The sequence below is a fragment of the Nuphar pumila genome, chromosome 7, assembly GCF_984573655.1.
Source record: "Nuphar pumila chromosome 7, dmNupPumi1.hap1.1, whole genome shotgun sequence".
Taxonomy (NCBI): Eukaryota; Viridiplantae; Streptophyta; class Magnoliopsida; order Nymphaeales; family Nymphaeaceae; genus Nuphar; species Nuphar pumila.
Window position 1 is genome coordinate 23,602,364 of NC_143255.1, and position 72,089 is coordinate 23,674,452.

Here is a 72,089-nt window from a genome sequence, read left to right on the forward strand (position 1 = left end):
ATTTAATAAATGGGTTGGGTCGGGTAAACGGGTTTTCAGGTTCGCGGGTCAGGTTGGCGGGTTGACGGATCGGGTTGGCAGGTAGGCAGGTTGGCGGGTCGGGTTGACGGGTCGGGCAGACGGGTTGGTGGGTTGACCCACCCGCCTAACCCGTTTATTAAACGGGTCAGCCGGGTTGGCGGGTTGGCATACCCCCAACCCGAACCCGACCTGTTTAATAAACGGGTTACGCGGGTCGACCCGTTTATTAAACGGGTTGGCTTAAGCCCAACCCGAACCCGCCTAAGAGGCGGGTTGGCGGGTCGGGTCAGAAATTGCCACCCCTAGTTGACCCCTTGATGTGTAGTTCCACTCTCATCTTCATGGTTTGACTTTGCTCCAATTTGTAGGACAACTTTCTTTCTACTACTATATTTATTAGGGATAATTGAACCAAGGTATTGCTAACCACTAATTGCAAGTTTTTTTTGTGAATCATGTTCATCATTAAAACTTTCTTCTACCAAGTTGGTCATGCACATCTCATCTAGCTTAACAACATATTAATCAATAGTAGGATACTGGAGATTGAAGTCCCAAGTTTTTGAAAGGCCCATGCTTGCAGTTTTCTTTATATCATGATGAAAACATCCTTAAGTTTAAGTGGATAAACACCAAGTCATCAACACATATATGCATTCAACCTATTTCTCTTGATATATTTGAATAAAGCTATAAATCTCTAATTTCTTTCTATTGATGATGTAAAAATAGGTTGCGTCAACTTTTATGGCTACTTGGTTGAGCTCAAGTACATCTAGGCCATGATAATCCCACCAATAAAAAATGTTCATTCTTGGATCCTTTGTATCTTTTATTGCACTGATTGTTCAATAATGAAACCTTTATAAAAAAATGCATCATCCCAACAATCCTTTTAATGCTTTCAAAGCATTATCCAAGATATTTATTTCTTCATGCAAAAGTTTTTTTTGTCTACCCCCAAAGCTAAGCTAGAACTACTAAATAATCAACAGTATAATATTTTGGGGCCAATGCATAAACAAAGTAATGCAATGGATCATTCATCTTTTGTCAGCGTTTCATAATTATATTATAAATAATAAAGTATTAGTCATAAGACAATCTTTTAACTCCACTCAACATATTCTCTCCAACATCACCAATGATAAGACCTGCCCAACTTAACTTTGCAGCAAGGGACACCACCTATGGGTTTTAAACTTTGTGACATTCACGAGTGACCCATACCAGATGAGAGGAGCCCTTGTCGGCTTTTAAAATTGATTTTTTTTTTGTTTTAAGTGAATATTTACTCATCAAAAGTAGGGGTGGTCATAGGGCCGGCCCAGCTTGGCCAACTAATAGATCGGGCTGACCGGGCTGCCCCGGTCAATGGCCAGACCCGTTTACTAACGTGCTGAGTTTTGACCAATGTGAAGAGGGCTCGGCCCGGCCCAAACCCATTTATTTATTTTTTTATTTTCATGATAGGACACAAAAACCTAATTCTTAATTAGTGCAATCAATTAAGTAAATAGTAATAATTGACAAATAGGAGGTTCATATGCAACTAATTAATAGTTATCCAAGTTACTGTGCAATAGTTAATTTAAAAGTTTTTTATATTATTAAAAAAATTAATAAATAACAGACCCATTGAGCGGGCTCTGTAGCCCGCAGGCTGGCCCGAGTTAGGGCCAAGTTTCGGCGTGGTACGTAATGGGCCCGGGCCTAAAATCATGGCCCAAACCCGGCTCGATCTGCTTGGCCCGTTGCCCACCCTAATCAAAAGTGAAGTTTTAAGATACAACGTTTGATTACTTGACATCAAGAGGCATGGGCTCTATGCTACGTCAGCTCCACCCCCACGCCAAACCAGATGGTCAGATTTAAGCCCCTCGGTATTCAAACTTACCCAAAGTTTCTACTTTTTCTACCTTGATCAGGTTGCAATGGATCAGACTTTAATTGGACCCAAATTGATCTAGACCCAGGGCAAGAACTAACATAGACAGAACCAGGCATAGGTCGATAGCGTAAAACCAAACCGAGTCAAAATTTAATTGTTTAGCTTTTTACATAAAAAAACAATGAATCCAAATCCAAAAATTGTGTTGGATTTTAAAACCATACCCAAATCTATATGCTATTTGGACAACATTCACAAATTTTGTTATCGGTCTCAGCAAAGGAAAACCTTGCGACAAATTAAAAAATATATAAAAACACAAGAAAAACATATTAAAAATATCAAACATATATAAAAGTACAAATATTGCGTTAATAATGCAAGATTAATGATATTTTGAAAGTATTCAAGATTATGTGGGCCATTTTTTGAAAAACGAGTGAGGTTATAAAAAAAAGGTCGGATATTGTAACTACGATTCGGACCACGTAAGCTGGATCTGAATAACTAATCAGACCTATTTTTTGGCCAAATAGGCCTTATCGGTTATGATTCTGGTAGGAATCGAGTCATACCCGACCCACTTGACAGGCCTGCTATAAATAAAGAGCTTTTCTAGGGTTTCTTGCCTTTACAGATCTAGGGTTTACGCTAACACTCCCCACCCTCTCTCTCTCGTTTCCTTCTTCCTCGTTGATTCAACCCATGGTGAGCAATTTCTAGGGTTTCCGTTTTTTCACAGTTTTCGTGGACTTCTTGATGAGTTTTTTCGGGTTCTGTTGCGAGTTCGTTGATTTTTGTGGGAGTGATTTTGGCCGTTTTGCAGGCGGAAGTCGAGACGGAGGTCGCCGGAGGGCAGCCCAAGAGGAGGACGTTCAAGAAGTTCAGTTTCAGGGGGGTCGATTTGGACGCTCTCCTCGACATGCCCACGGAAGAGCTCGTGAAGCTTTTCCATGCTCGGGCTCGGAGACGGTGCGTCTTTCTCTCCTTTCGATCTGTTCCTCTCTCTCTTCCTTTAAATTTTTGATATGGTTTGGCATTTTTTCTGTCGTTGAATGCGTAGGTTCCAGAGAGGTTTGAAGAGAAAGCCGATGGCTTTGATCAAGAAACTGCGCAAAGCGGTAAATGATCGTGTTTCTTTATCTGTTTGTCTGAAAAATTTCTTGGCTGCGTTTTCGATCGGTGTGTTGTTATTTGTTTTTTATTGAGATTACTTCTTTATGCTATGGTTGTGGAAGCTTGAAAGATTTCTGATATGCTCAGTAATGCTAGCAGTAAACTTTTGAACAATAATTTAATGTTTTTTTAATCATTTCAGTCTAGATGGGTGAGTTATTATTGCAACCAGGAAGACACAAGATTTGCTGCCCATACCTTCATATGCATTTTAAAAATCCTCCTAATGTGCATGAGCTTCAATAGGGATTGAGCTTTAGTCGGTGGTTATGTTAACCAGCTTACGGAACTACCTTTTGATTATGAGAAAACATTATCTTCTTGATTTTGTGATGGGTAGTTTGATGCCTATAAAATATAAATGCCATGAGCTTGCTGTGAAATCCTGCTCTGTTGTTTTCCATGGCCTGGTGGTGTAGGCTTCTTCCAGTTATCATAGTGCTGCAGAGTTTGATTAACAATAGATGGCTTTGTTCATGTGCGGTAAACAGAATTTTTACTAGTGTAATATGGATGATTGGCCGGATTTTAATTTTTAACATGTCACATGCACATGCATAATGTGGTTGCAGTTTGATATTTGGACTTCAAAAAATTGCCTTATCTCAATTGGAACCTTTTGTATTGAATCATGTGATGCATTGCATTCTAATTCATAGGGTGCTTGTGCTTGCCTTATTGATTAGTTGTTTGGTTGGAAGCTATGTACATGGATGCGGCTGTCAATCTGGGGACAGGGCCATTTTTGTGAAGTTTCCAATATGAGTAGCATATAAGGGAATGTGGAACAGGACAAAAAATGGAGTTTATGTGTGACTCAGGCTGGAAAAGATAGTTATGCTGATGCTCTTAATGTGTCAATTGTGTATGGGTCTAGAAAAGGACCCAGTCAATCCGAAGCTGACCTCTGTTATTGCTGCTTAACTGTGGTTCTCATCTTTGTTTGAGCAGTCATGAATAGTTTTTTTGGTGGTTACTTGCAAAAGAACAATATCATGGTCATAGGATACAAACAGATGGCACAAAGATAATTATAGGATATCTCATAGTTGGCAAACTCGTGACTCGGCTCGGATCACCCAATCCTTGACTTGCGAGTCAGCAGGTTGACTTGGTGAATCAGATGAGTCAGGACTCTATATTTTATAGTGTAAGCATATGAGTAAGATATGCAAATAACTAAACTTCAAGCTAATATGTCAACAGTTAAGTTACAAAAACATATAATTATACATGATTATTATTTTTTTCATTTAACAATATTATATTCTTCATAACAAGTGACTTTATATAAGAATTGTGCATTAAAATCATAAAATACATGATAAAAAAATATAATCGGCTTTAGGATCAGTAACCTGAATCGGTGACCTGGGTTCCGATCTGAGTTGAGTCGGGTGATTCCCGAGTCAACTCGCCGGGTTTGCCAACTATGGGATATCTCACTCTTAAGTTTATCTATCTTTACCCCTTAGCTTATTGTTGCTAGTTTGGCACTAAAACAAAATTACAAATGCTCTGTTGTTTAGTTGTCCATGCTTGTTCTGGTGAATGGAAAATCTTGGGATTTTGTTGTAAGAAAGATATTTCATGGAAAGTACTTGTGATGGGATGTCTACTATTGTAGTTTCATAAAAACAAGACAATTTACCAATGGGGGCTCCGCTTGTTTGGCAGGAGCAGTGAGTGCACGCCACCTTGTGTTGGAAGTTGTAAGTTCAAATCCCAATGGTATGGTTTTATAACTGGTGGGGGTCTGCCTAACCCCAGCTTGCCTATCTTAAAAAAAGACTATTTAATTATTTTTCTTCATTTGAAGATTATGGTGAACCATACCTCCTTTATGGACCATAGTCTTCTAGACATTACTATTGAGATGCCTCTTAATTTGATATATCTATGAGGTTGATGCCTAGCAGACGAGCAAATAGAAAGTTGGTATATAAACTTATGAGGCAATTGTTGAATTAGACATCAATTTTATAAATTTATGATGCCTTGGTATTTTTTAAAGTTTTTATGCTTTTTTTTGAAAATTCCTTTTTTGTTAAAATTGCCCAAATTTTCTTGAGAACAAAATACTTCAAGAAACTGCACTGCCAAGACATTTTGATACTGATGTAATGATGTTAGTGTATGCTTTAGTTGTTACAAAGTACTAATTCTTATTAGGAGCTAAGTGTTTGTAATGATGGAGCAATTATCTATCTCTCTCCATATGTCAGACATTATAACCTATGTAGAATATCTTTATAAATCATGCATACTTAAGCAAATCACTAAATGTCAGCAGTCTTTTAAGCTCTCTCACTCAAGAGCTTTATCGATTTAATGCCATTTTTGTTTTGATAAGAATATGCGTTTATCATAAGGTGCTGCAGTGTAATTGTAAAGTGAGGTTTGCAAATTTGTTTAAAACATCTTTTATGATATTGAGATTTCCATTGATGTGGTAAATTTATGATGTTGGAGAGATATGCTGGTTGTATTGTAAATCATTTATGTTATCTTGCTTATATAAAGAATGATGTGAATTTGCTGTCAGTTAGTACCAATGCCACGTAGTTGCGGGTGCTGATACGTGATGTGCCATTGTTATAGGTGGTATATCGCGGTTGTTTAATTCCAAGAGAAGGATGCTTGGGTGCTGCTGGGTTGTGTATATGATACGACTTTGCATGGTTGTGAACTAATAGGGTTGATGTGGTTTGGGTAGTCATGGGCTAAGTAAGGTTTTGTCCTTTGTAAATTCATGTAATAGTCTTGAGACTATTGTCAATAGTTACTAAGGGCCAATAATGGATCATGGGTCAAACTTGGGCGGGTTCTAGTGGTAACTAGGTCAACACTAGTTGAGGTGATTAGGATATACATATGAGTAGGGTTGTAATAGTTAGGGGGCAACTTGCTTAATGGAAGAATGGAGGTGCCCATCCTTGAAATGAGATTTGATTTGACTCTCTCTCTCTCTCTCTCTCTATATATATATATATCCCTACTCATACTAGGGGTGTCAATGGGTCGGGTTTGGTTCAGATCCACGTGGAACCAGACTTGGACCAGATTTTCAAGTATGGTATCAGGTCTGGCCCTCCCTGAGTCTAATCGGGTCCACTATAATAAAAACTATACCCAAAACCGATAAGAACTACATGAACCAAACCCGAATCATACCTGGTAAAACCATATTTTTATCATTTTTACATTGAAAATTGTAGGTCTTAATCAGAACTCGGGTCAGGCCCGGGTCTGGTATAAAATTTCACAAACTATACATGGGTCCATGTATTAATTGGACCTTCGAGTCTGGACTTGGGTCTTAATTGTATCTTCTTATTTATCACCATACCCCAGACCCTATAGGGTTTGGTTCAGGTAAACCAGGCCCATTGACACTTCTAACACATACCATCACCTAGGTTGCCATTTCTGATAGCATTCAAACTAAGTGCTATCAATTGGTGTCAGAGCTAGGATCCTCAAAATAACTTTAGTGATCAACAAGCTTGTGTTGGAAGCTAAGTTGATCAAGGAGCAACGTGCGATGTTGGCACAACTGCAACAAATGCACACAATGATCCTGAACATGGAGGATCAAGTGGGTGCAATGGTTCAGAATGCAGCAGTAGGCACCAACCAACGGCTGGGTGAAAATACTTTGATGGAGACGACGACAACTGCACCAGCCAATGCTTGCACACCAAGTGATACAGCCCGGACAAGCACCGTCAAAAGTGGTGCCTCGACGTCACCTAGGTCGCCTAGGTGGGCTGGGCCTAGGCTTATGGGTCTAGGCAGTTAGACCTTGTTTTTCCACCTAGGCCTTGTCTAGGCCACCTATTCGCCGCTTACGTTGTCCCCACCTAGGCTGTGGGAACATGTTTGCCATTATCCTTTGTTCCTTTTTTTCTCTTTTTCTTTCTTTCTTTTTTTTCTTCTTCTTCCTCATGCCTTGAACCCTTTTTCTTTTCTCCTTTTCTTCTTGTGCTTTCTTTTTTTCTTCTTCTTCCATTTTCCTTTTTACCTTTTTTTTTACTTCTCCTTTTCTTTTTCCTCCTTTTGCCCCTATACCTTCTTCTCTTTTTCCTCCTCTTCTTCTTCTTTGCCTTTTTCTTCCTTTTCCCCCTTTTCTCTTTTTCCTTCTTTTTTCTCTTTTGAAATTTCCTCCCTCCTCTCGTCCATCCACTCTCTTCTTTTCTTCTTCTTTTTCTTCCTTCCCTACCATTTTTCTCTTTTTTCCTTTTGTTTTATTTTCGTTCTTTACATGTATGCCCATGTTTTTCGCACACATACACGCTCGCACACATAGACATTATATATATATATAAGAATTTGTAAAATTGCACGTGTGCCTGCGTGTGTTGCAGGGTGTTGTGTATCTTATATATAGAGTGATTAGTATGCTCACACGTTAGGTGCGAAATGAACATGTTAAATGGGTTTCTCAGCCTTTTTTCATTTTATTTTTAAATTCTAACCGGACATATGTGATCTATGTACTTGATTTTATAGGGATCAACTCTTGAAGCGTTCTATTCCAACCACTGTTATAAAAAACGTGCCTTGAGGCGCAAATGGGGCGCCTCGCCTTGAGGCGCGGTCCTCTGTGCCTCAAGGCACAATTTTTTTGTTTACAACAAGATTTTTGAGACATAATCAACAAAGTTTTTGTAGGTTAATCTCATATATTTTCCAGTTATTTCAGTTATGTAATAAGTTTATTAGTATATTACTGTATTTTAACTTTTTTTGGTTAATCTCGTATATTTTTCAGTTAGTTTGGTCATGTAATTAGTTTCTTAATATATTTTAACTTTTGTTGGTTAATCTTATATATTTTTCAGTTATGTAATCAGTTTTTTAGTTAATTTTATATGTTAATCTCATATTTTTTAGAATAATCTCATATATTTTAACTTTTGTAGGTTAATCTCATATATTTTTCAGTTATTTCAGTTATGTAATCAGTTTCTTAGTATGTTTTAAGTTTTGTTGGTTAATCTCATATATTTTCCAGTTATGTATTTAGTTTTTAGTTACTTTTATATGTTAATCTCACATTTTTTAGAATAATCTCATATATTTTAACTTTTGTTGGTTAATCTTATATATTTTCCAGTTATTTCAGTTATGTGATCAATTTCTTAGTATATTTTAACTTTTTTTGGTTAATCTCATATATTTTCCAGTTATGTAATCAGTTTTTAGCTATGTCACAGGGATTCGGCTAGCAGGGTGCCGCACCCGAGTCGACGCAAGGCGGGTGCGGGACCAGGTGCTGCACCCGAGTCGATGCGACGCGGGTGCGGTCAACCTGACCCTGGGTGTGGTCAACGCACCCAAGGTCATTTTGGTCCAATTTTCAGACTTTAAAAAAATTGCCAAGAATTTTTTTTTGCCCTATATGTCACGGGGATTCTCCAACTAGGTGCCGCACCCGTGTCGCACCCGCACCCGATGCAGTCAACCTGACCCTGGATGCAGTCAATGCATCTAGGGTCATTTATGTCCAACTTTTGGACTTTATATATATATATATATAATTTTTTTTTATATTTTTGCTGAACCCCTGCACCCAGGTTTTTTGAAAGTGCCGCACCCCCGCACCCGCACCCATGTGACATACGTTTTTTAGCTACTTTTATATGTTAATCTCATATTTTTTAGAATAATCTCATATATTTTAACTTTTTTTGATTAATCTCATATATTTTCCAGTTATGTAATCAGTTTTTAGTTACTTTTATATGTTAATCTCACATTTTTTAGAATAATCTCATATATTTTAACTTTTGTAGGTTAATCTCATATATTTTCCAGTTATTTCAGTTATGTAATCAGTTTCTTAGTAAATTTTAACTTTTTTTTGGTTAATCTCGTATATTTTCCAATTATATAATCAGTTTTAGTTACTTTTATATGTTAATCTCATATTTTTAGTACTTATTTGAGATTTTCTATTTCTTATTGGTTGTTATTTCATCAATAAAGCATTTCTTTATTTATTTATATTTTTATAATTTTTTTAAAGTTTTCAATTTTTTTGAGGCTTACGCTTTACGCCTCGCCTTGGTTTTTGGTGTAGTGCCTCGCTATGCCTCAACGCTTTTCACAACACTGATTCCAACACATGGGTGGGCTTTTATTAGGTTCAAAAAATCAACTGTCCAAAATCTTTGTAAAATTTTTAGGCTTCAAATATGATTTTTTTCATCAAAAACACATGATCCAGGTGTGAATTCCTCGTAAATCGACCATGCCCGACATATTTATGTGGTCAGAACTGTGAAAAACCACCAGAAGGGCAGAAAACCCCATTTAGCACATATGATTTTGCACCTAACGTGTGAGCAGCTACCAATTTCTCCTTATATATACACACATATATATATATATGTATATGTAGATAATTATACAATATAGATATGCTTTATGTTCAATTCTATGCAATTTTACGATATTTACACTAAATTACACACATAAGCTTAATTCATAATTACAATCATATCTTTGTTACTAAAATTAACTATATATTGCAATGTTTATGCTTTTCTTGATATTTTGTTTTCTGTCTCTCTTAGGTCCTCACTAGTCCTTTTTGTGGTTGTCTTTTGACAACTAAGCTGAGCACCCATGCACACCCTAGGCGCACATGTCCAGGGGCCTTAGGCCCTTTTTTCTTGGTTTTTGGTTATTTGGATATTGGTTTACTTGGAATAACATGTGGAGACTCGTATCTAAATAAGGGCTCTTTCTATAAATTCATAAGAGACAAGCCTAGAGAGGATTATGCATTGGGTGAATAATTTTAGAATTTAGCTCTCCCCCTCTACTTTTCTCTCCCTCCCCCATTTTCTTTCTTTCCCTTACTCTTTCTTTCCTTTTCTCTGCCATTGGCACTCCCACTTTCCTCTAGCGTCAAACAATCCCTTCTCCCTTCTTCCTCTTCCACCTTTGGTAGCAGTGCCCCTAGGCATTCCTAGAGGTGACATGTGGGTTGAGTGCCCTTCTAATGCGGTCACAAGTCTACTAGAGCTCCGCCTTATGTGTAGAGTGTGTTGGTAGCCGGTCCTTGATATAGCTACATCCCATTTTTGTGTTGGGCATTCAGATCTGCTACGTCAACATGTATGAGCCTTCTCCATGTCAAATCAAACTCCCCAAGGGCTGATCATAGGGATCAACAACCCCCTCGAGCTTGCTTGGGTCGTTGGAGGTCCAAACAACCTTTCGGGGAACTGGTAAGACTCTTGGGGTTCCACCATGTGCGTTGAGCGTATTGAAAGTTTGTACTCGCATTGCCACATGCCCTACCATTGTGGGTGATGTGTGGGACTCTCCATCCACGTGTTTAGGCCCTCCCCCTATGTCACGCAGACTCTTCTAACAGGGCACCACACCCGCGTCGCACCCGCACCCAGGCGGGTGAGACACTTGGACACAACTTCCTTTGTGTTAGGTGAAGTCTACCACATTGAGGTCCATTTCTATCCAAAAGTAGATTCAGTTAACCCTAATCAAGTCCATTTTTATCTATATTATATATAAAAATACATAAATGCACACATACACGTAGTGTTAACTTAAATCTGTTAAAACTTATATATATATATATGTATGTATGTATGTATATATATACCCTCCCCGCACCCCCGCACCCAAGTTTTTTTAAAGTACCGCATCGCCGCACCCGCACCTATGTGACATAGCCCTCCCCACACTAGATCTTACTTTGCTTACGTGTTGAGAGGATTCAGGACTCGTACGTGCGTTGGAAGTCTTGCGGAAAGCACCAAACAAAGGCTCAGGTGACTTGATCATGCAAATTCGTGTTTGATTTCGATGGAGGGAGCATGGGTCACACTAGTTTGGTATCTGAGTTGATACTCCTTGGCCTCGTGTTAATTTCTGCAAACATTTATTGTTGTCAGCAAACATCGATAACACTGAACCAGTCTGCTGCACTTGTGATTAGGGGTGTCAATGGGTCTGTTTTTTTTTCAGACCCAGGTTAAACTAGACTTGGACCAGATATTCGGGTATGCTATTGGGTCTGGACTCAGGTTTAATTAGGTCTACTATAAGAGAAACCATACTTGGATTCGATAAGAACTACATGAACCAAACCTGATAAAATAATATTTTTTTTATCATTTTGACATTGAAACATTGTGGGTTCTAATAAGAATTTGGGTCAAGTTCGGGTGTGGTATAAAATTTCACAAACTATACCCGGGTCAATGTATTAATCGGTACCTTCTTGTCTGGACCCGCCATACCGGAACCATATAAGGTTTGGTCCAGGTTCGGTCTGGGTAAACCAGACCCATTGACACCGCTACTTATGATCGTCAGACCCACATCGGGGAGCTCAATCACACTATTGGAGTGTGCTCTCTGGTCATGCTTTTGGGATCTTTTATCCCTTTTGAGCCTCACCAAAATCTTAGAGGCGCTCTCCCAAATTTGTCATATCTGATACACGTCGAGCTTGGCAAAACCGCAATAGGGCCTGCCTTGTTAATATACAGAAGACTCGGTCTTGTTTAGGGCCCGACTTGTTGCACGCCTCGCGCACAAACGATTCATCCTCTAGAGATAGAATTTGGGCTGTGTGATCTCCATAGGGTCTTCCAAACCCCCAAGGCTCACTGTGGGATTTGTCCTATGCTAGGAGAATCGAAGCCCTAAAGTCCACTCTCGAATCAACAGAGACAGACTGGAACTATAGACCACCACACACCACCAGCTCGCTTGCGTGCACTCAAGAGCCTTTTCCCTTGCGACAACAGCACATTGTTGCACGTGTGTCATGTGCACACTTCTCATCTGCTATCCTCGATCATTCACATGAATTTAAGAGAATCTCAAAGGCAAAATTTCTGTTCTTAATTTGAAATTGATCTGCCAAAGGCTCTTGACTGCATTCAAGTGAGCAGGTGGCGTGCAGTAGGTTGTAGTCCCAGTTGATTCAAGAGCGGACTTTAGGGCTCCGATTCTCCTAGCACATGATGAATCCCATAGTATGCCTTGGGGGTTTGAAAGCCGCTATGGAGAAGAACACATGGCCCAAATTGCAGTTCCAGAGGATGAGCCGCTTGTGTGCGAGGCATGCGCCAAGTTGGGTTTGGGACCTGGGTCTTCAGTGTAGAAACAGGGCAGGCCCAGTAGCAGTTTTGCCTAACCTGATGCATATCTAATATGATGAATTTGGGGGAGTGCCTCTAGGATTTTGCTGAGGTCCAAGAGGGCTAGAGGATCTTAGAAGCACGTCTCAACACACTCCATTCGTGTGGTTGAGCTTCCTGAAGTGGGCTTGACAATCATAAATGCAACAAACTGGTTTAATGTTGATGTTTGCTGAAATTCACACACAAGGCCGAGGAATGTTGGCTCTGATACCAAATTGGTTTGATCTATGATCTTTTTGTTGAAATCAGACACATTTGTGTGATTGGGTCACCGAAGCCTTCATTTGGCACTTTCGAGAGGACTTTCAATGCACGTAAAAGTCTCGAAGCCTCTCAACGTGTAAGGAAAGTAGGATTTGTTGTAAGGAGGATCTAAACACATCGATGGAGATCCTTGGACATGACCCACAATGATAGGGCCTGAGGCTTTGCGGGAACGAGCTTTCGGTATGCTCAATGCATGTGGCAGAGCCTGGTAGTCTTATCGATTCTGCGTAAGGTTGTCAGGACCTTTTTTGGAGTCTGATGTGATGTGGAGAAGGTTCCTACACATTGATGGAACAGATCTGAACGCCCAACATAAAAACAAGATGCAGTAGACCGAGGATTGGCTACCAGCACTCTCTACGTGCAAGTCAGAGCTTTGGTAGACTTGTGGTTCCATGGAAGGGTATCCGTCCCTCACGTTACCTCTGGGAATGCTTCGGGGCACTCCTACCAGAGGTGGAAGAGGGAGAAGGGAGAGCTTGACACTGGAGGAAAGTGGGGATACCAATGGGAGAGAAAAGAAAAGAAAGAAAAGGGGAGAGGGAGAGGAAAGTAGAGGGGGGAGCTAATTTCTAAAAACATTCATCCATTGCATAATCCTTTCTAGGGTTAATTCTTGTGAATTTATAGAGAGTGCACTTAATCTGATCCAGCTCTCCACAGGTTGGGCCTTGGATCTTATTCCATGCAAACCAATATCCTAATAAAGAAGACTAAATAACCAAAGACCAAGGAGAAGGCCTTAAGTCCCGTCGGTGCCCATGCGTCAAGTTGGGTGATAGTGTGCCTAGGGTATGCGTGGGTGCTCAGTGTCGAGATTGTATCACCAAGTGCTTTGGTAAACGAGGCTGTGATGATTAAGGCAACAAGCACCAACAAGCTCACTGCATAAAAATCCATTGTATGTCAGAACCAACAGGATGGAACTACAGTGAACAGGAATAATGACAGTGGGAATGGAAAATCTCTCCTTGGCTTGTATCTTCAGCGTTTGAGCTTCATGGAGTGCGCTTACCATGTGCTTGATAAAAAGCCTCACCAATATGTGATGACTTATATGGGTCCAATCGAGCATGGGCACTTTGATGGACGAAATTCTGTTAGTGTTTCTGCATTCCAATGTTATGACAAGTCTGTTGTGGTTTAATGGCTAATGATTTGAGGAATTCAGTTCATCATTCATATTCAGCAGACGTAGAGTTGATCACCTTTGCTGTTATCTTCATAACTCCACAAACAGCTTGGATGCAAAGGTTGTCCTTGATCCAGGTAGTGGGCTGTCCTTGGGTCAGTTTGTGGTTGCATCAGGCATAAGATTGGGTGCCAGAACTCAAGTGCTAGACCACGTAAGCAAAGTGTTTGACGAAATGCCTAGGAGAAATGATATGTCCTAGGGAGCCAATGGGTGGGGCAACATAGAACTAAATCTGCAGTTTCACTCTTTATGTATCGAGATTCCAGTGTTGTCATGTTACTGTAATGTCTGTTGCTGCTGGTGCTACAGCTCCCAGTTGTTTCCCAGTTTCGGAGTTTCTAGAGGGCAGAGTAGGATAGCTTTTCTTTGGTGATGATGTCATACTTTCAAGTGTTACCTGGATTCGAGTGTACAACCAAACACCAAGGAAGTGTGCCCCCTTGGACCTACGAAACTGATATTTAGAGGGCTGTATTCTAAAGATTTTATGGTTGTCCTTGTTGGAAAGATTGTTAGAAGGACAAGTAAAGTTGTAGCAATGCCTTTGTGCTTGCAAGGGCCAAAAGCATTCAACTATTACAAGCCTATGATTATGAGATACAAAAATAACAAAGCTCATGTTTAAGTGTCGCAGGAAAACTATTTGATCATCACCGCACAGGGCAATATATGTTGGGGCTCCTTGAATGACAAGGAGTTAGATCTTGAAGATCCCAACCTCATTCAGGATAAATTCATGCAATCACGAGTAATAATGTATGGCAAGGGGAAGCATCAAAGTGGGTGGGTTCCTGCAAATTGCAACATGCATCTAAACTTGGATGGTGCCAATGAGGATAGAGGCAACATTACACTGCTGCTGGCAAGAAGGTCTAAACAAATGAATTCAAGCAGTGCCCTGCTCTTTACCTACTTGGAGCATCAGAAACTTTCACTTAAACAACTTTATAGTTTCTACACAAAACCACACGTACTGGGTACAAGGAGATCAAATAATCTTGCTCAAGTTAGAGGAGTTGACAAATAAATTCATTGCTGGCCAAGAATTGACCAGACTTGTTGGTGCCAATTCAGATGTGCCCATTGAGCTAATGTCATTACTTGATTCTGCCGATGCTGATAAATCTAAGTTACAGGCCTTAGCTCTTGATCCCTTGACTCAAATGTTAAGAGATAAATGTGCAAACGAGCACGCATCAATAATGGGGTGGAAGAGGGCTTGACCGAGTACCTCACAGTTGACCCACGTGGTGCATTAATCGTATTAGTGAGGCTTTTAAAAGGGAGTCAAACCTGAGCAATAATGGTCACAGGAGTTCGATCCACCATGGCTACAAACTACAAAGCATGGTGTTGGACCTTTGTCTTGTGTCAAAGGGGTCATCCACTGTAAGAATGATGGAATCACTCCTTCCATTAATTCCATCAGATTTTAACCCTGGAAGACAGCAAAGATCCTCGCTGATTTTGAGAAGTGGAGGCACCATACTAGAGCTAAAAGATTTCTATGGAACTAAGGCTGAACCAAGGGCATAGAGTGGAGAAATTTCAGCAAGACTGCTAGAAGCATTGCTGAATGACAAGCAGAATTGTAGCAATGCTTATGTCCCTGAATCTATAGACATAGAGCAACAGTATAATTGGGAAAATCAAGCTGACTATTTTCATGGGTTTGTGTGCACTATCATGTGACCAAACTTTATATTAATGTTGTTCACCTGTTTTTCCATCAGAAAATGAACCAAGCAGCAATGAATCAAAATCCAGTGGGGGCTACAGGAGACCTAATAACAAAGAATGCCACTCTGAGGGCCCTCCATTCACTCATTCAGATTACACAGCTGTTGGAGGAGATGGGGAAGCACAACTCAGCTGGGGTTCACCTTCATGATCTCCAAGCCCTCCTAGCTCTCATAGAAGAAGGTTTTATCACTCTTCATGGAGACGTAGGCACAAACTGGCACTAAAAGTTGTGGAAAGGGGACTGAAAGGTAAAGTAGAGGTTCCATATTCAGATATTATTTCTCTTAGTGCAAGTTATCATGAGAATAGGTCAGACATCTTGGAAAAATTGCTCTCAAAAACACCTTATCTCATTAGTGAGATGGATAGCCAACCTAGAAGAGACATTTTATGGCAATGCTCCAGTGGATTTAGAGGACTAGTAGTTACAAGCAGAAGTCACTTGATTGAATTTGCTGAAGGAACTCTTGAGAAATATTATGGGATGCCACCATGTGATTCTCTACTATGTCAAGTTTTCAGGCCTATTTCCCCACTTCTGCATATCCTTATTTGGAGGCAAGCAATTAAGAGCGTGAAGAACTTGGAGTCATCCTTCCCATGGACCACATCAGAAGACCTCAGTCGTGCATATTTCACACCTTGAGGGCAATGCGAATTTTCAAGGGGGGAGGAATGATATGTCTCTGCATGGTCGTGAACTAGGAGGATTGATGTGGTTTGGGTAGTCATGGGCTAAGTGACGTTTTGTCCTTTGTAAATTCATGTAATAGTCAATAGTTACTAAGGGCCAATAATGGATCATGTGTCAAACTTGGGGTGGGTTCTAGTGGTAACTAGGCCCACACTAGTTGAGGTGATTAGGGTATAAATATGAGTAGGGTTGTAATAGTTAAGGGGAGACTTGCTTAAGTAAAGAATGGAGGTGCTGATCCTTGAAATGGGATTTGATCGACTCTCTTTCTCTCCCCCTCTCTCTCCTTACACACACCATCACCTAAGTCACCATTTCTGATAGCATTCAAACTGAGTACTATCGTTATACTTCTCAAATACACAAACACATGTATGGATATATTTTTTTGCTTCAAATCTGCTAAAAGATATAAAGAAAAAAATAAGTGGAGTATGAGGTACATGGTAATATGCAACATCTTGTATCATATAAGATAGAAGCACCAAAATGCATCTAGCAGCAGCACATGAAAGTATTAACACCGACATGGGTGCATTGGGCAAATTCAAGTACATGTTACACAGTTTAGCAGACATTATATTGTAAAATATATTATTTTTAATTATGTTGATCTGCCTACAGTTGTCAAGAGATCTCGATGGATGAGTTGGTAAAAGATATGAAGACACTGTGCTTGGTGATGATTTAGCTTGTCGTCTCGTATTATGATATGTTTCTTGATTCTACTCGCCTTGGTGAATGAAGATGATAAAGGCTCTCTGCCTGTTTGAAATGGAAGAGATTAAAAGTGATTCTTGTGATGATACTAATGATTCAAATACTATGATTTAGCCCATGATTCTACTCGTCTAGTATTTACAAGAAAATTCTTATGATGATACAAATGCCAATGATGCTGATATACTATATATTTATTATCTTTATTTATTGGAGGGAGCAAAACCTGGCAAGCCCAGAAAAAAAAGTTCAGGTTTCATTCATGATGATTAGAGACAAGATGCTCCCCTTGGTTCTGCCACTGATGGCACTCATGGACCCTGATTCAAAACATTTGATTATTCTCCTTGATCAATCTGTAGTGGTGGTAGACCTGGTATATGTGGATGATGTAGAGGGAGTTGGCTCAGGTGAATAACGCTTCCCTTTCAACTGAGAAGGTCTTGGATTCAGTTGATGGAAATAAATGGGATAAATTGCCTGGTCAATTGATCAACAGTGTCACTAATAATGCTACTTACTGTATTTATTGCACTCATTGATGATTAACCTTGAAACTTTATAGGGAGCATGAAACTATGGAGTTTCTTTTTCTTTTAATACAGTCAAGTTTGGAACGCTCCAATGGTGTTCAAACTTCAAACCTCAGATGCTATCAGAGAAAGTATGATTCAAACTACTGTGATTAACTATCAAGTCTTTAAAAAATGTGTGCTTTGGAATTTGCGTTATTTTGGAAACATACTTTATTTGATACCATATTGGCATTGTGCATTTGATGACCGCTATGAGTGGAAACCCTATGTTTATCATAAGTTTTTTTTTAAGTGGGTATTTGTTTGCTTGTTCAGCTAGAGATGCATTTTCAATAGAATTTTGGATGAAGTTAAGATAAAATCTAATTTTATCTCACTTATGCTTCACCTGCAAAACATGTGAGCTGCAAAAAATTACCAAATGGGTAAAATTTGCAAACATTAGTTATAAGTATTATCTGAAATACATTATAGTGGTCCAAACGAACTTACAGAGTTGATGATATTAATTAAGAATTTGCTTCTTTATTAAAGGATAATTCAATTGCTTAGACATTTTTATCCAATGGAGAAATTTGTCCAAGAAATGAATTTAAGCAGAATTATTTTATCCAAAGACATTTTGTAATTTGTTTGAATTGAAGCACAAAAAATTATTTTTGCAAATCATGCATAATGAGACAGGTTTGTGGAGTCCGAGCGCAAGCTTTTCCATATATGTTGCAATATGGAGAAAACAGTGGGTCCCGCTCTGTATTGGACACTTTTTGATTTTTTGATATAATTATGCAGGTAATTTAGCAGCCCTAAATGAAATTAAGTGCATAGTTACAGTTGTTGTTAAGCAATAAGCAACCATTCTCCTAATAAATAAGATAAGAGAATTACTCTCTCTCTCTCTCTCCTGCTTACCTTTGTGTCGTGTACCCTTATATGCTGCTCATATTAGAAAATTACATAAAAATGGTGTATGTGTTCCTCTATCCTTGTGCTTGTGACATTTTGTGTGTGCACGTGCACATGTATGCGTGCCTGTACTGCTTGCCTTTGCCTGATCAGTGGTGATCATATGATTAATCTGTTCTTGTATCATTAACCTTGATGACCTATTTCATTGGTTTGTTTGGTGGTGGTGGTTCACTGTTCATGCTTTGCTAAAGAACTCCTTGCTTTTGGTGGATTTATGTGGTTCAGTATGCTTTGATTGGTTTTTCAGTTTCATTCAGTGTTCATGACTTGTTGTATGTGTGTATTCACACTCGAGTAAAAGGGCTGCAATGTTTTCTTTCCTGCTTGTTTGGATGTGTGAAAACCTTCAAGCTGCAATATTCACGAATTGTTTTGGTGTGTATTCATACTCAAGTACATGACTTGCTCTCTCTCTCTCTCTCAAAAAGCATTACTGTTATTGTTTCTTTTCTGCAACCAAGTAATTCTTGCTGCTTTAATTATAATTCTTGTCTTCTGTTTGTTCATTGGATACTCTAATAAGCTGAACTTTTGAAGAAAAAAAGTTGTTCACTGCAAGCCAACCACTATAGCTGGGTTATAACAAAAAATTCCACCTTGTGTAGAGATTTAGATAGCCTGGTTTTAATTCAAATGCAACTTTATTGTTGATACTTACTAGAGGTTGTTTAAGCCTCATTTGCCTGTATATGTTGGAAGACAGAACTTGGGAGGGAGGACATTCTGTAGGTAACACATCATTTTAATTGCACAGACCATATTAGATGGCCCCATTTGGATCTTCATATTCTTGCTGTTTGCCAAACCAACAATCTCAAAAACTTAATTAAAAATATTTCGAGTGGGAGGGGCTATTTGATGTTATTTGTCAGTGGTTCATCGTTTTCTCTGTTCGTGATTTTGTGTACGACAAGTGTAGCTGATATTTATTCTGGCCCGCTGCATGTTTAAATTTGTCATTCGTTTCTGACTATTAGTCTATTTGCATTGTAAATCAGAAACGTGAAGCCCCACCTGGTGAAAAGCCAGAACCAGTTAGGACCCACTTGCGCAACATGATTATTGTACCTGAAATGATCGGAAGTATCATTGGAGTGTACAATGGAAAGACTTTCAACCAGGTTGAGATCAAGCCGGAGATGATCGGACATTACCTGGCAGAGTTCTCCATAAGCTACAAGCCTGTCAAGCACGGGAGGCCAGGTATTGGTGCCACCCACTCGTCTAGGTTTATCCCTCTCAAGTGACGTGTCTTGTCGATTTTATATTTTGATAGTGAAACTAAGGATGCTGTAGTGTTTTATTTGTTTCTCTCGTTTGATTAAACAAATTTTGACTGCACAAGCTATTTCGGATATTTGACTAGTGACGGTACATTTTGTTTGTCCGGTGACAGCTAATTAGCTGAATATGTTTTTAATTTCTTTATTGCAATTTAATTTGGGGTTGCATGAGACTAGTTTTATCAAAACTCGAGTAGCCATAGGATGATGGTTGATGTCCATATTGCAACCAATGAGGTTCTGGTTGTGATCAAAGTTGTCCCCAATGTTGCGTGCTTCTCTCCTGAGAATATGTAGGGTTCTCTGGGTTGTGCCCGTGGTATGTTTACCATGCATAGTGAGTTGATCCTCTAATTTAAATAAATTTTACCTCCAAATTGTGGTTCCTTATTTCACAATCAGTTATGTTTCATTTTGTCTGGCTCAAGGCATTGGAGTGGTATTATGTTTAGACCTTTCAAATGTCAGGCTCCCATATATCTTGCTTCTCTCAGGAATGGAAGTTGATTGATTGCATGATGAAATTGCCCATAGCCATACATGTACATATTAATTGGATGTGGCTGAATTTATGGCTCCCATATCGCTTGCTTCACCAAGATTTATTGTGGTTTTCTTTTAGCTGACCAACTTTAGGGTTCATTAAATTTACTTGTCCATTACGATAGCTATTGCTGCCGCAGAGGGTGCAGGACAACTATTACTTATTAGGGTATGCATCCAATGCTTGAGCAAAGTGACACCGCCCTTTTCTTGATAAGCTCTGCATAACCTAAATAAATCCCTTGCCTGAAAACTAGGTATTTTTGGCAAACCTGGATGATAAGGTGTTTGGGTGACAAAACTCAAAATAAAAAAATAAAAAAATGTGGCTGGCCATTTTCTGGCAACCCACTGGCTGGAAAAATCTGGGAGGGTGCTGCCTTGCTCAGGCAGCACTTTACATCTCTGGCTGGAAAATGGCCAGAATATTAGAAAAACAGCTAAAATCCGAAAAAAGTCTGGCCATTTTTTGCCCACCCACCAGATGGAAATTAGCCAGGCTGGTATCGCTCAGGAAGGTTGACACCATCCCAACCATTTTTGGGCCGGTGGGTGGTCATAAAAACTTGTGGAGGCTGTTTTTCATAAACCATTTTTTTGAGGTTTTTTCAAAAAACGTTGTTTAGGGCGCCTTTGAAAACAAGCCCTTTTACTCCTCGTCCTTTGTTAAGGTGAATCGTTAGCAAAACCATCTTTAATCTGCAGTTGTCCAGCTTCTCTTTCTTTCTTGTGCATGCATGTGCGGGTGTATGCATTTTAGTATAGGTAGGGCTGCAACGTTTTCTGGTGCCATTCAGCGGGGGCCTGATAGGGGTTTGTGCTGCTTTATCACTTGTATTGGCAAATCCATGCTGAAATAGTGTTGGAGAAAGTGAGTGATTGTTGATCGGAAGCAACTAATGTAATGTCCTTAAAAATTTAACATTTTAAAACTTTTATAAAACTCATTTTTTTAAAAAATTTAAAAAAATTCATTTGTTATATAGTTTTACATGACTTTCAAAATAATGTGTCAATGAGTTCATCTATAGCCATGATGTAATCTTTCTAAATACTGGATGATTCTATTGAGCACTTGAAAAGTTTTTGAGTCAAAACTCGTACTTGAATAAATCAGTGATAATACTCGGCCAAACTGAGAAAGCTCTTAATATCATAAATGTTCTACCGTTGCTTTTCCTCGACTTTGGTGAGATCAATAACCATGTTATCTGATAAAATAACATGGCAAAGAAAAGAGACTTTCTTGAGTCTTGTTCTTGAACTTAACATAGAGTTTGTACTCCTTAAGAATCTTTTATACAATACGCAATTGCTCTTAATGCTAATTATCATTTTCTAAATAAATTAAGATATTATTGATAAAGATAATTACGAAAAAGTTCAAGAACGATCGAAAAATATGATTAATTACATTCATGAATATAGTTGGGGTATTTGTGAGTCCAAATAGCATCACCACGAGCTCATAGTGCTCATGACAAGTGCAAAACATAGCCTTAACTATATCTTTTGCTTTACTTTGCAGCTAATGGTACTCAAATCTCAAATAAATATTCAAAAATGCCTTAAAAGATCACAAATAAAACATATATAATAATAAAAGTTACACAAGCAAGCATAACTCGTAAAAGATGCAAGCACAAAGGTCTAAAGTGAAGCTTTATCTTAACTTTTTGCAATTGATTGAATAGGTCTTTGATATGAGGTAATAGGTACATATTCTTAATGGTGATTTGGTTAAGCATATAATAATCAATGCACATCCTTATCAATCCATTTTTTTTCTTTACGAAGAGAACATGCACTCCCCGTGACAATATGCTCGATCGAATAAATCTGTGATACATGAGCTCTTGGAGTTGCTTCTTCAGCTCTAACTCGGATGACATCATACGATATAGAGCTTTGGAGACTGGAACAGTTTCCGATAAAAGCTCGATGTCAAACTCAATAGCTCGAAGTGGAAGAAGTCTCTGTAACTAATATGGAAATACATCTAGATAGTCCTGTACTACTACTAACTCCAAAGATGAGACCTTAGACTTCTTAGAAGTCAAACTGACCAAAAAGATAATATCTCCGCTGCTCACATATTTCTGAGCCTTTAGAGATATGAAACAAAACGATGTCTCAAGGAAGGTCTAAACATACAATAAGCAATCTCAGGACAATCAGGTCGTGATAGGATCATCGTGCTCTTGCGATAACGAATAATGAAATAATGCTTATAGAGTCAATCCATGCCGAGGATGACAACAAACTCAGTCATTTTGAGCAACACGGGATTGCTATGCAAGTTCTGCCTACCCAACTCAACAGATATATCAGGCATGTAATAAACACAAATACAGTTATTGCCTATAAGATTGCTAACATCAAACACATATTTTAGGGATTATATAGGCAATTGTAATTGACAAGCAAAATAAGCAGAGATAAAAAAGTGAGTAGCACCACTATCGAATAATACCAAAGCGGCTCAACCCGCAACCAAAATAATACCTTGGATCATGTCACTGTCTTTCTGAAAACTCTCAGAAAATGTGTAAACTCGGCCAACTGCCTTCTTTTGCTCTCCTTGCTGCTGAGGCTGCATGCCCTTTGCTATCTAACCGACTGCCCTCTTTTCATTATTTTGCTTCTTAAAGCAAGCTTGAATAAAATGGCCACCCTTTCCACAACAATGACAAGTGGCAAATGCTGCAGGATAAGGTTTGCGACTTTGGACAAGAGTTCACTTCTTGCATCACTCTTCACTAGTAGGTTGCCTCTGATGTTGCTGCTTACCTTCAGCCCGAACAAATGGCTTCTTGAAAGAAGGGGTGAACTTCTGTTTTCCATTAAACTTCCTCTTCTGCTAACCTCCACCAAACTGTTTCCCATGCGACTTCCCTTGAGCCTTCACATTCAAAGCCCAATCCTCCCCCAGAATAGTAGTCACTTTAATGAATTTTTGCGAAAATCTCAGATCCTTGAATCAGAACCTTGGTTCGAAGAGCAGACTTCAAACCCCATGTAAACTTCATAGCTCTCTCGTCCTCGGTGACATACACGTTGGGGCAGAATCACTTAAGTCCTCTAAACTTGGTGATGTAATCGTATAGAGACATTCTGTTGAAGTTTCAAAAATTCCTACATCTTTTTTGCCTTCTCATGTTTCGAAAAGTAGGCCTTAAAAAATATGTCAATAAATTGTGCCCATGTAACAACCTAGCTCTCAAACTTAACATGGTGGACTGTCTCCTACCATCGAAGAGTCTGTTTCTTCAATTGATGGGTGCTAAAGTCCACCTGCCAATCTTCGAGAACACGAAGCACCCTAAAGATGCATTTCATCTCCTTAACTCAATTCTCAGCAACGATCAGGTCAACCTTTTTCTTGAATATGAGAGGGTCTATATTCATGAACTTCTTATATCTAAAGTCCCTCTTCGCATTTTGGGGACGATAAGCCAGGTTCTGCAGGTTAGCCCCATGGCTTCTATCACAGTAGATTGTCACTGCACCACCCCAACCACAATAGCTAATGTGTCTATAAGGTCATTTACCATTCATTCCCATGTCATCTTGATAGAAAAAATAACAACACAAACAATTTGTGAGTCCTAATATATTTTTAGGTTCTAAAATAAATATCATACATCACACATTATTTTTTCACATTTAATAACATTATATTTCATATATGCACATCAACAACATTAACAAACAAATACCTTACTTGCGAAGGCGATCTCACTCACAACTCGAGGTCACTCTTACCCTTGCTCTGATACCAACTGTAACATCTCTAAAAAAATTAACCTTTTTAAACTTTTTTCAAAATCCAAAATTTTGAGAAAATTTAAAAATTTTCATTTGTTATAAAGTTTTACATGATTCAAAAATAATTTGTCAACAAGTTCATTTAGAGCCACGTTCCAACCATTCCAAATACTGGATGATCTGCTTGAGTGCAAGCGTGACTGTATATTAGCCTTCCTATATTAAATATAGTACGAAACCATCTGTAGATACAACCCACTTTAAAACCTAGCTCTTGCCATTTTGGGAGTTGCTTGGGTTGATTTTTAAGAAATTGCCTTACATGATTTCTGGTTGTTATCGATTGGAGCATAAAGAGCTTATCCGACACGTCCTCACATTTTGTACAACATTGTAGCACTCTTCATCAGTGTGAAAGAGTCCCAACTGAGCCTTATTTGTTGTTTTTCCTTGTAGTGCATGTGCATACTAACTATTCAGTGAATTGTCAAAGAGACGATTCATTGCAAAATTTGTGAAACCCCTTAGTTTTTTGGGTTTCACCATATATATATTTCAGATTTACGAGGGTATGATCCCTTAAACTTGTAGAATGTTGTCTTGTTTATTTTTCCGTAATCGAGCATGTGTTTTGCATTATGATTAGTTTAAGCCTGTCACATAATATCATGTTAGCGTAGTTTGGTTTTGACATGCCTAACACTTGAATTATATTGATTTTTGATTAATTAGTAATATGAGCATGTAATTAGAACTATTTATTTAACATAATTAAATATATTTTGAATGTTATTAACTCTGTAATTTCAGTTTTACCATGAGAATTGTGTCATACACTAAGTGTTCAGTAAAATGCCCAATAGAGAGAAAATTTCAAAATTAGATATAATTTTGAACGAGATTCAAAATAAGTTTTTAAAAATCGATCATGTGTATTTACAAATCGGTTTTGAAGTGATTTTTGGACACTTTTACATCATGATTTTGATTATGTCAAAATGCATCATAAAAATGCACGTGAGCAATCACGAACGTGCATAGTTAACTATGTTAACACGCACATAAATATTTCACTTTGGTGCAAGTGCTCATGTATCGTTTATTTTCACAATTTTTAATGTATAGTTAAATGTGTTAATTCAAACTTTGATATATATATATATATATATATATATATATATATATATATATATATATATATATATATATATATATATATATATATATATATAATGCTTAAATGCTTGAACCATACTTGTATATAAATTCTCATGCACTGCAAAAATGTGATACTTAATGTTAAGTATCGTGTAAAGCGGCCATTGAACCAATAACCACTCAAAAAGAAAATGAATGTAAGAAAATTAAGAAATCGGGTAAACTACCTATGGTTGGTATGCAAGATGCAAAACATCATGCAAACCTTGAAATATAGTTCGGAGATCATGCAGAGTATGATTTGAATGTAATGAAATAGAAGTGCTCATTTGTTGTGGTTCAAGAGATTTTGCTTGTCATGAATTTAGATAGCGAAATATAGAATGCTTTTGCAGGTACATGTGTATATATGCATGGTTGAAATGAATATTGCATGATTGATATGAATACATGGTTGAATTGAATGTTTGTGCAAATGTTTGTATGTGAAATATGTCATGTATGCAATGAATGTATTACACATATGAAATTCATGCCTAGGGGCATGAATAAATCATGACATGTATTATGCATTAAAGCATATTTGAATGAGTCATATATCATACATGAGAGCATAAATTTATTATGACATGAATAATGCATAAGGGCATGAGTGGATTGTCATATAAGAAAATGACACCAGAATATGACCTATGACTTTAATAAAAAAATAACCTTGAGACCACAGGTTCAAATGCGACACCAATAAAGCCGGGCTCTTAGAGATGGCTGAGTCTGTCCCAATCCCAACGAGGTGACTGGGTCCATACCGATCTCATGTCTTCTTTAAAAAGGAAAAAATGGTACAATTCTCATGGGGTATTATGATATTGGGAGGACTATGTGTGCCTTCTCTCCACCCCACGAAGGTTAATAGGACAAACCTACTCGGGGGTTCATAGGATAGGGCAAAAAACTCTACAGAGTGAGGGTAGGCGTTCTCTTTATTTTTAATTCAGGCAGCGTACGCAAGCATAAGCAGGTACAAGAACTCCGTGTCCATCTTCCAATCATTGCTTTGTAGGATTTACTGCCTAGGATAGACTAAGTTAAGATATAGGAGGAAAAAATAAAATGCATAGAATAATAAATACTGTGATTATTGTTTATGGGTAGCTATACCTTCTATTATACCAGTCGAATTTGAATAATTAAGAGAAACAATGTATTAGATTCGTAGAATCACTTTTATTATGTGCATATAGATGTAGACATGTAAAATTTTTAATATTTACGTATGTCATTGCATATGAGAATACATGTGAATGAGAAAGACATGTATATGGTCATGTAATTGACTTGAAGATTCAAGTCACAAACTTGATATAATGCACATGAGGTGCCTGTGTATGCGAGATACACAAGAAAGGTTGAGAGAAATGACCTAATTTTTATATGATAAAAATGCAAAAGTACATAAATAGTTATAAGAACAAACCTAATAATTACATAAATATAAGAATGCATATCATAGTTAGGAGATGAATATGTTTAATAACTATTTAATAACATATTCCAAAATAATTATTAAATATTTACATAGTCAACAGATGGACCAGTGCGATTTTCAATGTAGAATTGTTTTTTTTTGAAGAAATCGATCTAAAAGAGGTGAAAATCGAAGACAGAGGTGGAGAAAATGAAATCTACATTGGTGTTGTTGACGGAGATGACAATAAACTGCAGGACATGATTCCCAATATTGAAAATCAAGCACGAATCCCAAACAAACTCAAGTAAGAGAATCAACTATAAAAAAGATGCTCAAAATAGAGGAGAAAATCAATAAAGAAAAAAGATATGAGGGAGAGCTGCTCACCTAGGTGTCAATAGTGGCTAGAGGTGACACAAATCCCCCAAAAAAATGCAACACAAAACCCAATGCAAGGATCGGCTTGGGTTTGCGCAAACATCCAAAGAAATAAAAAGAGAAGCGAGGGGTCAATCTCTCACGAACTCGATGAGGAAGGAGAAGAAGCTTTAGATGATGAAGAGGAAGACTCACCGATGGAAAAATGGAGGTTGGGAATGAAGCTGTAGTAGTTGGCACAATCTCAAGGTGGCTGGCATGATTTAGGAGTGAAGAGGTAGGAGAAGAAGAGTTCACGTTTTGGGGGAAATGTGAAGAAAATGAAAGGAAACCTACATTCAGCTGAATGAGATGAAGAAGAAAAGAAGACTAGGGGAGATCGAGTGCCTTAGTGGACCCCACCTTAATCGACTTTCCCTTGGGGCTTGCGCCCAAGGGAGTTGGGTCTAACCGGGTCCAGTTTGGTCCCAAAGCCTAAATCGATTTCAACAAAAATCTATATCAACTAAAATAATTATAAAAATTTATATTTATACATCTATCATTTAAATTTCAAATTAGAAATATATATAAATTTATTTAATTATTTAAAAACCCATAAAAGCCTTAATTTGGGTCAACCCATTGGGTTCAGACACACTTGGAAAACAAGTTCCAAATTAAAAATATAGTTCCATTTTAGAAACTTAAAAAATGTGTTTAAAACTTGTAAAATCCTTCAAAAATATTTATTTAATAATATTTTGTTAAGCATTCTTACAAAATAGTTATTTAATTAGAATGATCAAAATGCTCTTAGGTTAAAAATTAAGGTATTAATGACTAAAGTCATCTAGTTAAGCTTAAAACACTTTGAAAACATCTTGATAAGTCATATATAACTAAAATATATAGTTTTAATTAAAAATTAAATATTGTAAATAGTAAATTATTTGATTTTTTAAATACCAATTATGCCCTTATTGGCCAGAAATGAGTAAATGAATATGTAAAATACTAATAAATAAAATTTAAACGCTAGAAATACATTTTCAACTTAAAAAATAAGAATGTTTTCTTTATTTATTTATCATCCTAAAAAATTACAGGTTTTACAACTAATCTTAATGCTGGACCATCTGCTTAATGTTATGACACACACCTGTTGATCTATAGCGTATCTCAGACCCTTTAAAAAGTGTACTTGAATGTGTTTTTTATTTAATCTAAACCTATAAACATGTTTATTGTTACTTATTCAGTAAGAGTCTTGAGATCAAATTAATTTAACAAGAATTCTTGATTTTTAGTTAATCAAAATTTTTTTGTGTAATATAAACCATTGATTTGTTTGTTAAGCTAAAAACACATTTAAACATGAAAAATGTTTAAACCAATACAGGTTTTCTACTAAATAAAGTATAAAGATCACATTTGTGTTTAAATTAAGTGTGTGCGCGCGCGCACACACACACACACACATATATATATATATATATATATATATATATATATATATATATATATATATATATATATATATATATATATAGGTAGCTGCGAAATTGATACGTGTTCAATGATACGTGCTAAATGGGGTATTTTGCCCTTCCAGTGTTTTCTTCGCAGTTCTGTCCCCATAAATATGTTGGGCATGGTCGATTTACGAGGAATACACACCTGGATAATGTGTTTTCAATGAAAAAATTATATTTGGAGCCTAAAAAATTTACAAAGATATTGGACTGTTGATTTTTGGAACCATATGAAAACCTTAGAGTTTTACGTTGGCATGGAGATAGACAGTAAGTACAGAAGACTGAGCCAGCGACTAGGTCTCTGTGCCTAGAGCGATTTTTCCGAGTAAAAAAAAGGTTTGGAGTAAGATTTTTTCTCTCTCATGCCTGGTAAAGCGTGACCTCATATCGGATCCATTTGCATCCATAGCGGTATCCATTTTGGTATTCGGGTCAGGCAGATAGCTTACGTGAAAATTTTAGATCAATTTTGGTTCAAATGGTATACAAATATCTTTTAAATATATTCGTACAAAAGGAGAATCAATCCAATTTGAACCATTTTGTCAATTTTAGCATCACAATGTCAAATTTGAAATCGAGCTTTATCTTGAAATTCAAATTTGGTTTGGATTTAGATCCATAAAACAAAAACTACATACAACAGGTATAGGCGTGATGTAACTGGTATCAGCCTTGTTTGGATTCTATTTAATTGGCCATAAGTGAGGATTAGGGTCCAAGGCTCACTGGACAGAAAGCTGTTTAAGAAAACCGGTTGCCGTGTCTTAGTTTCATAAAGACCGTATCCATGTGACACAAGCACAAAAAGGTTGTTAACCTTTTTTCTTATAGTAAACTGTGTCAAAGATACCGCTATGACCCGACTCATGATATGAGTTTTAAGATGTTTTAAAAACTGTCATGATGATGCAGATATTTTTTTTTTAACTAATAAAAACTATTTTTAATATTTAATACATATTTCATACTAAAATATTACAAAAACTGTTTAAGAATGCTTAAAATATATTAAAAAATGACTATATGCGTTTGAATTGTGTCAGCATATTAGAGCGTGTCCGACTTGTGTCACCAGCAACACGTCACTAAAATGACGTGTCCACGTGACATAGGAACTAAAGTACCGTCTTATCCTTAGAGTCCTAGCTTCGCGATACCCAAAAAAATAAGGACTAAAAGGGGTTCAATATCCTTTTTTTTTTTTTTATTATGACGTGTTTGGATAAGCTTGGAGTTGTTTATCTAGTGATGGCACGGAGATGCCAGTGGCTTTGGGTAGGGGTGGCAAAATCTTACCAGATCCGCTTCTTAGCCTAGTTAGGGTTTGGCTTAAACGGGTTCGTGTCGTAAACGGGTCGACCCACCTAACCCATTTATTAAACGGGTCAGGTTCGTATTAGGGGTATGCTAACCCGTCAATCCGTTTGACCCATTTAATAAACGGGTTAGGCGGGCGGGTCAACCTGTTTACACGAACCCCTCATCCTCTCCTCCGGCTACACATTCGACAACTCCTCCATCCAGCTAGCGGTGGCTCAACATCGGCCACCGAACATGCCCTATCACCCAGACTCCTCTCCTTGCCCGCCCGTCCCTCATCCCCAACTACGCCCTCTGCTCCCTCATCTCCCACTTCGCCCAAGCCCACCACATCCCCCTCTCTCGGACACTCCCCACAACCCCAACAACGGCCACCGCCCATCAATCGTCCACGATGGCATCTCAGAGGCAAAAGGTCAAACAATTGGTCTCCACGCTTGCCTCGCCCAACTCCCCTCATTCTTCCAAGCTCGACGCTCGCTCCCTCCTCCTCCGCCCCTCCAAATACGATCGCAACTTCTAGCAGCTCCTTACGGAGTCCGACGGGACCTCCGCCGTGCTCCTCTGTGCCAAAGACCCCCTCCTCCAGGACACCGCCCTCTCCGTCCTCTTCAACCTCTCCCTTGACGACGACAACAAGGTGGGGCTCGTGGCCGAGGGCACAGTCGGCCCCATCGTGTTCACCCTCCGCTCAGGCTCGCAGACCGCTTGCGCGCTCTCCGCTACCATCATCACGAGCCTCGCCATCATGGAGGTGAACAAGGGGACAATCGGCGGGTACCCAGGCGCTACGAGGTGCTGGTAGAGCTCCTCAGGGATGGGGATTTGAAGGGAAAGCGACTACGATGCTTTGTTCATTCCCGGACAACAAGCGGTGGGCGGTCGATGTCGACGCCGTACCCATTTTGCTAGCGCTGGCTGCTGCAGAGGAGTTGATGGAGGGCCCCGTCGAGGTGCTCAACCTGCTCTCGAGGTGCACCGAGGGACGCAAGGCTATTCGGAAGTGCAGGGGCAGCGTTCAGGTGCTGACCATGATCCTGTTATTGGGTTGACCCGTTTAATAAACGGGTTGCCATGTAATCATGTCGTATCGACCCGACTCGTTTATTAAATGGATTAACTGTGTCGTGTTGGGTTACCCGTTTAATAAATGGGTCATGTTTGTGTTTGCCACATCCGACCCGTTTAATAAATGGATTGGGTTCGTGTTGAGGTATTCTGACCTGCCAACCTGCCAACTCGACCCGATTGCCACCCCTAGCTTTGAGGTTTGCCCACGTGGCCAACGGGGGTGGTTGTGAGGGTGCTGAGATTAAGACACCCAATCAAACCTCACCGATGCACGGGTGTGTCCGTAACTATCAAAGGTAGGCCATCTAAGACACGGTGATCACGAGCCCTCACCTGGGTTTTTTCCTCTTGGCGAGGGTTTTTCATAAAAAAAATAAACGCTAAATTTTCATTCAAAGTGTTGGTTTCTTTATATATATATATATATATATATATATATATATATATATATATATATATTTACACGAAGAAATCAGGCTTAGGATCAGAGAGCCACACTGCCTCTACTTAGAATGTACTTATGATCATTGTCCTGCCAGTGTCCCCTTGCCCCTAGTTTTTTTTTTTCGGATAGGTAAAGATGTAAATGACACTAGCTTTTGGGGCATAATATCTAGATTGGCCAAGAACACCCCCCCAAACAAGGTGAGGGGGAGCCCTCTTGAATTAAGGAGGAAACTAATGCGCAAAAAGGCAGAAAGTCATAGTGTAGCTAGGGATGGCAGTGGACTGGGGCAGGGACAAGGTCTCCACCCCCACCCCATTTCAAAATCTGAACCTCCACCCCCGCCTCCATCCCTGCACGGTGGGGATGGATTTTAACCTCCACCCCCGTTTCATGTCCTCCATCCTCGGTTCAAACGGGGGTGAGGCAAGGTGGGGCTCCGTGTTCGTGTTTCGAAGATGGGTTAAGGTCAATAGCAAGTGTTTCACAAGAGAAGGTAAACCCCAATCCCAATCAAGTCATAAATCGGGTCTTGTAGCAAACCAAACCCATTATGCAGCACAACCACTCAAAAGGCTCGACTCAATGTCCAAGCACATGACTTAAGACAATTGTTAGCCCCCCACAGACTGCATGAGGAGCCCAACCCTAAGTCAATCCAAACAACAACATCATCATCCAGCTTTATTCCAACTACATGAGACGAGTCTTTTTTCTGTAGAGCTGCAACTTGGATCGCTTTACTAAAAATAAAGATTTTTTTAAGCATTTAATGAGATAGACTTCGTGCTCAACATAAAGTCAGAGTCCAACACAGCCAGTTAACGATTCGTTAGGGTGCCCCTCTCAGCCCACGACGAGTACAAAACCGGAACAATAAATAGTCTCCCTCTTACCACTCCGTCGTCCGAAACCGTAAAGGGGTATTTCCGTCAGAAAAAATGGAAACGGATAGCCGTTGGCGTGAAGACAGTGCTTGGTGGTCCCCATGCCCACGGGAGCCCCTTCTGCGCACAGTCATTACCGGACACGTGTCGATTTTGACGAGACGTGAGGCCCACTGCCAACGTAACGCTCCTCCTGTCTCTCGCTGACCAACATTATTTCACGCCCTCTCTCTCTCTCTGACGGAGATTCTCCCACCGTTAACGGCAACAGAACGGCAGAAACTGTGCCGTCGGCCATGACCCAATTTCTAAATCGTCCTGCTTGACCCGCCACCTTTCATGGATTCCACTAATTGGGATTTGGGTATGATACATCAAATGGAACCAAATCCATTTATCCGGATTTGTAAAAAATTAATAAAAAGTGCGGAAATGAAGAAAATCGTTGTTTTAAAGGTTCAATCGAACTACAAAATATGCATCCAATGCTTAAACAAAAAAAAAAAAATCAAACCAAAAACCGATCATTAAAAACAAAAACAGAAAAGAAAAAAGAGAAAATGATTCAACCCAGATAACCCGATTTTACAAGGGGCATGGATCGGCTTCTGTATCCAAATCGATTTCACGGCGATTTGATTCAATTCTTGGTACAATGGGTGCAGCTCCTGATCTTCGGGTCGGATAATTATTTGGCCCATTGACCCGATTATCTGGGATCCCTTTTGAGAGCAAGGGTGTTTTGGTCATGTGCTACATAGTCATTTTCTCAACGGCCTCGTTAGAATGTATGATGATGACGATGGTGGGGCTAGGATTATGATGTGTGGGGGCATGCAAGAATGCTTGATGATCATCATCATGATCATTAGCCGACGGCAGATGGTCATGCATGGCATGACGTATCGTCGTAATCATCACCATCATCATGAGAACCATGAGATGGGGCCGCCGCCGCCGTCGATTCCATCTGAAAAAGAGCTCCACTCCACGCCGTCGATTCTCACTTTTCCTTTTTTTTTCTTCTTATTTTAATGATTAATTTAATTAGCAATTAAATTCCAGAAAACCAGCCACTTAGTAGGCAGATCCCACGCCAACCCTGCCCGTTTTATTTATTTATTTTATTTTCTGATTTTCTGCAGTAGTTTATGGAAGAACATGGTTGGTCAAAGTTTGACCAAGTAAGGGCGTAGGCCCTAGGCTCGGCTTAGCTTGGTCTTACACACATTGTTGCGTGCGTGATATTTTTTAGCTTTTTTCTTTTTAATTTAAAGCAAGCTGGGATACTGGTGTCATGAGCAAGTTTAGAGAGAGAAACAAAGTTTTACCTAATTTTGAGTGACTGGTTTGATTGTGACTCAGTCAAGGTCGCCGAGTCAAATCCATGAGTTTGCCAACTGTGATCCGAACCATAGTCATGGATGTCTTCACCATGGTTTATTAGATATACCGTGGGTTGTTTTTGTTCTAAGTTTGATGCTTTTTTTTTTTCTGTCATCGAATTTTGGTGCGTATGACAGACGTTGCGCTTTGAAGCCCATTGACAATTCATATTTTACTCAAAGTTATGTAAATTAAAAACTAATTTTATTAAATAAACCCCATAGATCATACTTATAAGGGTTTTTAACCATTGGAACAATGTCGGATGGACTAAGGTGAGCTAAAACCTGGTACACCTAATATATAGTAATGGGTATGTGCTAAATGGGTATTTTTTTGTTCTTTCTACGTTTTTTTCTCGCAGTTTCGACCCCATAAATGTATTGGGCATGATTGATTTACGAGGAATCCACACTTGGATCATGTGTTTTCGATGAAAAAATGATATTTTGAAGATTCAAAAAATTAGGAAAAGGGTTTTGGATCAAATGATATTGAAAACTACTATCAACTGTGATTTTCAATTGTTTGCATTGAATGGGTAACCTCTTGGGAAGTCTTCTTGTTGCGCCCCTTTATGTCTTTTTTATTTTTTTCTTTTCTTTGCCCACAAGAGCTTTGCTCATCTAGTAGGGAAAACTTGCTACTGTTATCAAGTTGACCGGATGTTACAAGTTCAAAACCCATGGGTAGCACCCTTATCAGCCAATCAGTGATGGTTTTTTTTTTTTTGAATGGGGGTGTTGTGTGTGACTTGATAAATGGTCTCAACATGGGACCCACATACCACCATTGAGAGGAGTCCTTTTGAGGCTTTGTTTGGAAAACCTATTATGTGATGGCCTGTATAGGTAAAACAAGGAACGTATGGTGATGAGTTCCTTGGATTGGATGTCAAGGTAAATAAAAATAGGAGAAAATAGAAAGAGTGTGTGTGCTTTCTTTTGGAAAAAACTTGAGGTAGACGATTGGAGTCTTGGGAATTGAGAAAGAGAGGGTATTTCTCTTGGTTAAGGGTGACTACCGGAAATCGGCGTTTTACTTTTGCATCTGGGCAGTAGCACCAGTGAAAAATGAGTTTTACTGGCGTAAATATTGGGTTGCGTCAAAGAAAAGACTTACACTAGAGCAAGAAAATTAAGCTCTAGTGAAAACATCTTTTCTGGTGAAATCCTATACCGTGCCAGAAAAAGTGGTTTTTCTCTGGCGCATCTTCAACCTGCACCGGTAAAAAGCAAAAGCGACTTTCACTGGTGTAAAAAGAAACTGCGCCAGAAAACAAAACAATTTCACTTGAAAATCTTATTGGGACAACTCTCTCTCTCTCTCTCTGCCCTTCTCTCTTTGTACTCTCTCCCTCTTGTTTCCCTCTCTCTCGCCCTCTTTTCCTCTCTCGCCCACCCTCTCTTTCCCTCTCTCTACAACCTTCTCATCTCTCTCTTTCTCTATAACCTCCACTACAACAAATACGAGAAGTTGTGATGCCCAGCAGGGGTCGTCATTGAAAAAAATTTAACGGTGATGGTTAAGGCCATTACCGATTCTGGGTTAATTAAAAAAAGAAGGGAATAGCCCACGAGGCCTCCCGCTCTCCTTTTTCCCTGCCTCTTCTATTTCCCCTCTACCATTTGGCAGTTGGAGTTCCCACACACCTGATCAATCACCACCAAGAGGATCTCGACGTTTGAGTTCCATTATCGATGAGTGTGACATACCCTAAATGCCTTGCAACATGTGTTCTCTTCTTTCCCATTCTTTTTTCTTTCCTATCTCTATTTTCAACCTTTTCCTTCGACAATTAGAGTTCCTGTGCCAAGAGGTTTGAGTCCTTACACCAATAGATCCAAGGCAACCATCTATGCCTCGAAGATCACATCTGCCTGCTTTTTTCCCTCTCTTATGTTGTTTTCCTCATTTTGCTTGCAGAGAACTTGGATTGAGCTGCATCAAGATGTTGACTGATTTTTAGGGTTTAGTTGAAGCTCTCTGTATATATCTTTATTCATGTAAATCACGTTTTTGCATATTTTTTTAGAGAAATAGATAATTAGTTTTTTTGGTTTCCTTATTGTGATATGTTATAATTTTATTTTGTAATTTTGTTGTTATGTGGAATCAAATTAGATGTTTTATATTTGATCCATTGTTTTGTAGTTATGGTTTCACATTGTATGGAGTTCTTCTCATGATTTCTGATATTTCTGCTGTATTTTAACTAGGTTCTAACAATAGTACTCAAGGTGATTGGTGATTTGATGTCTTCAGTTATGGATTTACTTTGTTATGGTTTTTTAATGTTTCGTTTTTACTGCATGATCTATATAAACATGACCTTTAGTTGACTATTTCAAGATATTTTACTTCTCTTATTATTTCTAAGAAAATGTAGAAATGCCATTCCCTATAATACTCTAAATTGATCATGTTTCTGTTAAGCCTTTGATATGGATGATGTTTTTTTTGCAAGCTCATCCATGTTTGAAGATGGAAGTAAAGTGCTGCTGGTTGAAGGTACACTCTTTTGTTTTCCTTTCTCATTAGGTAATCATTAAATTATGACAGCGCTAGAAAGATTGATATTGATCTCCCAATTTTAGAGAGTTTGCATTGTTTTCTATCCTTATTCTACCATAAAAACAATTTGGAGGTTTTAAGGAGTGCTATTTTTGCTGTCATGTAAATTTGCAATTTCATTATCTAATCTATGGATGGTCTTTTCTTGACATTCATCTTTACCTGTCTTAGGAATTATTACTTCAATTCATACATAATGCTAAATCTGAACATATCTATTGAGTATAAACAAACCTTAATCCTATTCTTAATATAAATTTATAGACATTTCTTAAGCTCGTCAAAAAGTTGACAGATTTTGATCAACAACTTGTGATTGATGACATGTGTTGATGTTGCCTCAAATATGGGGGTAACATGACATCTTGGTATCCAATCTATTTTTCTTATTCATGTCCAACATAAATATTTAATATTTCCTAATTGGTAATGACATATAGTTTCTTAACAAAATAGAAAAGGATAACACTCCCTTTGAGCAAGGGGTGTAACTTTTATCATAAAAAATGATCAATGAAAAGAGGCAGATCATGTAAGTTTGGTGTTTGCTGCATGCACTTACCTTAAATTGATGCAAATTCTAAGTTTCAAGGTGTCTCCATCATGCTAGCCTTTTTTCATTTGACTATGGTTTAGTATGATGAATAAGGCAAAAACTAAGTCATATGAGTAATATTGTCCTCGGTATGAAATAGGGTGTCCAATCCCTTAGTTGAAACATTGAAGTGGTTGAGTGTTCTGGTTGCCTCTTTTCATCAGACTGTGGTTTAGTGTGATGAGATTAGATGCATGTTCTATGCATTATTTTTATTTTTTTTACTATTTGCCACTTTTACTTGCGCACTAAATAAGTGCACGAATAAAAGTCTTTTACTGGCGCTAAATTAGTGCCAGTAAAGGCTAAAAGCACAAGTTCAACGCCAGTGAAAATGATTTTCATTGGCGAATGTAATTGTGCCAGTAAAACCTTTACCAACAAGGTTTTTACTAGCACATTGATTGTGTTAGTAAAGACTTTTTTTGGTGCAAAACCTGCACTAGTAAAACTCGAATTTCTTGTAGTGGGCTCTCGCTAGGGGACATGAGAGTCTAATCTCTTTGGTTTTTTAGTGGTTGAGAGGAGAATAGAAAAGACAGTGAGTTTGGCTCTCCTGTGGTGGCTCTTTAAATTTAAACTTTTCTTGAGTATTGAGAGAATTGGTTGAAGGATAAAGAGAAAAGGATACATCGACTTAAGGATACATCCACCTGCTTGATGACAAAGGGAAAGTTTTAGGTTTCATGTATTGATCTTCTTGGTGGGTTGAAAGATGTGTAAATAATTTTTTTGTTTACTTAATTTATTTTATATCAGCGATTGATTTTATATTAATAAATGCTTTCAATACTCTTCTTATGGACATAAATCGTTGTGTTTTGCGATTTTTTGCTTCTTTGCTGGTTTTATTATTTTTGGGAGTGTTTTCTATTTGTCGGTATTAGATATGACTTATCGTGATCCTAGGCATGAACCCTGAAAATCTAAACAAGTGGTATCAAGGCTATTTGTTATAGAGAAGATCAAATATAACCTTAAAGATGATGAATATTAAGTTTGTGGTAGAAAAATTTAATGGCAAAGAGAACTTTACACTATAACAAAAAAGAGTTAATAATCTATTGATTCAATAAGATATGTAAAAGACATTGTTTGACAAGTCAAGTAAATCGGTGACATTAGTTGATGATAAAATAACATCCAGTGGGACATCAATTATGAGTGATCATGATTTAAAATGTTTAGATTTTCAAGTATTGAGTATGATTTGGTTATTTCTCACATATGAGATAATGTATAACGTGCTTGAGATAGAGTCTATGAAAGAATTATTGAAAAATCTAGAAAGCCTATATATGACAAAGTCCTTGACAAACAAACTTTATTGAAAGCAACAAGTGTAATACTTGAGATTTTTCCTTGATATTAAATGAATAAAGAGGCATTTTTATCTTAAATATGTAAATTTTTTAATTAATTTGTATTTGGATTTCGGATAATTTTAATAATATATTTTGAATATGCTAATGATGAATCTAAACCCTAGTGTTTGGACCCAGTGGGGTTTAAATAAATTTTATAGATTTGGACTCTTAATTTAAGAGTTTCAATTGGATTTAATTGGTATTAATTGGATCCAATCCAATTAGATTGGACCCTAGGCGGGCCCCAATTAGACCTAATTGCCTATGTGGCAATGCAATTAAATTATTTAAATAGAAGTTTAAGAGGGTGGGATGTCCCCACCTCTCTTATAATTAATAAAAATAAAATCAATGTGGACGCTTAAAACAGTAGGAGTCCCATTGACTTGAAAATTTTAATTGAAAAAATTTATGAAGAGACCTAAAGCAAGAGGGATTCTTTCTTTATCCACACAATTTTGGGGGATAGAGAGAGAGAGACCTCTCCTAATTGGAATAAGGGGAGGAGAGGGCTTATATAAAGACCCTCTCACACACCCCCTCTCTTCTCTCTCTCATATGCTCTCTCTCTTCTCTCTCAATTATTCATCTTCTCCACTTAGATATTTTTGTGTTTTTTATCTTCCTCCCTATTCACGCCCCTAGGAGAGGGACCTTTGTAGTTGTGGCAGCCATTGAAGGTACTGATTGAGGAAGGAGAACACGATGGTAGTGAAGCAACCCGATATCCATCATTTTCCTATTCTACACGATTTTCAAGTAAGATCTCATTGGCTTGTGCATATGTATAGCATCAAGGGTGTATATACATGCTGAAAATAAAACTTCAGAAATGTATTTGATGTGATATCAGTCCTAACTATGTGCTTGGACTGATATCCTATGGTTTTAGAGACATATTAGACTTCGAAAAGGGTTTTACCAAAAATGATTTCTCTGAAATACCCTAAATCATGTTCTTTGTTCGTAAGTAACAACTTTCAAAAGTCGAAACAAAATTTTTGTCCTGATAGAAATTTTGTATGCAACTGCATTGTCTTGTGAATTTCATTTCTATTAATTTGTTTCATGGTTATACCTGAAAATTTTATATGTGTTAGATTAAATTGATAAACTTCCAATAAAAATTTGATGCACAAATTTCTTAAGGTTTATAAGTTAAAAATCACGGAAGATGGCTTTGAAACCTGGAATTTTTGGAGCACAGTCTGTCTAAAAACCAGAATAGACTGCGAACCATGAATTTTAATGCATAGCAAAAATGAAGTTTGGACCAGATATTTGTGAGAGATTTTGCTAGACATATCCATATAGCTACAATAAATTTACAAAAAATTTTAAATTTTTTGGTTGATGTTTCTTCAAAGTGACTAAAGTGGACAGGTCAGTTCAACGAACAAAAAACTAGTTTAGGTAAATTATTTATTTTACCATACTTTAGACTCTAATTGATGCAAGGTTTACAAATATGCTTAGCTAACATATTCATGTATCTATTGTAAAAATCTCAGATTTTTACTTATTGCAATCTGGCTTTGACCAAGTTTATACACAATATAATCTTATAATTTTTGGAAAGTGCATTGCCACCAAATGGCTACTCAAATGGTCATGACCAAAAAGAAGAACTAGAATGAATCATCAGATTTTTGGGCGTAAACAACACTCTAATTCTCTATGATAATGTTTGATCTATCATACTTTCGACTTCCCATTCAAATTTGGTTTCTACGTCTGATCCATAACTGGATCTGTCCTATGAACATGTATGGCCACATTTTTTTTCTAAAACAAATTCTTTAAAAACTGATCAGACCCATTTCAACTTCAGTTTAGATCTGATCCGAGGTACCTCAAGCTTCTCACACATGATTGATTCATCGACGAATCTATTCATGCCAATGGCTCCACGACTCAGGTTCTTGTTTTTTCAGATTGGCTCGTAAAAGAATAGGTGAATCGAATCGGAATGGAAAAGACAAGAGAAGCAAGAAAATAGTTATTAATGTTGACTTAGTCAATTTTTAATATATCTTTAGAGTTTAGCTTTAATATGACTCGGTATGCTCTCCACTTGGAGGAAAAACATAATAAAGCAAAGGAAGCAAGTTGCCATATGAAAATAGGCAAACAAAAATAAACATTGAAATGCTAACTTAGAGATTTGATTTTTAATACCTTTATGGATCGTTCAAATGACACCAAACTAGGGATACCATAAACTCCATTTGTATATAGAAACCCATTTTCTGTGTTTTCAAAACATGTAACCAAACATTTCATATAAAATTGATTGGAAAACTTATAGGAAACACATTTCCTATCAAGTGAGAAACCTTTTTTTTTTTTTTTCTTGAAATCGGACAAACCAATCCCTGTTGGGGTCAGTCTGTTATACTAATTTTTTTAGAACCAAACCGACCTAGTCCCATGAAGGACCGACTCGGTACAAGTTTGAAACCCACATAGGTCTGATCCTCAATGGATCAGTTCCTAAACACCACATTTTTTTATCGAACCAAAACAGGCCCAGCCTGCTTTAGAGCTTGTTTGACCAGTTCCCACGTACTTTCGAAATTGACCCATAAGTGGGTCAGATTCGCGAGTTGTTTAGGCCTTCCGCTTGAGGAAGCCGAGCTCACTAGGCATAACATTTTTCCTTTTTAAGCTTAAAGAAATACAGACAATGTGAGGATCAACCTATTAATATTTTCCTTTCATAAACATAAACAGAAACTAAATAAAAACAACACAATTTTTATAAACAAAAAAGTGTTTTTTTTCTATTTACAGTTATTGTTTTTGTTCCTTTTTTTTTTTTTAAAGGTTGCAAGGGTAGAGACTAAAATGGCTTGATACAAAATCATTTAAATTCAACCTCAAACCACTATCCTATTGATCGACATATCTTTTGGCATCTTGTAATGGCATTTGAGGAAAAAGCAAGCCATTTTCAAGCGTACAAAGAGTTTCCACAAAATCCCTTAATAGGATATTCTTCCCATTTACTTGATTAATCAATAAATTTACAAAAACAACAACACTGACTCGATCCCTTCAGAGAACCACATACAAAAAACATGGTCCTCTCATAGGACATTACTTTCATTACATCAAGGCTCTTTTTTTTGTAAACTTATCTCACACTAAAAAAAATTACTAGAATAATGTTTATTTTCTTTTGAAAAACCAGCTGAGATCGATCAGTCACAGCACTAATAGAGACTGATCGAAGTCTTGAGGATTTTGACCAGCGTCGTGAAGCGACTTCGCACACGTCTGTAACAACACATTCACACCCTATTAAACATACAAAAGCTAAACTCTTTTTTTTTTTTTTCTAGAATTCGAATTGCTATGAAAAAATAATCCGGTTTGCATCATGGTTGAACCCACTTAGACCTGATATCGGGTTTGCCCAAACCATGCATGGGAAAACACATTATTACACCGAAATCAAGGTTTTTCTCAAACCAATTTCAGTGCTCGTCAGATCTGAACCGATATCAGCCCTAGTTATACTAGAATTGATATACAAGTTCCAAGGATGGAATTAAATTTGATGTATACTCGTGCATACGGGTTCTAGTCTACATGTATTGAGTTAGAACCCTTACCTTGATTCATCGAAACCATTGGATGCAAACACTGAAACTAGATGGTCGTTGGCTTGAACCGATTAGTACCTCCGAACCATAGCAGTACTTCTCACTACAAGAAAAATGCTACTTAGCGACGGAAATTGGCGACGGATTTTTTCCGTCGCCAATTTGCTACGGATTAGCAAGCGAAAACTATTTGTCGCTAACGTTTGCAATATTTGCAAAATTAGCGATGGAAATATCTCCGTCGCTAATTAGCGAGGGATTAGCGACAACATTTTTTCATCTCCAAAAATGTTACAAAAAATGCTAATTAGCGAGAGATTTTTTCCGTCCCTAATCCGTCACTAATTAGCGACGGATTAGGGATGGAAATATTCCCTCGCTAATTTCGTCGTTAATTTTTCGTCCCACCTGATGCGCGAAATTTTTCCTCTATTTGTTTTTCCCTCCCGTTCGATTTAAACCATCAGGACGCCAGAAGCCCCGCTAACGACGTGCACAAAGAGTCGATCCCCACCTATGGAGAAGTCACAGATGGAGCCACCGTGGCTTCGCCGGAGCCGAGACGTCAAGGGGGCGACAAAGAGGAGGTTGCTGTTAAGGAGCCACTGGATCATGCCAAAGTCGAAGAGAGTGGCGACAAAGAGGAGGCTGCTGTTGAGGAGCCACTGGAGCCTGTCGAAGTCGCAAAGATCCGTGCGGAGTCGTGAAGAGCCTGCCGAAGTCGCGAAGATGCCGTACTCGTTGCTCCTCCCCCTGCAGCTCGCGAAGATCTGCGCGGAGTCACAACTGAAGCTGAGTGCCCCCGCTGTGAAGCTCTTCGGCTGGTTCTCATGGCAGACCTGTGGAACTTGAAGAGGATCTCCCCCCGGAATGCGCCCCTGCCGTGAAGCTCTTCGGCTGGTTCTCGTGGCAGACCAGGAACTTGAAGAGGAGCTCCCCCCGGATCCGTGCGGAGTCGTAGCCTGCCGAAACACGTCGGTTCTGTGAAAAAAAAATTGCTCCTTGCCGGAGAACGCGCCGGCAGCGAGCAATTTTTTTTTTTTAATTTAACGACAGATTAGCGACGAATATTATCCATCGCTAATTTAAAATAGCGAAAGACTCGCAATGGATCATATCCGTCGCTAATCCATCATAAATTAGCGCCGGACAAGTTCTGGCACTACTTAGTGTCGAAAAATTTGCGATGAAAGTTTTTTGTCGCTAATCCGACGCTAATTCATCGCTAAACAATTTAGCAACAGATTAGCGATGAATTTAGGTCATCGCTAATCCACAGGTTTCTTGTAGTGTCTTTTGAACCACGGCTATACCTCCTTCGAACCGATCCTCCAAAGAAAAACCATATGGAGGAAGAGAGGGCGAAAAAGAGAAAAGATAGAGAATAGAAGAATAGGGGAATAAGAAATAATAAAGGAGAAGAGAGGGGGGAGTGAACCCTTTCTCTGCATATATATAAAAAGAATTCCCAAAACTTTTCTTTGCTATTTTGTTTTTCAACCAAAACCTTCCAAAACCCTTTTGTTTTTTGTTTTGGTTTCTTATTTAAAACACCTATACATCTACCTACTTATTAATTTTATAACTTATAAAATACCTATATATATATATATATACCTATTCTTACTTTTTATGGCTGGCCTTTTAAAGAGGTTTCAACAATAACAAAGAGGGTCCACATCCCACCCTGGGGAGATCCCTTTCCAAAAGTTTTTAGCAAAAATATCTAAGTTTAAGATAAAAGGCAAAATTTTCCTATATTTTAAATAGAAACTTTTAAATTTCTTGGCTTGGGTTTAAGAGAAGTTTCCTAATACTAAAGTTTTAGATCTTAACAACACTTTAAAAAATGTAGAATACTCATTAGCCTGGCCCACATAGGGGTTACATCCAACCCATGGACTCCTACTTTTCCATTAATTGTGTTTTAATTTAAATTTTTGTTCTATGGATTTAATTAGAATTAATTTTAAAAGGGTTTTTATTTTGGATTCCAAATTCAATTGGGATCTAAACTCATAAGAAATTCAAATCAAATTCATGTCCAATTAAAAAATCCAAATCCAATTTAAAAGTCCGATTTCACATTAAATTTCACTCAAATTTAAAACTAAATTCTATATGTATTTTAAAGTCCAATTTAACTTTGAATTTAAATCTGATTTCATCTCTTGATTAAATTTTCACTCTTTTAATACACAAATTAAATCTCAATTTAGTTTTAATTAAGATTCTATATTTTACCTGAATTAAATATAAAAAACCATTCTTTATTATTTATTAATTACCAAAAATTCTAAATTTGATTCAAATTTCAAATTCAACCACTATTCAATTTCATGTGTATTTTATACTCAAACTTATATTAATTCTTAATTCTACCAAATTAAAAATTCAACTCCAAAATTAGATCCACATTAAATCTGATTAAAAATCTAAACTTAATTCAAAATAATTTCCTAGCTTGAGATTCATTCCAAATCTATTAATTAAACTATCTTTAAATTCTAAGTGAAATTCAAGTCTATTTTAACTTTGTATCCAATAAATTCTCAAGCTCTACTCAAATGGTAATTTATCATGTAATTTAAATTCCATGTTGACATTAACTATAAAAAATCTATTTTTTTTAATTTAAAAAAATTACAGTTGTAACAGTGATGATTATGCATATGCTGAATTGTAATTGCATAGTTAAATGAATGAGTGCTTTGTTTACATGTTTGAATGAGTATGATATGTAACATATGTTATGATACGATTTATGAGCATGCATTATGATGATTAATTATTGTTGACATGATATGATACTTGAATTCCATGATGCATGATTGAATACTCATGAGTGGGCTTACGGTTAAAGGTATCAATTAGTACCTTGAGAGCATAAATTTATGTGTTGCATAAGCTTATGTGCTTGTGCAATAAGGCATGTAGAGACATGCATGTACTTGTTGATTGATGATGTGTGGTTTAAGGAACCACTGAGATACCTTGTATGCACGACTTTATGGATTTGGTCAAATGATATTCTTGTGCTGTAAAGCGTGTACAACATGCAAGTACTCTGGACTACTCAAATGTGAGCAAGGGGTTGTTGAAAACTCATGAGGTGTTGTCTGTATACCAATTTTGTGGGTGAAAGGTCACACTTGGTCCCCAATTAAAGAAGTTAGGAGGCTGAGACTACCGTGTGGCCTAGGTGGTAGTTTCCTTAACCTGTAGAGTCATTTCCTTGATCAATCCAATTGTTGTACACCTTTGGAGTTTTTCTCTCGATAATTGACCATTTCTTTTTGGGTTGTCGTCTAGTTAGTCATTCAGGTATAGTAAAATACATAGCATAATAAATGTTTGAGTGATCTCGACTGACCAACACTACAATCATGCTTGTAATGACGTGAGATGCAAGATAAACAATTAATTAGTTAATTAGGAACACTTTACATTTATGCAAATTTTTTTGTTTATATGTCTGTGTTAAAAGCATTCCTGTAATGACATGAGATGTAATGATGACATGTTCTAATAATTGTGTTTCTTGAATTTAATCATTGTAGTGATTTAGTTAAATGCCTGATAATATATATTTTTATTGTTTATACATGCTTATGTATGCTTCGTACTATGTATACATGCAATGTTAATGTGTGTCCTACTGAGACTCGATTGGAGTCTGACACACTATTTTATAAATATATAGATGTTGAATGAATGAGTTGAGGAGCGGTTGCAGAATTTTGCGGGGATGCCATGAAAACCATTTATTTTATTTAGACCCCATGGATATTTACTCTGATTTACTATTTATTTCTTTGAACATTTGAAATGAACTATTGAATTATGAAATGAATGAATTAGTTTAGTTTATAGGTTGTTAAAATTGTTTTAAATACCTTTATCTTACCCATAATGTTTAACCATTTTCAAAATATTGTTTTCATTGTGAATTCTAAATTCTACGTAATTTTAAATAAAGGGTTTTATCAGCTGAATGTCTTTTCTTGAATTCAGTTTTAAGGAGCTATTAAACATTAGTGCTTGTGCAAGTTGACTCCTTAGAGCTCAATTTGGTTAAGGCAATAGCATAGATAAGACCTCACATAAAAAATTTTGTATGTATTTTTTTGTTAAAATTTTAGGGCGTTACAACTTTATAACTTGAAGATGAAGGAAGGTAGTAGTGTCTTAGAGCATCTGAATGCCTTTAATAAGATCGTGAGTGAGGATGATAAATCTTTAATCATCTTGAAATCATTGTCTTCGGAGTATGCGTATTTAACTACTATTTTATATAAAAAACAGAATAACAAATTTAATGATGTAACTGTAGCATTACTCTGCAATGAGATGCTTAAGAAGACTAGCACCAATAACCGATAAGATGAGGGCTTTGTGGCAAAAATATTGGATCACGATCGATGACGATTCAAGAAGCACGATCAAGATTGAAATCATAATGATGTACTACTACTACAAGAAATTATGTCATAAGAAGATATAATGCAAAAAGCATGAAGAAGATATGAGGAAAATGAAGACCAAAGATATTTATCAAGCAAGTGGTGTAGTGAGCAGTTCCGAGGAAATGGAGAAAGTCTGGTATTTTTCTCAGGTATAACTTCATTTTATGATTCATAGATTTTAGATTCTGGTTGTTCTTTTCATATATGTTATAGCATGAATATGTTTGATTCCTACACATGTGATGACAAAATGTTTTTTATGGAGAATGGTGCCTATTATAAGGTAATAGGAGTTTGCATAATTAAACTAAAAATGCTTGATGGAGTGATTCATACTCTTGTTGATGTTAAATATATACTAAAATTGAAAAAGAAATTAATTTCTTTTCATACATTGGATTCGAAGGGTTACAAAGGGTGAAACCTTGGTTGTTACGAGACATGCATGAGTGTTGATAAAAGGAAAGAGGTTTGAAAATCTATACTGAATGGTTGTGAAGGTTATAGTTGGGGGCAATTGCAATATCTTTTTCTTTTAGGGTAGTAATAAAAAAAAAAAGACTTGCTTGGGTTGTTTAAAAGAAACATGACTTATTGTGATGTCGATGTCATCAAGAGCTTCATGGTGAAGGCAAGGGATATGAAGGTTGAGAGTAATAAAACAAGTGAAAACTTTGTTGCAGGTAGATCATGAAATCAAGAAAAAGAAGAGGTGATAGTTTTTCATCAAGATATTTTCAGGTTCAGTCACCAGATAACTCATTGTAGAAGATGATTCAATTTCGAAGAGAGGTTACTCAAGCTCATCGGCAATGTGCATATGATGATGATGTGATAGCGTTTTGCTCTTGTGGATTCGTTCATAAAAAATATGACTTTTGCAGATGAAAAAAATAAGGCTGTGAAAATTGAAGATTTCATGGTTGACCTGAACTTAAGGAAATGAGGTGTTGTTTGAGAGCTGAATGAGGCATGTATAAACCAAGGTGGAGAATGCTGTGTGTGACTTGAAAATGGGTTCCAACATAAGACCCACAAACCACCATTGAGAGGTCCAACAAAACTACAGGTACTCTCTTTGTGTGGCAGTAAGCACATCGATGAATTACTTAATTCTTTTGGCCTTATGGTTGTTTGTTTCTTTGTTGATTTTTTATTGTGTTTGTGTATATATTTATTTCAGTATCGGATCTAACCTATCGTGATCTTGGGCATAGACTCCGAAAATCTAAACATGAGAGATTTAGCAGCCAGCCCTTAATCTAAACATGAGAGATGAGTTCAAGAAGCATGTCTTTTCATTATCACCTGAACTCATCTCTCCTGAAAGCCCATCTTAGTCAATGAGTGTCATTCTGAAAAAGATGATGAGCTCAACCTATCATAAAAATGATCGTGGGAAAATGTTAAATCAATCCGATTGTGTTTTTTTTATTATATCTTTGGTGCAATGAGAGATAAAGCTGCATCCTTTTGCATCTTTCTCCTTTTTAGTCCCATGAGACTTTCACGTCACCTATTTTTGCCTATTAGAATAAAGGGGGAACAGATATATGTGGGTGAAAGTGGACAACCTTGGCTTTTGGCTTTGGGGCTTTACTCAAAAGGACAAACCAGCCACCCATGTCGACGGTGTCCACAACAGTGTTGTGAGAGGCGTACGCCTCAGAGGCGAAGCGCAGGCTCAACGCCTCGCTTCGCCTCATCGCATTTACAACCTTGCTTGAGAGTCTCACGTTGTAAGAGGCGTACGCCTTAGTACCTGAGGCGTACGCCTCAGAGGCGTACGCCTTAGTACCTGAGGCGTACGCCTCAGAGGCGAAGCGCAGGCTCAATGCCTCGCTTCGCCTCATCGCATTTAACAACCTTGGTCCACAATACATGCTCAACAACATTATATTTTGGGGATCCTTAATAAATTCCGTAATTTGGCAAAGAATTTACCAACACTTTTTTTTTTTTTTAACTAAAAGAACTGCTTCAACCCGGAGACCTAGCCGCGTTGGCTCAGCCTGCCATACTTTTTGAGCTAAGCTCGAGCTTACAATGAAGCTGAGATGGTAAGCGAAAACAATAGCAGATTATAATCGGATGAGGATATGATTTTGATTTTTTTGCTACTGAATCCAATAAATATTGAATTTGATGGATTTGTGAATTCGTTCACATGTAAAAAAGCAGACTTAGTATGAGCTAGTCACCATTTGAATCCGAATCTATTTAGCCAGCATCCCATTAATTGAACATGGTATTGGTCATGCATCTGATCTGATTCCGAGCCGTTTACATCCCTACAAGCAATCTGACCAAGACCCAACGACGAATCCGAGCGGGTGTCCATGTATCCGGCACCCGAAACGACTCAAACCTTCCCAACCAGTCATAACCTCACCACTAGCCAAGTCAAAGTCCAAACAGCCCCAAACAATGTCCACACTTGCAAAAGTCAAGAGTTACCAAGATGGCAGTTTTGTAAATGACCTAAAAGATGGCACTGATTAACAAGAGATATACAAAACCAACACTGACGTAACATTCATGCGCCAACATACATACAAAGCGTAGTCACGCTTGCATTCCTCTCTCTCTCTCTTCTATAATGTAAGAGAGAGGGAAAGAACCAACATCCATGTCACAAACATCAACGCATCAGCATGAACTGTGTCCGCATACATACTTGGATTTGCATGCCACATGGTATATATAAGAAGAGAGAGAGAGGGGTTGGCGGTGAAAGAAGAGAGAGATAAGATAAGGGTTGGCGGTGAAAAAAGTAAATTTGCCGTGTCGCGTAAACGGCGGATTTTCGCTATAAATACATCGTTGGCCGCCCGCTCCTTCGTGCCTCCGTCTCTCTCTCTCTCACGTTCCTCTAGAAAGGGTTGTTTCCTCGCTCTATCCCAACGTCCTTTTCTCTCTCTCTCTCTCTCTCTCTCTCTACAACCAGTAGAGAGGGTGTAGTTTCTGGGGTTAGAGGTTGTTTTGACGAATTTCTTTTCTTTGGCCATGGCTGTGGAGGCGCTCCACATGGTGAAGGAGACGGGGGGCTGGCGGCCCCCGGCGCCGGCGCCGGAGAAGGAGATCCCGTCACCACCGTCTCCGCGGACGGTGCCGGCGAAGGAGACGCATTTCCGCGGCGTGCGGAAGCGGCCGTGGGGGAGGTTCGCAGCGGAGATCAGGGACCCGTGGAAGAAGACGCGCAGGTGGCTCGGCACCTTCGACACCGCGGAAGAGGCCGCACGCGCCTACGACAACGCCGCCCGCAACCTCCGCGGGACCAAGGCCAAGACTAACTTCACCCCCGCCCGCGACGGCGGCGGCTCGCCGGAGCCCGCCGCCGGCGGGGGTGGTGGGGAGCAGTTGCAGCAGTTGCGGGGTTTCTACGAAGAAAGGCCGCTTGCCGCCGCGGTGACGGTGGCGGTTGCGGCGCCCGAGCTCCGATTCGAGGTGGGGAGGAGCGACGACGGCGAGGCCGAGGGGAAGCGGCGGTTCCTCTTCGACCTTAACCTCCCGCCTCCCCTCGTCTGAGTTTCCTTCTTGTTTGATATTTATGTTTTTCTTTTTCTTGTTCGACGGTGTAAATATAATTTTTAACGGCGTGTTTATCGCCGGACTACAGGTCCGAATATCACCCTCTATCAACTCTCTCCCCCCGTTGTCTGTGTGTGTTGGTGGATTAGATCGTTTAGTGATATGACAATGATGGTGGTGTTGGTGTTGGAGAAGGAAGGACGCGATCTAGTTTTCTCTCAAGGGTTAAGAAAAAAACTTAATGGTCGTCTCTCTCTCTTTATGTTTTTGCGATATCGTGCTTACGATGGCCGTGTGCTCGGTCAAAGGGAAGAAACTTTGGTTGGTATGAAGGATGCGGATCTGTCAAGGGCAACATTAATCTCGCTATTTGTGAGCCAACGGAATTGAGAGAGAGAGAGAGAGGTTCGCAGGGGTTCCATGAAATCATCAACAAAGAGCCCAACCCTAACCGGGGAAGGCAGTGACGGCACTATCCTTCCGACTTGCGTTTGTCGTTACGCGGGGGGCCAGGCCACGTCAAACGTTTTGCGGTCATCTTAACCCGTTCCACTGCGTACTAGGCCGTGTCTCCACAAATCTCGGTGCGGGCGGTCCCGTCCCGGTATGTCTTTGTCTTGGACTAATATATGGTCACGTGTTTAAATCGGCTCCGGCTCGAGCCTGCTCAATATGTCGAGTGGATCCGGACCTCAATATTGGAGCGAATGTCCATGATTTAAAAGAACATTCTCCATCTAACTACTCCAAATCAAGTTCCTAGATAAACATACTATGTAGCAGCCCTTAGACCCTGGATTTTCTTTTGCCTGCTAGATCCGAACCGTCCTCGACCCAAAGTTCACAACCAGATCCGATAAGGGACAGAGGGATCTTTACGTCCACAATCGTCGGTCAAACGCCCTCCGCGCGAGAACGGAAAAAGAGAGAAAAGAACAAAACCGTGTGAACGGCCGACCACCGCGCCATACAAGGACGCGAAATCTTCAGCCGTGGCAGCGAAGGCACATGCTCCCCAGCCGTACAATCGGAGCGCAACGAGGGACGTCGTCCGTTGGATCACCCGCCGCTTCCCTGGTTGCCACCGCTATGCTTTGTACGTGTAGAACAGGCAGCCTCGCACGTGCGGTGGAGGGGCGTCGCTTTCGGTAGGGGCCCGCAGCGTCACGTGGGTCGTCTGCGCTGCCTCGCCGCCCCCCCCCTCCTCCCTTTCATCCCGTTTGTCCTTTTGTTTTTTTTAGTATATCTGTCCATGCATACATGCATGCCATCATTCATGTCATGTCATGCATTATGATAAGCTTATACATGATGGAGTTGCATCCATGAGTACGTAATACGTATGATATGCTCTCTGTTGGTAATTCTATGGTCGTACAGGTTGTGCTTTTCTACGCTAGTGTGATTCACAAAAAGACTTTCGTGTTCTCCTTAAAATGATGAAATTGCCCTTTCATTAATGAATGTCCTTGCTTGTCAGGGCCTTGAACAGGACGAACGAATTCGGGTCACCACAAAAGGACCAACATGTCCAAGGGTATTATGGTGATTTCAGTTTTTTTAGGCAGGATCATGAGATGCTAAACTCAGAAACACTGGTTCAAGTCCAATGTCGTTGCCCCAAGGGGGGTTGGCATTGTGGGGTAGGGCTCTGGCTACTATATGGTCAGTCAAAGTTTGATTCCCATGGGTGTCGCCCCTCTGCGCAACCCAATGCCTAGCATAGGCCCAGAGGCAGGGCTCCCAGCCTCAGAGTTTTATGGTACCGGCACGATGGCCATAGTTATGGCAGGCTGCCAGTGCAACCAGGTCTTCAGCGCGATTAGGTCTTCGTGCTAGGTGCCGATTTCTTTGGGTTTTAAATATAAAAAAAATAAAATAAATCTGAAACAGGAATTGGGCAGTATAGTTCTAAAGATTATTTTGTATTCGATATTACCAATGGGGGCTCTACTTGTTTGGTAGGAGCAGTTAGTGTACGCGACCTTGTGTTGGGATGTTGTAGGTTCAAAACCCAATAGTATAGTTGTATAACTTATGGCCGAGATAGACATGGGAAGACCAAATTGTAGAACCAGTAGAAAGAGAATAAGGAGAGAGAGAGATTTGATGGATAGAAGGCATGCTTCAGGAGAGTTGTTGTCATTCCTCTTTACCCATGCTTTAGAGACCTTGGGCTATATCTATTTTCTCCTCTTGGTGTTGGCATTTGCCCAACTAACCAACTCTATCATCATACACCACTATCTAATAATCACCTTTACTTTAACTGCACACAAAGTGGAAAGGTCCAGTGAGTGATTCCTTCGATTCTTTGGTTAGACCCAATGACATATTGGTTCCATAACCTAGATCTATAATTTGGATTTAATACTTGGATTCATTCTTTGGATCTAACATCTCTCACTTGGCTATAGGGACAAACAACATCTTGTATCACAATTGATGCATGGTATATCATATGCATCAAGTGACCTTGCACAATTTCAAGGGTTATATAAATATTTGAGGGTGATGTTTGCCTCACATGCTATAAATTATTTTCACATATACATGATTTTTTCATCATCATATGAATCATGATTCTTTCTCGTATATAATATGAGTTTAGCAATGACATTACATGGTTTTACATATATAGTTAGACTTTTTTGTCATGATACATCTCTACCATGAAGATATTCACAAATTAAGTTGATTTTTCATCATAATCATTTTATACACTTATTTCACATAACTATATAGGTTTCTTATCATGTCAAAAATCTCAATCAGAACTCTTAATATGTAGATATATCATAATGAGAGTCTCACTTTCTAGATAGTCATGAGGTTTATATTACTTTTCCATCACTATGTTTTAAGACATCATCATGTCCTAATAACCTTACATAAAATTCTCATGCACACTAGTGGAGTACTATGAATTTTTAACATCCCATGAATAAAAAAAATTTGATTTGTCAAACATAATTTATGCTTTCACTTTTTATGAATTTACAATAGACTATACTGACATAATCCATGTGCATCATCATCACATATAACATGCTAAAACACTCATCAAGTTAATTATCACATGATCATTTTGGATCAATATATTTATATCAAAATAGTCATAAATATTATTACCATGCATAAGGAATCTAAAACATGAAAAACAAAATATTCATTCATGCATTCAAACAAGCGATCATGCTACATATCTACATACATATGCAAATTATAATTAAACTCTCACTTTTCTATGTATTGCAATGTCACATTTTTCTTGTATCTTATGCAATAAAAAGATTTCATCATATGGTTAGTAGGATGACCAACCTCCACTATCCATGATAATCTCCTCACATGGTAAGTAGAGGTGGCCAACCTTCACTAACCACATGAGTTTTAGGTAAGGCCATAAATCCTCTTAATATATATATTTTGGGGAGGAATACATGATCTTTTTATGACCATCTATGGGTTGACTATCTGACAGTTGGTTGTTTGTCATATTACTAATTAATTTAACTTCAGGAGTTAATTCATTGATAAACTATCCATCAACCCATTGATGCAAAATATTCATGTCAACATTTATATTGATAGTAATTTTCAAACATATTCATGCTTAAAATCAATACTAGTAGACCCTTATCTAGATTCAAATTAAAATCTAGTCACATTGCATGCAATTTACATCCATAAGCTTTAAATATATCAAACCAAACTTATTTAATCAATTCTAAAAATATGGAAAATGCTCTCACTTTTCATGCATTATGAAAAGAATAAGCATGTTCTTTATTAAACATGCAATCAGAGTTATTTACTCTTACTTTTCAAAGTGAATTACTACTTGATCATTACATGGTCATATCAGCTTTGAATCAATGTATCTGGATCCAATCATTATGTTTTGTTATCCAAAATCATAAACAAATGTCATGCATTAAACATTCAAAGCATGTAAAAAAATAGTAAATCATGTTCTCATCTAAATTATTCATTCAGGGAACATATCAACCATAATTTTACTCACTTTTCATGTATATCATGAGAAACTTGATATATATTTTTTTCATATACACATATTCAGAGTTATTCTTTAATTTCACAAAGTGATTCACTACATCAACATATCAACTTCGGATTTATATATCCAAATTTATTTTTTGTTCAAACACATGATTGCAGGCTATGCAATATTCAAAACATGCAAAAAATCATGCAATCATGTTCTTAAGCAATTAACTCATTTTGAAAGCATTTCAAGTGAAAAGAATGTTTCTTTCACTTTTATAATAGTTGATATGATTCAAGGAAGCATTTTATAATTCAATCATGTTATGCACTTTCAACCATAAAATCAAGGCTTTTTAGATTCATAATGTGTTTAGCAAAATAACATTAAGAGCTTAACACACATTTATGTCATTTTAATTTTAAAACCTTGATGTTTAGTCCAATTTAGACTTATATACTATGAATCATTCAAATCCCAACCTTATATAACTCTTAAAATAATTAAATAATTTCTATTTCAATATATGTCTCATCAAGTTGTTGAAATAAACTTAAATCCTAGTATTTATTTTAAATCCACTTCATCAACATCTATTTATTTAATTACACCATATTCATGAATAAGACGATTTCAGGAGCAATCTAACATAAGACTATACATATAACATGTTTCTACATATATATCAATGAGAGTATAAGTCTATGACTATATTTAATTACACCATGTTTATTGCTCCTTTCGTGCTTTGAAAAGTAGGCAACATTGAAGACCTCCACGAACTGAGCCCAGAACACTGGCCTATTCTCGAACCTAACCTCGTGGATAGTTTTCCACCATTTTTTTTTGTGTGTTCCTTAAGTCGATTAGTCCCAAAGTTAACCTTACGGTCTTTAAGGACCTCTAGCACTAAAAAGATTTGCTCGATCTCTTGTATCCAGTTTTCTACTGCCTCGAGATCTATCTTCTCAACAAATGCAGATGGATCTATATCCGTAAACTTTTTGTAGATGATAACCTCACCTATACTGCAGATTATTCCCCATCATCTGCATTGCAATCGCCTGCTGTGTCAACCCAATTAGTTTTTTTAAGGTGTCCATGATATCATTACACCTGTTTGCTCATGCCATCTATGCAAACAACTTAACATAATTGTCTAGGTCCTACTGTCAAGATTGGTGTGTGATGTTTCTAGCATTCATTTCTACATTCTCGAATTCACACAAAAGTTTTCAGGGAATATCAACAAAACATACATATACAATCAAACAACTAAGCTTCAACATACTTACTTGCGATGTCGGATTGCTGGACGGGGCATGAACCAATTTAATTACCTAGGCTCTGATACCAAAACTACGTCTCAAAATTTATAACCTGAAAATATGAGGATTTTTTTTTTAAAGAATATACAATGAAAAATAATGATTTATTTTTGGTTAAAAATTTCAGGCAGGTTACAAATATGATAACTCAACATGGACCTGGATACAATTCCTGTATTGGACTTGGGTCCAGCTCCAACTCATGATTTAGTTATCACTTAGAGATTCAATATCCAAATAACAATTAAGCAATAACATCCATGAATTTATTTAAATGAATTGTTTGGCAAACATAATCAAATAATTATGTCTTAATAATTTAAACTATCAGAGGAGGTGTGGATAAGCAACAAGGTAAATTTGTCACACTTGAAAGTTTTCAGTTGTATTTCATATATGCATGTTGATTATGATGACAGGGATAAGATAGATCCAAAGTTCAAAAAGTATTTTTTTATTAGATATGGTAATAACGAATTTGGATATCGGTTCTAGGATGATCAGAACAAAATGATTATAAGGAGAGATCTTATATTCAATAAAAATGTCTTGTATAAAGAAAGATCTGTTGCAGAATCTGACAATGCAAGAAAGGGTGTGCATGTTGAATTGGAGATCTCTGAGCATGATGTGGTAAGGAGAGTTCAAGAGAGTCCTGAAAATATTATGCCACAACTAGACGCTAACATACCTATGATATAGCTGAGAAGATTGTCTAGAGTGTCCAGATCTACTCAGTGATATTCTCCTTCTTTCCATTATTTATTGTTGATTGATGATGATGAGCTAAAATATTTTAATAAAGCAATGCATGTTAATAATTCTCACCAGTAGGAGCTAGCAATGAAAGAAGAGATAGACTCATTGCATGCAAATCAAACATGGGTTCTAACCTAACTGCCTAGGGGCAAAATGATACTTTATAACAAATGAGTCTATTGAATTAAGGAAGAACTTGATGGTAGCAAGAGATACAAAGTGAGGCTGGTTGTGAAATAATTCCAACAAAAGGAAGGTATTGACTACACTAAATTTTTTCTCTCTTGTGGTTAAATTAACTACAATCAGGCTTGTATTAAATATTGTTATAACTGAAAACTTGAAATTAGAGCAATTAGATATGAAACTTGCTTTTCTTTATGGTGATCTAGAAGAAGATATTTACATAGTGCAACCATAAGGGTTTGCAGCGCAGAGTAAGGAAGAACTTGTGTGCAAGATGAATAAGATTTTGTATGGTTTGAAGCAAGATCCCAGATAGTGATATAAAAAGTTTGATGGATCATGTGTAAGCATAGATTCATGAGATGTTAGATGAACCATTGTTGTTATCTTAAAAGGTTTGATGAATGCTATATTATTTTGCTCTTTTATGTAGATGATATGCTGATTGTAAGATCTAAAATTCAAGTGATCAACAAGTTAAAGTAACAATTACCAAAGGAGTTTACAATGAAGGATCTATGAGCTGCAAAGAAAATACTTGGAATGAGAATTTCTCGAGAACGAGAAGCTGACACTTTAATGTTGTCTCAGGCAAATTATATTTAAAATGTGTTAAGCAAGTTTCATATGCAGGATGAAAAACTCATAAGTACTCATTTGACAAGTTATTTCAAATAATTAAAAGAGCAGTCACCCAAGTCATATGAGGATTATGAGTATATGTCCAAAGTTTCATATGCTTGAGCAATTGGCAGCTTGATTTATGGTATAGTTTGTACCAGACCAGACATAACTCAAGTAGTGAGAGTCCTGAGCAGATACATGGCATATCCAAGGAAGTAACATTGGGAAGTTGTGAAGTGGATCCTTTGATACTTGAGAGGTACCACAGATATGATACTTTGTTTTGACAAAAGTGGCATAATTTTGCAAGGCTTTGTTGATGCAGATTTAGGTGATGATGCTGACAATCGTAAAAGCTACACATGTTATGTCTACACTTTGGGTGACATTGCTATAAGCTCGGTCTCTCAGCTGTAGAGAATGTGGCTCTCCCCATCATTAAAGTTGGATATGTTGTTGTTACTAAAGCCAATAAGGAGATGATCTGGTTGAAAATTTTTCTATAAGATTTTGGTAGAAAGCAGAGCAATAATGCTATTTTCTATGACAATCAAATAATTCAACATTTCATATTAGATCAAAGCACATTCAAATGAAGTATCACTTTATTTGTGATTTGTTGGCTGATAGGGCACTGTCACTTGAGAAGATACGTCGATTAAAAAATCCAGCAGACATATTGATCAAGATAGTTACTACAAAAAAGTTGAGATTGTGTACAACCTCAATTGACCTCCATGGATAGTAGTTGGAGGTGTCGCACTGAATATCTGAATTGCATGAGGAGAAAAGTCACAAGGTGTGGCTGCTGAAAAGGAATCAGTCTTCAAGTGAAAGATTGTTGGAGTGTGGAGCCTGTTTCTTACCTAGATATAAATCCACAAATTTTTATAGATCCAACTTCACAGTAAGTTGGACAAGGGTTGCGAGAGGTGAGACTTCTGCCCGTAAAATGGGGGTTTGGGGGCATTAGCCCTCAAGGTGATTTTTAGAAGGTAGTTATGTAATTTTACCCTAAACTCCTTGTTATAATATCCAACAACACTAGTGGACTCCAATTCATAGACTCCTCCTATTTAAAGAGGCATCTTCCTCTATTTTGTATATCCCAATCAATAAAAAAAGAAGACTCAATACAATCATGGATGTATGGGATTTTTGCCGAACCATGTAAAATCTTTGTTTTCATGTTTGGTTGTTTTCTCCTTTTTTTGCTTTCGTGCTTGTTTCTTATCCATAGGTAGGTCGAAGAGCCATTCTCTAACATGACTCGGCTTGGTTCGGCTCATCATGAACTCAATCGTGATTGGTTCATATTGCTAGTGTGCTGAGCTATGAGCAACTCATTTAGCTTAAACGAGTCAAGCTCAAACACAAGGTGCACAAGGTGTTCAACTTGGCTATAGATAAAATATATATTTCATGTATACTATATATTGTAAGTGTAATATATAAAATGAAAAAGCATAAAATATATATACAAAGAGAATGATGTATAGAAAATATATACATAATTTATCAACTATTAATTGTATAAAAATATATATTCCATATTTAAATAACATGAAATATTTTTACATGAGCCAGCTCCTGTTCAACTCGTCTCATTCAGGAACGGGCCGAGCTTGAATTTAGTTTGGCTAAACACGAACACAAAGTGAGTCACAAGCTCAATCTAGTGATAAATAAGCTGAGCCTGAACATCCCTTGTTTGGCTCGTTTATCACTAGAGTTCCCCATGATCAAATGCCATGGAATAAAAAAGCTAAATTTCATAAGGAATTTATTTTTCCATCCCAATATAATTTAATTAGATATGTGGGATTTGTTGTATCATTTTGAGGTTGAATCTTTGAAATAAGGATGTCAACTCGTGATGGATGTACAGTAGAGTGTTTCTGTAAATGTGATGGATGTGCATTTGTGTCATTGGTGGTTTACACTGCACTGATGCAGCAGATTAATGTGATTGTTGCAATCTAAAGTGTATGGTATCTTATCTTGTTTGTTTATCCAACTTTTCTGAATAAGATTGACACAGGTGTTTGGGTGCACTCTTCTCATAGGAAAGCAGGATAAGCATCATCTTCTCTTTTTACTGCAAGAAGATCCCAACTAACAGTTTTTTTTCAAAGATACTTAAGCTCAAACAACCCAGAATTGGCTTTGGTTCATCTCATCTGCAGCTCTTATAAATGTATACAAGCTGATGTTTGATGGGACTGGAACTGCATATATTAAACCACCTTTAACATTTTTGCTGTTAGTTGTTGAAATGTCCATTGTGTTGTTGGGCCTTTGGGATTAGGCCAATTCAATTGGGTACTTGTTACTCTTTGTGTATTTGCTATTGGTGAGTAGTAAAGTGGGTAAAGAGGAGGATTAGATTTGTATTTTTCAGTGTAATCTTCTGTATTTTTCTGCCTGGTGTAATCCTTTGTATTTTTTTAGTGTAATCCTCTATATTTTCTTGCTGAATGGCTGCCTTTTTCTGGTGTCTGCATGACTGGTTTTTCTGCAGCTCTTATAAATGTATACATGTGACAATCCAAGCTGATGTTTGAATGGTGTCTGCAACAACCGGATCATGGCCCAAATTTTGCTCCAATAGAGTGTTCGTACTCGAGCCTGAGCCAGCATTAGCCAGCTTGAACAATGGAATCATATAACCAAAGTATATGGAATGATTATAGGGTTTGATATGAATATCAATGCTAGCAAAATTCAACTTGAATCAGGAAACAAAAATCTCATTGCTTGCAATTCACATATATGTACAAAACTACGTAGAAAAGTCATGGATCTAATTGGTGATGCAGTTTAGTGAGGATAAACTTGATCATAACAAAATTTTTCCAATGTATGCCACATTTTGACGCGTGCACAATTTTTAGTGTTTTTTGAGTAATGAGCATAAATTACAAGGAGTCAGTCAAAAAATAGCAAATATCAAAATTAAGCCCATGCCTAGGGGTGCTTTCATGCCCTTTTAGTAACAGGTTAAAGAACAAAATTTAATACCTTAATCAGTGTATCAGAGATACTTTGGCTAAATCACTGATGCACCGTTCTGTATGTTTTGGTATTCATAGGCAAAAAATCCATATTTGAGCTATACAAGGTGGTTATACACAAGTTTTTGTATGTTTTGACATTTAAATCCAATTTGAGATCCATATTGAGAGCAAAAATCCATGATTTTATACATAGTTTTATAATTTGATTCATATTCGGGCAAAAAATCTGTACTAAACTTGTTAAAACATATAAACTGATGAACAGAGCAGGTCATACAATCCAAAATGGAGTAATCTGACCATTATTCATGATTGTTCAAGTTATCAGCACATCGTCATCAAACAACAAACATTTAACATCCGAGTATGGTCCAAACAAACATTGGACTTGGTATAGTTGTTACGGAACGAACAAATCCAATGTTCTATTCCGTAACATTTGTTCATTTTATCCAATCTTGGACAAACCATCAAAAATATCCAATCTTGGACAAGCCAATGTTCTCTCTCTCTCTCTCCACACGTGTCTGAGGGAGAGTTCCTTTGCCTCTTATAATTAGTTACAATCTTAAGCGTGTTAAGTGGTGACCTCGATGATGCAGAGAAGAGGAAGACGTTGCAGAGAATAAATTGGAAGGAGGAGATATTATTTTCTGTTATTAAAAAATGAATAATGGAGCTTACAACATAAATACCAATGAAGGGATACGAGACCTTCCTTTCAATCTCCTTCTTGATCCTAATCTGCTAGTTACATCTGAAATCATTTCTTGTAACATTTGCTACATTTTCTCAATTTACCATACGTAAAACTGTAAAACAGAAAATAACAACGAGAACTTCAACGTAAACTCTAACACTCCTCCTCAAGTTGGAGCTTCAGGATTGACCACGCCCAACTTGATTTTTAGTCGGATGAACTGATATCGACTTAGAGCTCTGGTGAAGATGTTGGCACATTGATTTTTGGTGTGAACATACAGAGTCTAGATCATTCTTTTTTGGATGTGTTCTCACACAAAATGACAATCAACTTGTTTTGTATGTTTATGGTAAATAGGATTGACAGGTATGTGAATTGCCTTTTGATTGTCACAATGCAGAACCAAGGGTGTTGGATGGATGATGCCAAAATCATGAAGGAGATATCATATCCATGTCATCTCACATGTGGCTATTGCCATGGATCTATTCAGGAGACAATGCTCTATTTCTTCATTTTTCATGATATTGGATTGTCTTCCATCATAATACAATAACCTAATCTGTATCTGCGAGTCGGGGCATGCTGCCCGTTCTGCATCTCAATATCCCTTAACTTGAAGTTGACTTGACGTTGACAATAGAATACCTTACACATAAGTTGCCTTAATGCATCTCAATAGACATAAGGCAGAGTCTAGATGTGTTTTCAACAGTTGGCTCATAAATTGACTAAGGATATTGACCAAAAATACAATATTTGAGCGAGTGATGGTGAGATATATAAGGCGCCCAACAAGTCTTTGATACTGTGTCCCATCATTTAAAATTTCCTCATCCTTATTATTTAACTTCAACTTTTGCCCCATTGAAAAATCGCATGGGCATGCTCTAAGATATCTCATATCATTTAAGATGTCAAGAGCATACTTTCTCTGGGATAAAAAATGCCCTGCTTGAATCTGCCACCTCAATCCCAAGAAAACATTCGAGTTGGATCAAATCTTTCAATTTGAATTTAACATTAAAGTTTGTCTTCAAGCTTTCAATGTTGTCTATGTAGTTCCCTGCTATGATTATGTCATTGACATAGATTAACAAGAACATGCAAGCGCCCCCTGACATTTTTTAAAATAGGAAATAGTCGACCCTTAACTGCACATACCTCAGCTTTGTTAAATATGAGGTTAATTTGGAAAACCAATTGTGTGAAGATTGTTTTAGTCTATAAAGTTACTTTTTAAATCAACAAATGACATTCCTTGACTTGTGAGTATCCCTTTGTGACAAGGTGAGCCTTGTGCCTTTCAATAGATCCATATGATCTGTATTTTGTCTTATAAACCCATTTGCATCCGATAGCCCTCTTTCCTCTCAGAGGTCCATGATCATCAAAGTACTATTTTTCTCTAGCACTCAAATCTCAATGGTCAAGGCATCATGCCAATTCTTGTGCTTCACAACTTGATTAAAGAACTCAAGTTTGAAAACTTGGGTAATGACAACAAAAAAAGCTCTATGGGTTATTGAAAATTACTCATAACTCAAATATTGAGACAAAGGATATCATGAGCTCTTGTCCCCAACACTCAAATTGTCCAATTGGATAATGAGGGTTGCAGGGTAGTACCAATAATATTGAAGATATGATGGTTGGGTATGTATCCAATGGGATTTTCTTATGGGTTTCTTGAAATGGTGTCCAAACTCTTAGATTGGCTGGGTTTGATTGTCATGATCTTAATTTGAAATTTTTGAAGGACCTTGAGCTTCAAATTCTTGAACAAAACTTGAAGCTAGTTTCATATTTGGATTCAGATCCATTTTAACTAATTCATGAACAATCACGGGAATAACACCATTCTCATTGTTATCTTTATTGCATTGTATTTTAAAATAAAAAAAAAGTTTTCATAAAAGCGCATATCTCTGCTATAAATATCTCTTGTTTTTCAATATCATATACTTTGTAAGTAGCTTGACCATGAAAATAACCAAAAAATATAAATTTTTGAGCCTTACTATCAAACTTATGTAAATGATACATATTATGAACATAACAAATACATTAAAAAACCTTTATATGATTATATTAAGGTTTTTTGTTGTAAAGAACTTCAAAAGGAGTTTTTATAGATAAAGGTTTTGAGGGAAGACAATTTATGAAATAAGTAGAGGTAAGGATACACTCTCCTAAAAAACATATAGACAAGTTAGCCTGAAATCTAGGGGCATGAGCAATGTTGAGAAGATCTTTGTGCTTACATTCAATGATACCATTTTATTGTGGCATTACAACACACTTGTGCTGGTGATTTATTCCCTTTTTACTAAGATAAGTTTGCATTTATTTTTAAAAAAATCAGATCCATTGTCAAATCTAATGCTTAAGACACGAGAGTTAAATTGGTTATAAATCAATGCGATAAAGCTTTGAAGAAGATTTTGAGTTAGTAACTTATATCGCATTAAATACACCCACATGCAATGACTATAATCATTAACGATCATGAGAAAGTAATGTGCCTTGGATAATGAAAGCATTTGATATCCTCCCCATATGTCATAGTGGATTAATTGAAACAGAGCGAATGTGGATATAGAACTATTAAAAAACAGAGATGGAGTTTGTTTGGACATATGACAAACAAAACATTTATTATGAAATAAATGACAATCAATAATTTTAGAATTTATCAAGATTTCAAATCTAACATTTGACAAGTGTCCTAGCTGAGAATGCCATAAAGAAGAAAATGAGTTTGAAGAATCATTGAGTGCGGCAATACCATTCACTTCGAGAAAATATTGCCTGTTATGCAGTTGGCTAGTTTCAATCTTCATCTTCAATTATGGGTTCTAAAACTAACATCAATCATTTTTAAAAACAACCTCACAATTTAAGTCTTGAGTGAGTTTATGAACAAACAAAAGGTTGAATAAAAAATCAAGAACACACAAAATATTTTTCAAGATGAGATAAGGAGTAATATGTACATTTTGTGCATATGTCACACGTGTAGATGTTCCATTTGGGAGATCGATTGGGGAACAAGAAGCAATATGTAGATTATGCAAAATTGATAGATCGTTGGCACCCGTACCTATGATCCAACGTTGAGAGAGAGACAAAAACGCAACATGGGTAGGGTGATTACTTGCCAAGTTAACTTGCAGGTTACCTTAGTGGATACAATACTTTAGTTTTTCATACTCGTCATGGGTGAATTGAGGAACCATAAGCATCAGGTTAAAAGTACCAGAAACAATCGAAGCTTGCGAACTAGCTGGAGCATCAATTGCGTTGGCATGAGCTTGAATACACGTTTGAGCACCAGAGGACATTCCTTGATGATTCAAAAATCCGTGAAGGTAGAAGCATTTCCTTGACTTGGCCAAGCTTTCCACAATGCTCGCACTTTGGGCAATTGCGAACTTGACGTCCCTTTGAGAAGTCTTCGATCTTTGGGTTGAAAATTGAGCTTTGTTGCAATGTAATAAGAGGCTCTGAGGGTTGTGAGACTCAGAGGTCTCGTTATTTCTCTTCTTATGAGATGATGACATAAGCCTTTGAGATAATAGGAAGAGGGCTCATGAGGAGCATTTGGCTTCTGACAGAGCTATAACTATCGTTAAGGTCCATCAAAAGTGCAAAAGTTGCCTTTGTTGTTGTAGTTCTTGAATAACTTTTATTACTCCATAAGAACACGTGGGGATGTTAACTTATGTAGCCAATTCATACAACATACCCTTTAATTTAGTGTAATAAACAACCACAAAATTATGAAATTGTTTGTGATTAATGATGTCCCGTTGGATTTGGTAAATCCTTGGGGCATTGGATTGAAAAAAATGTTTTCGTAGTTCCTTCCTTCCAAACGTTTGTTGTAGTTTCAACATATATGATGCTTGCAGCGAGGTCTTTGTGGAGAGAGTTCAAGATCCATGGATCATATTATTGCACCGTTGCCAAGAAGCAACCAGTGTTGGCGCTCCATCAAGTTTAGGAATAGATCCATCAACAAAACACATATTGTTATTCACACTAAGTACCATGCACATAGCATGATTCCACATCAAGAAGTTGTCTTTGATGAGAGGTTGGGAATCGAGACAAATTTTGAGATGGTCTGAATGGTGTAAATAGTATGGGTTCAAAATGTTCTCACCCGGGTTGCAGTCTTCCACCAGAGGACATAGCTGGTGACGAGGTGATGATGACCCAAAGACATAAATTAAACTACTTTGGTGACACAGTAACAATGAAAAATCTGGATCACGCGACGACAGGCCAAGAAAAAAAAAAACTACAGCGAGTCACATTGGAACACCTACGGGCTGCTGCTTTGGTGACGCTGGAACAAAAGGGATGCTGAATCACACGACAATATTCTGCGAGGCTCTGCAATGCTTCCTACAGTGAGGCTCTGCACCACCTAGGCTTTTTGTAACGTTCTCACCCAGTTCATCATTCCTCATGCGACTACAGTCCGCGCAGCTTCAATACCATGTTAAGTGGCGACCTGGATGATGCAGAGAAGAGGAAGACGTTGCAGAGAATAAAACTGGAAGGAGATATGATTTTTTTTGTTATTAAAAAATGAATAATGGAGCTTAAAACATAAATACCAACGATAAGCCGATCGTTGTGATGGCTATACACAAGGGATACACGGCCTCCCTTTCAATCACCTTCTTGATGCTAATCTGCTAGTTACCACCGAAATCATGTGTTGTAACATTTGCTACATTTTCTCTGTTTACCATAAGTAAAATAGTAAAAACAGAAAATAACAACGAGAACAACGTAAACTCTAACAAGGTTGGAGAGAATCCTTCCTTCACAAGGTAGCTCAAATTCACAAGGAAAGTTACAAGAAGTTGCCAAGATTTTAAGATCTTCTTAATTGAGTAAGCTGGATAGAATCCGACGACTTTTCATTCTTCAAATATAACTCCTTCTCAACTTTCTTAATTTGCCTCTTATCCTTAACTTCATCAGCTCGCTTCTAGAAAGACCTTGATGATTCTGGATCTTGACACCTCTTCCGGATTTGGATTCATACCACCATCCTCAACAAAAAAATAGATAAGAAACGATGTATGAAGAAGCACATATAAACTTGTTATTATATATATATATATATATATATATATATATATATATATATATATATAAGAAACTAGAGGGAAGCGAGTGGAACTAAAAATGATAAAAGTGAGAAAAACAAGAAGCGAGAAGAAAGCATGTTTCATGTAACATAGAAAGCGCGCTTCATGTGAATGAGATGCAAGTTTTTGCATGCTCCTCCCCACTCTTCCGGGAAAGCATGCTTCCATTCCAATAGTCTGTGCATCATTCCTTCTTAGAGTAGGTTTGTCCAAACTCCAAATCTATCCTCTCTAGTACAAACTTGCTCCTCTGGATCTCAACATTCTTGTCTACTCCATCTTGCTGAGAAAATGGTACTAAAAATGAGTGTTCAATCTATCTCCTAATTTATCCTTAATTAGGCTGACCAAAGTAGGGTGTGTCCTCGTGAAACACAACATTCTTAGAGACCCAAACTTATTTCAATGGAATCATTTTTTAGCGTTAAAAATTTATAAGGTAAATGATTAGCTGACTGCCAATTTATACTTGACAAACCCTGAAAAATGTTTCAGCCACATCTAAACATTGCTATAGCTTCCTTTATATTTTTCCATACATTTTAGAATCTAAACATGTTTCTTATTCTTCAATGATCGAGGCTAAACAATTTTGAAAAGATTAAGCTTTCCTCAAGAATGCTTAATTTAGCAAACTTAAAGAGGAACGAGGGTTAATCAACCCTTCTATTGAGGTTCTTATGCTCATTTTGAACCAAAAGTACAAGAAAAATGAGCAATTCTTCAGTAACACACAGAACGTCCAATCATACAGATGTAATGTTGCTCACAATCATTATGTGATTTGGAATCACACAGGGCCCCATGCGATTTCGCTTCTGTCCCATATGACAAGTCATTTTCATGTTTGCTTCAACGCGAGAGACTGGATGAGAATCATTCTCTCAGTTGGGTAAGAGAACGATAGTGGGCCATTTGCGCTGCATGCTTTAGCATGCAACTCCACTACGGTCGACCATCCATCTCAACATTTCTCGAGATGCCAAGATGGATGGTTGTCAGGCAGGTGGCTGCTTGCCCACAATGCAGCGACACTGTATATAACGTGAAGTTTTTAAACAAACAGTGGACGCGCATTCTGTGCATATGTGCATCCCTAGTACACCAAAAATACCGTAATTAACCAATCCCCCAAAAACAGTGGGGACAGGGACGGTATTCACAAGTTAAAGGGGGTTATACCCCCGACTCCCCCTCATTCATCTCTCTCTCTCTCTCTCTCTCATTGTAGCTGATTAAGGGATTTTGAATTAGGGTTTGATTGATTAGGGGGTTCCAATTAGTACTTTTGAATTAGGGTTTGATTGATTAGAGCTTTTAAAATAGGGTTTGATTGATTATGGCCTTTGAATTAAGGTTTGATTGCTTGCGACTTTTGAATTAGGGTTTGATTGATTAGAGCTTTTGGATTAGGGTCTGGTTTGATTAGGGTTTTTAATATTATTTTTTTTTAAGATTAATTTTGTTAATAAATTATTTATTTTTTAATTCTCCAAATTTTTTCCTATAAAAACTTAAGAAAAATAAAAAGTTGAAAAATCTCATGATAAATTATTTTATGTGTTTGAATGTAGAATGTGATTTTGAATAAACATTTTTTCAATTTTCATTTGAAGTATAAATTGTCCAATTTTAAGTATTTTTTGGTATTTGGATCTAGTAAAGACCCATATTTGAGGCCAATGCACAAATTTTTTAACATATTCTTATAATTAGATGTAATATGATACCCATTAAAGCATTTGTATATCAAAAAATATGATTTCATATTTTTCTTTGTTTTTGGATCCAATCCGAGATTCATATCTGAGGCTAAAATCCAATCCAAACACATTCAAACACTGAAATGATGGGGCCAATTGGGACGTAAGATCCAAAATGAAACTATACAACCCATTTTTCATATGTGAGCAAACTATCTTCACAGTGCAAAATCAAAGACATGACACAAGGAACACATATCCTTGTCCAGTCGAAGCAAATGTTGGACAAGTACAGTTGTTTCTGTTGGGAACAAAACATGTGTTCTGTCTGTGCTGGACAAGTGTTCTGCCCAAGCTTGGACAAACAATCAAACAATCCCTAAGAATCCTCAACAACAACAACAACAACTACACCTTCATCCCAAAACAATTGGGGTCAGCGATATGAACCAACAAAGAAAATCATTCTGAGTCTTCCACATGAATCCTTCTCCTCCAATCATTTCTATCCAATGTCATGTCCTCGGTGAGGTTCAAAGCATTCATATCCTTTCCTATCATATCCAAGTCTTCCTAGTCCTACCTCGATCTCTTTTAACTAATATATTTCTCCATTTTCCATCCTTCTGACTGGAGCATCATTAGGCCTTCGCCGAATATGTCAAAACCACCGTAAACGATTCTCTCTCATCTTATTTTCAATGGGTGCAACGCCTACCTTCTTACGTATCTCCTCGTTCCGAATCTTATCTTTTATGGTATTTTCACACATCCATCTAAGCATACGCATCTCAGCTACACTCATTTTTTGAATATGACGTCTCTTGGCAGCCCAACCTTCTGTACCATATAGTAAAGCAGGCCTAATAGTCATCCTATAAAACTTTTCCTTCAACCACAATGGCATTCTACGATCGCACAACACTCCAGTTGCACTTTTCCATTTCATCTACCCAACCTTTATCCTATGATTTACATCTCCATCAATTTCTTCATACTTTTGAATGATAGATCCCAAATATTTGAAACAATCATCCACCGATATTTCTTTCTCACCAAGCTTCACTACACTCCCATCACTACTTCGTTGCTTACTAAACCGACATTCCATATATTCTGTCTTACTCTTATTCAACTTAAAACCACTTGCTTCCAATGTCTGTCTCCATAATTCTAACTTAGCATTAACCCCAGCTCTATACTCATCAATAAACAACATACACCACGACACATTTTCTTGAATTGAACTCGTAAGCTCATCCATCACTATAGTAAATAGGAAAGGGCTTAAAGCAGATCCTTGATGTAACCCAACCGTTATAGGAAATTTGGTTCACCCCGTGCGAACACTGGTTACTACTCCTTCATACATATCCTTAATTATACTAATGTACTTGAGAGAAACACCTTTCTTTATCATTGTCCACTAGAGAACGTCCCTAATAATTCTCAACACCACAAAATGCTATTGCTGCCCAAGCCTCCAATTAGGACCTTGATTGCCGAATGCATTAAAGGGTACTATCCTATGTAGCATGGACATGCCTAAAAGGATACGGGACACCATGTTTGTGCAGTTTTCTATTAGAAATAGTATATACCGGGGGACACAACATGGGTGTAAAGTGCCGCTGTGACAACCAAATCAGCAAAATCTCAACTTTATTACTTCCACATTTCCACTTCACTTCTAATCAGCACCACAACGGTTGCTTGAAACACTAGACTAGACCAGAAACCGATTTTTTTTTTGAATTGAGTCGATCGATTATTAGGCCCTGTTTGGGAACCACACTTAAGAGGTCGTTGTGGGTGGAGCCCAGAAATCCCCAGCACCCAGGTCGTTTAGGATGGAGGGAATTGTGGCAAATGATGGAACTGGGACAGAATTTGCCGACACGGTTCCCTATGTCAGCTCCCATCTCAATGAGGTTGAGTTACGTTACTTGTCAAAGGTAGTGCCTAGGTGCCACCTAAGCAAACTAGGTGCAGCCCCACCCCCTGGGCGACCTGGGTGGTGGGGTCCTATATTGTCGCCTAGTGGCTTAGGTTTTTTTTAAAACCTAAGCTTTTTAAATTTTTTTTTTTAAGATTTTTATTTTGAAGACATCATTTGTTTCTTTTTTTTTTTTTTGAAGAGGAGAAGAAGAAAGAAAAGAAGTTATTTGTCTATTGTTTGTATTAGGTTTATTATTGCTTGCATTATGTTTATTGTTGAGAAGAAGAAAACATTATTTATCAATTGTTTGTATTATGTCTATTATTAATTGATTTTATTGGTGTGTATTGTTCATTTACATTGTTAGTTGTATGATTTGTTTATTTAATTGTTAATTTATTCTTAATTTGTTTAAGTAGATTAAAGTTATATAATATAATTGTTTTACCGTATTCAAGGATATATTATTTGTCTATTGCTTATTATTGATAGATTTTATGTTGTATGCATGCTTATTATGTTTTTTTAATGTTTTTTATTTTGGGTAACACCTAAACCTCACCTAAGCCTTTTTAGGGACAACTAAGGTAGTTACTAACTGATGCCATTTACCACACTGATGAACATTCCGATTGCTTTGTAGACTTTCCCAGTTAAATATCAGCTTGAAAACTGCACCCCAGATAAGCATGGAAGCGGAACTGTGGAATCCACGTTCGGAACTCTACTTTAGAGTCCAAACATGCATCTGGAATAGACAGAGTCAAGAACAATGGGGAATTCCATATTTGCATACCATACTGCCTTCAACAGGCAGTTCCCAAAACAGAGCCTAAACTACATTTCCCGCAGCTTGTAAGGCCAGCCACAAGGAATGATGTTTGGAGCACCGAGTTCAGGTAGCAAAAAGTTGTGTTGCAGATGGTTGGTGCTGAAAATCTCTGAGCTTCCAAATTCATGGCTTTTCTGTTTAGACAATTCATAAACTGAGTATAGGTTCCATCTAAATCCGAGCTGCGTTGATTTCTAAGAGTTGATTGTTCAAACGCCAAACTCAAAATCAGACATATGAACACCATGATCAGATCCTTTGTAGCACTTTGTTGGTGCCAAGAATGCACATGCAGGCACACCTGCTAGAATCTGGCACGCAGAGAAGCAAACACAAACAGGATTTAATTTGGCTCCCACATACAAGAACAGCGTTTGCGTACATCTCTCTCTCTCTCTGCACTGACTGTGGCCTCTTATAGCATGGACAGAGAGAGAGCAATCATCATCAAACAACTAGTCCCAATCAACCATGCCACAACATGAAATTCTGAAATTAGACCCAATCAACCATGTTACAAGAGTTAATTTTCATCAGTAAATGGCTTAGCTGCTGAGAGAGAGAGAGATCATCATCAAACTAGTCCCAATCAACCATGGGGACAACATGTAATTCTTCAATTAGACCCAATCAATCAACCATGCTACAACAGTTAATTTTCAACAGTAAATGGCATAGCTGCTGAGAGAGAGAGAGAGAGAGAGAGAGAGAGAGAGAGAGAGAGAGAGAGAGAGAGAGAGAGAGAGAGAGAGAGAGAGAGAGAGAGAGAAGCGCCCATCGCAGGCTAAACAGGGAGGACAGACACTAAGGGCGAACTTACCACCACTTGATGAAAACGGTCAAGCAGCAAAACAATTTTCAAATACATCAAAATTCATTTCCTCAATCCCACAAACTGAACAAGGAACCAACCAAAACCAAAGGGCCAAGAACAAAAAAATGCACTCTGTAGCCATAAATAAACCAATAAAACTCTCTTCAACAATCTCAGCCATGAAATCCTCCCACGGAAACAAACTATTCCTTCAAATCTTTCTCCCCATGATCAATCAATAACTCAAAAAATATCATATAAAAAAACACACCATAAGATTTATCTGCATGCTCTATGATTCAACCACAACAAATCCAACCAAAAACTCACAAAACTGCCTCTTTTTCTGCATGCTCCAATTATATAAATATTCCAGAAAATAACATCATTATAAACAATAAATCAATACTAAAATTAAAACACAAAAAAAAAGATATCAGAAGGGAAAAACAAGAAGAATTACTCCGCTCAGCTTACATCCACAGATAGAAGAACCTCTCCGAGATGATCTCTCACTACCAATCTAACATCTCCGGATAGCAACTCAAACTGACGGCTGCTCTGCACCCAAATCCGGCAGATGCATGGATCGCACCCTCGTGCTCCTCTTCAACGGCTGCAGCACCGGATCACCATACCTCGACGGAAATCTCCTCCTCTTCGACCTCAACCCCGACGAGATCACCCTCTCATTCTCCACAACCACCGCCGTCTTCTTCTTCTTCTCGCCAACTAAGCTCTTCTCCTCCTCCTTCACGCCTTCCTCTTCGATCTCGCCTTCCTTCCTCAGCCAAAATGCTTTCTTCCTCCTCCTGACAACCCTCCTCTGCATGAAGGGCACTCCAAACTCCCACCCGGCCATCAAGGCCGCCGCAGAGCAGTCGAGAACGTCGCCGACGACGTGCCGGACGGCTCTCGCCAGAAGATCGAGCCCCTCACATCTCGCCGCGAAATCGAGCTCGGCCGAAGGCGAAGAATTCGACGAATACTCGGAAGAAGACGAAGTGGGTGCTTCGGAAATCTCGTTCTTGGGCTCGGGGGGCTTCGAAATCGGGATCGAAGGGGCGTCGATCTGCCATTGCCAAGAGGGTTGCCCTCCCCTGATCCTCATCGATTCGGGCCGGGATCGGATCGAAGAACGACGATCGGAGGATTCTGAGAAGATGGGAACCCCGGAAAACGGTTTCTGGCGGCGGATTTCGCTGGAATCCGGGAGGAATCGGCGGAGAG

General features: G+C 37.8%; 2 protein-coding genes across 2 annotated transcripts; both read left to right on the forward strand.

Annotated features, from left to right (window-relative positions):
- Positions 1–2,541: 2,541 nt before the first annotated feature.
- On the forward strand, positions 2,542–19,874 carry LOC149831534 (small ribosomal subunit protein uS19-like). The gene is made up of 4 exons (XM_090013947.1): positions 2,542–2,620; positions 2,739–2,884; positions 2,976–3,033; positions 19,402–19,874. The coding sequence occupies exons 1-4, from the start codon at positions 2,618–2,620 to the stop codon at positions 19,648–19,650; spliced, it is 456 nt and encodes a 151-aa protein (XP_089870073.1). The 5' UTR covers positions 2,542–2,617; the 3' UTR covers positions 19,651–19,874.
- A 29,375-nt stretch (positions 19,875–49,249) lies between these two features.
- LOC149831535 (ethylene-responsive transcription factor 9-like) lies at positions 49,250–49,771 on the forward strand. Its single transcript, XM_090013036.1, has one exon. It carries the CDS (start codon positions 49,250–49,252, stop codon positions 49,769–49,771), a length of 522 nt encoding a protein of 173 aa, XP_089869162.1.
- Positions 49,772–72,089: the final 22,318 nt, after the last annotated feature.

Coding starts and splice junctions, on each gene's coding strand:
- LOC149831535 (XM_090013036.1), top strand. CDS start 49,250: ATGGCTGTGGAGGCGCTCCACATGGTGAAGGAGACGGGGGGCTGGCGG.
- LOC149831534 (XM_090013947.1), top strand. Junction 2,885..2,975: donor CATGCTCGGGCTCGGAGACG/GTGCGTCTTTCT, acceptor TTGAATGCGTAG/GTTCCAGAGAGGTTTGAAGA. Junction 3,034..19,401: donor TCAAGAAACTGCGCAAAGCG/GTAAATGATCGT, acceptor ATTGTAAATCAG/AAACGTGAAGCCCCACCTGG.